This window comes from Acipenser ruthenus, chromosome 2, assembly GCF_902713425.1.
Source record: "Acipenser ruthenus chromosome 2, fAciRut3.2 maternal haplotype, whole genome shotgun sequence".
Classification (NCBI taxonomy): Eukaryota; Metazoa; Chordata; class Actinopteri; order Acipenseriformes; family Acipenseridae; genus Acipenser; species Acipenser ruthenus.
This window is the reverse complement of record NC_081190.1, coordinates 71810862-71882950: the sequence shown is the minus strand read 5'-3', so window position 1 is coordinate 71882950 and position 72089 is coordinate 71810862. Positions and strand designations below refer to the sequence as shown.

Below are 72089 nucleotides of genomic sequence, written 5' to 3'. Positions count from 1 at the left end.
CATAAGAGGCTAAGCCTACTTGTAATTTTGGAAAAGTAAAAAAAATTGTATTGGAGCGACGGGTGGGAAATGAAGCACGCTCACACAGATATTGCAGGTTCTCAAATTTAATGGTTTTTCTGCAGGCAGGGATTCTATACTCAGCAAGTAAAGTGTGCTGCTTTCAAGCGAGTAGTGCAGTAACAGTTGAGTGACATAGTGTTACACAGACTGTATAAACAAAAGTAAAGCACACCGTAGGCCGTGTGCTACGCCAGACTAAGTGCAGTAAAATTACACAACGTATCCATCTCGGCAATTCCCTCACTCCCTTATATGCCCTCGTCCAATCCACGTCCCCAGCACATCACCCACCAATCCCAAACATGCATGACCAGCCCCATCTCCAATCCCTCGTTCTGCAAAGTGTCGACCCCTTTTTTCCTTGCAATTGGGGTCCCTCCATTATGCAAGCTGAGCTCATGATTGGTGGAAATTCTCTCGCTTCTGGCATCAGTGAACACCTGCAGTAGCAACTAACTTGGCTCTGGGCCTAAAGAACATTCCAGAACTCTGTGAACACACAATTATGCCCCATTGTAGTAAAGCAGACCCCTGGGTCATTACAGTATTTTAGTTTAAAAAGAATCACAGCGCAATAACCATACTATTCTGTTTTAACCGTTTGTCTCGGATGGCTTCCCATTAGTCTGTTTCAGACATTTTCCAACCTTACGTCATCCTTTCCAAGTTCTACTGTATTACTACTGCCTAACATGTCAGAATCCCAACAATTTTGAGGCTAGTTTTATTCCACACACTTCTATAACCTTCTATCACCCTCTGTCCAGTTTTACTATATTTCTATTGGCTAATACGACATAAGTATAACCCATTTTGAGGTAAGCCTCCACCACTCATAATTAGACTTAATCTTGATGTGTCTGTAAGTAGGCTGTGTATGGGTCATGTGTGGCTACACTCTTTTGAAATCCATATGCACTGCAGTACAGCAAAAACATTGTAGATTTTTTAATTCATATGCCATTTTCCTCACTTGCAGTTATTGCGATGAAAAAGGGGACTGTCAAGGCTCTACAAAAAATCCATGGTAGCATGATGCTGTTATCAACATTTTTGCTGGAGAGAAAGACAGATGGGCAGTTTTTCAAATTACCTTATTCAGGATTTGTCAATATCAAGTGAGTCCACTCATTTTTTTTTATTATATTCATCTGCTTTCCTTATATGCCGAGTATAGTATAGCATTACATTATATTTCTTACTAAATTAGGGTTTTGTTGTTTAGCCTCCTGTGGAAAAGTGGCTTGCTGTGCGCAGGTGTAGTTGGTGCAGTACTCAGGAATAACACACACAAGGCAGTGGAAGTTCAATAAAACAGCTCCTTTATTTGGCTGGGTTGCGTGTCAACAACACTTAAATAATAACCCCGAGCGCTACACAGCAATGAGTGTCGCTCTGTGCAAAACAAGGGTTTCAGTCCCGAAACAATAAAACACTAATAATTAACACCCAACACAGACACAGTCACTTCTCCCGATAGCGAGTGCTCTTGTGCAGGTGTGGTGAAAGACAAACAGTTTGTGAAACAGTGCTGTAGTGTAGTCCAGGTTTAGTGCTGGCTTGTAGCGACAGCTCCCAGCTAGTGCTTAGCCGTCTAACAAAGACAAATGACAAACAGTTGGTACAACAAACAAACAAAACACGAAAAACACTATTATTAATTATGTCTGTTTCCTTTTTGGTCAAATCTAAAAATCTAACCATATCAAAGGAACCAACTATGAAAATGGCCAACTATGAAAATGTAATAGTGAATGGGATTTCTGTTTTAGATAAGAAATGTAATAACTATTTTATTAGAGACCTTTGTAATAGAAAGGTAATACCAGCAGCCATCTCGAAATAATAATGTTAAATGGAATTATAAATACGTATTAACAAACAAGTGTGAGAAAGGGGGCACTGTAGCTTAAGAAATGGCAGCTACAGGTAAAAAAATACAAACCCCAGGATGCCAAAAGCCAGCTAGAGGAAGGGGCGGGGCAGCCTGGGGTTAAATAGGAAGTCTGCACGAGAGTAAGGGAAGTGCATGGGGTAGACCGAAGCCAGTGGTGGTGTGTTTACCAAATGAAAGGAACAAAGGAACCAACAAGACGGTTTTAAAAACCAGTTGTACTATCAGCGCAGAGGGTATGTGTTGGTTCACTCTATTTAAAAACTAGTGTGTTAAAATAGTGTGGTCTTCGCCAGTAAAACTGAAATTACTAATGGGGTTGGTCAAGAGATGTACGAACATGCTAGTATTTTCCTGTATTGAGAATTACATGTGGTGTTTTCTCTGGTATGTGGGTGCAGTAACATATTGCACCTCAGCTACTGCATGGCTAAGTGCTATACTCCTCACAACTGGAAAACTACACTGACTAAATCTTATACATTTGTTGGGCTTCACAACCCAATAAGATCTCATCATAGGAGTAGAGATTCAATCTACAGCAACTGACGTGTTTTACGGGAAATCCACACTGCTGACGGTATATATGAGGTATTTAAATACAATTCTTTTGGCGTTTCCTTATAACCGTAGACATGGACTGATGAACATAGGACTTTAGCATTGTGTCTAACTGTGTTGACAGATGCTAAATATTTCAAAACCAACCTGAAAACCTGAAATAAAGAAAAATATTGGTACAATAATTTAAAAATGAGTATATATAGTAATTCACTTTCTTATTAAACATTACCAACTTTGTAACATAATGTATTTTTTCATTACATGTTCTAAGTCCTTTTATGAGCACCTTGAATTGACATCCCTGTAAATACTTCAGTTACAGCTGTCATACCAGTGTGTTACCCTGCACTTGGAACAACTATAAAGTGGTCCTCCTTATATGATTGCACTGTTTCATTCTACCTTTCTACCAATGGCTAATACCATTGTAGTTGTACTTATGTATTATATTACCACTTCAAGATCATTTGCTAAGAGAAATTAAAATCAACATAATAGCTCATGAAACTTCATTAAACAAATCCTCCCCACTTTAGCCTCTCATCTGTCAGGCAGAAGGATAAATATACATTCCTGTATTCTAGTTCTCATGAGAAAGAGGTTTCGTAGTACCGTGTGACAGAGAGCGAATGAATGAATCCTAGTCAACAAGCTCCCTCCTGACCTGTGAGGGCACTGTATAACAGGAACAGTGTGCCTCATACTGGATGGTTCGGCAGTTCATTCCAGGGTCAGTCGGAAGCCGGCCATCAAGGAAGGGGGCGGAGTCACAATACCAGAAGTCATCGCCCTAGTACGGCAAGTGATGTGTCAGTCATGGATTGGAGGAGACGTGATTGAACTAGCTATCGGAGGGGGCATGACTAAGGGTATTTGTTACGATTTTACGAAAGGACCAGAAAGGAATAAAAAGGAGTAAAAACGAAACGGTGAGTGTTTGTATTTGTTTTGTTAATCACTGTTTATTTGTATAAAAAAACCGGGAGCTGTCGCTGTTCCAGCCAGCATTAAACCCGGATTAAAAATACTGCACTAGTCACTAATAACTGTGGATTCACCACCAGCACTGGAGCACCACGAGAAAGGATGCAGAGCCATGCTTGTATTATTGTATTATTATTTTGGGATTGAACCCCTGTTTTGCTTAGCTGTGTAATTACACATTGCTGTGTAGTTGCCAGCATTATTATTTGACGGTGCCAAACCTTGACAACAATTAAAATAACTGTGTGGACCGTGTACGCAGTGTTATTGTCGTTGTTTGAGCACTGCATCGCCTCTACACCTGCACACTACTAACCACTTTTCCACATACCGGTATACATTATATTCTAGGCCTGAGAATATTTTTACTCCCAGAAGTTATGGAAACAATGTGTTTTGACTGTCAGATTTACCATTGTGAACTTTTATAAAGATTGATATAAGAATACATCCCAATAATCAGTTATATTATTATATCAAAGCTATACCAGAGATTACTAGAGATTATTGGCTGGTTTGGTTGTAAATCATGCATATTACAATATATCAAACCAGTCCATAATATCTGGTAATCTTACTTTTTATGTCACTTAATTGTGATTGTTGATTTGCTTTATATCTTATATAAGATCCTCCCAATAGTACTCAAGGAAATTAAAGAAGTTATTTACAAACCGCTAACCAAGATCATGCAACTTGAGACAGGGGTTGTACTGACAGACTGGAAAATTGCAACCGTAATACCAATCCACAAAAAGGGACATGTGGCAATGTGGCCACGCCCTTGTGCGTAGTTTGTTTAAATGTTACATGTTGTGTGTAAATGTTGGTGTATAGTCATTGGTACACGGGATATAAATGGGTCTGTGTAACACGAGTGATTTGAAAATGTAGATTTGTATTTAGGCACGAGGATGGCACAAATCACTTCACGTGCTGGTTAAAATGTAATGTGTGGTCACGGGAGTACACTTAATTAATTCACGTGCAGTTGTACCGAGATTCCAATTGAATGATTGACTAGCAATCGAGTCTCGGTACAACTGCATAAAAGCAGCATGTTTTCACTCACTAGGAGTTGGGTGTTCGGTGAGTGGAGAACGGGTGAGGAGAAGGAGGAAAGAAGTAAAGGAAAGGAAAGGAAAGTAAATTAAACTAAAATAACCATTTATTTCACTCACCGTGTTTGTCTGTTTGTTTTGTTTACCTGTTTATTTTGGCCGCAAGTGCCGTGTCCTGTTTTTGTGTTCAAACCTTTTATTTTCTGTTCTGTTTAATTATTAAATGCTGAGCGCGATCACGTGCTCAGCTTCACCAAAACTCCACGTCTTTGTCTGTCTGTGTTACTTCTTGTTTCTGGTCTGACGTCACCCACTGCAGCCGTCTTTGTGACAGGACACAAAACTGAACCAGGTAACTACAGACCAATAAGCCTGACTTCTATTATATGTAAACTTATGGAAACTACAATAAGATCCAAAATGGAAAATTACCTATATGGTAACAGTATCCTGGGAGACAGTCAGCATGGTTTTATGAAAGGGAGAAATGGATAATTGGTTTATTTAGATTTCTAGAAAGCTTTTGACAAAGTCCTGCATAAAAGATTAATTCTCAAACTGAGCACAGTAGGGATTCAAGGAAATGCACATGAATGAGAGAGTGGTTAACAAGTAGAAAACAGAAAGTACCGATTAGTAGAGAAACCTCAAAATGGAGTGAGATAACCAGTGTAGTACTACAGGCATCAGTATTAGGTCATCAGTATTAGGTCCTCTGCTCTTCCTAATCTACATTAATGAAAGCAAACTTGTTAAATTTGCAGATGACACAAAAATAGGAGGCGTGGCAAACACTGTTGCGGTAGCAAAGGTCATTAAAAATGATCTAGACAGCATTCAGAACTGGGCAGACACATGGCAAATGACATTTAATATAGAAAAGTGTAAGGTACTGCATGTAGGCAATACAAATGTGTATTATAAATACCAAATGGGAGATACTGAAATTGAAGAAGGAATCTATGAAAAAGATCTAGGAGTTTATGTTGACTAAGTAAGACCTCATCTAGAATATTGGAGATTAGATAAAGGGGCATTCAGAACAGAAAATTGTAGGCACTTTTTTGCACAGAGAATTGTGAGGGTCTGGAACCAACTCCCTAGTAATGTTGTTGAAGCTGACACCCTGGGATCCTTCAAGATGCTGCTTGATGAGATTCTGGGATCAATAAGCTACTAACAACCAAACGAGCAAGATGGGCCAAATGGCCTCCTCTCATTTGTAAACTTTATTATGTTCTTATGTTCTAAACTACCATTGCAGAAACACATTTATTGGGCTAAAAATAAAGGACAAAACTCTCAGTACTTCATAGAGAATAAATGAATAATGTATTGAGCAAGATGTCTGTGTTGGGTACGACGGGCAATAAATGACCCACCCCAGTCTTCCTAAATGACCAGAAAATCGAAATCAATTGAGGTATCTGTGCACTTGTGAATATATCTGTACTGTATTTTCAAGACAGATGACTGAGTAGGGTAAAATACAATAAATAAGCCATCACAAGTTGTTCAGCAAACAACCATTTGTTCTGTCTCCAATTCTACCAAAGGTTTTATTATTATTTTTTATTTTGCTCCTTCAGAAGTCAGAAGTGTCCCCGCCACCTTCCATAAACTACCTCCTGTAACATGGGCAGCACAAACTCATTTATGAGCACTCCGTAAACTGGTATAGAGGAATTATACAGTCCAAAATTAAAAACACTCAACAGTAATTCAGCAAGTCTTTTGGCCTTGCCATGCAAAATCCATCTGAACCTAAAAGTAGGTATATATAAAACACATAGACGTGGTTGTGTCATTGAAGTATGCATTTTACACACTTTTTCTGGGACATTGCAAGGGTAGTGATTTACTCAGGCAACCACCAGACACAGCTCTCTAAAAGAGGATGACTGAGCTAAAACAATAGCTAATTTACCTTCTATTTTAAACTCTAGTTAAATGCTACTTGAGTTAAGATTATGATATGTTACATTCTGGTGAGCATGGATTCTAAGCACTGTATGTTTTTTTAATTATTATTATTATTATGCAGTACTGTGGCAAAGTGGTTTGTAGTGTGCAGGTGCAGGAGTGAAGCGGTGATCAATGAAAAGGCAGACAACAAGAATCCAAGTGCAAGGAGGTTTAATTATAAATCCCAGGCAATACACAGCAAAGTGTATTGCACTGTTCTAACTAAAGAGTTTGCAGTCCCAAATAATAAACACTGTGTATTTACACACACAAAGTACAAACACGGTCACCAGTCCTGGGTCTCGAGGTCGAAAGGTTCGAATTAGTGCATTTTATTGTAATGCTGCTGTTGCCGGTGCTGAGCCAATTTGAGGTTGTCTTTAGGGTCTTTAGGGTCTTTAGGGTCTGATTAAAACATTCCACCAAAGCATCCGTCTGTGGATGATAAACAGATTGCCTGATGGGATGCATTTTTAATATTTTATACACTTGCTGTAGCGTGTTAGACAGAAAGTTGATTCCATGATCAGTCAAAATCTCCTTGGGGATCCCTAATCTAGCCATAATCTGCACTAATTCTTTGGCTATCGCAGTTGCACTAGTGGACCTCAATGGAACTGCTTCTGGGTATTCTGTTGCATAATCTACCACCACTAATATATGCAAAGGGCCCACTATGTCCATTGCAATGCGTTCAAAGGGGGTGGAAATAATCGGCAGTGGGACCAAAGGGGCGGGGCGCACTAGGCCCGGCGCTACTCACTGGCAGTCTGGACATGTGGTTACATATTTCGACACATCATTATGAAGTTCTACCCAATAAAATCGAGCCAATATTCGCTCCCATATCTTGTCAGATCCGAAGTGCCCCACAAAAGGGATATCATGCGCCAGCATCAGGTTGTCCTGTTCCTGTGGCAAAGTTTACCCTATATAGTAATTGCCCCTTGATAATGAAATATAGAAATACTAGCGCCCCAGCGACTTCAACATCCTTACCTTCAATAGACCGGACCTGTCCCCAAGTGTGCACTAGTGAGAGGTCGTTATGCTGGCTCCACACTATATCTGCGCTTGAGTGCCATGTCCGGTATATTGAGAGGGGCAGAAGTAGCATCTGCCCTAGATGGCCCAGTGACCTCGCCCTCTCGGTCACACTGCCTTCCGATCCCCTTTGACTGGCATTTGTTACCATTGGGCAGTCTCACACCAAACCCAGCCTCGTCTTATTAATGCTCCCTCCTATTTTCTTATCCATCTCTCTTTATTTGTTTTTCTTGGATGAAAAAGGGGGGAAAACCAATTATTTCCCTTTCTTTTCTGTCACGATTGCGTGTGTGGTCGAGACTGCCATTAATTGCACCAATTCTTTATAGTTTGGCCAGTCTCGGCCCAGAATAACTAGGTGTGGTATCCTTTGCGCCACCCCCACTACTAGGTGATGTTTTATCACTCCTACCAATAAATATGCTTTTATGGTGGGGTATGTCATCGTGTTTCCATGGATACAGGAGATAGCCACCTGACCTTGTGGCTTCCATGACACACCACCTAGGAGAGCTGTCCTAATTAAGGTCTGCTCACACTCTGTGTCCACTAATGCATGGGTGTTCACATTCCTTAAAACCTCATTAACAATACAAGGCCCCTCCCCTTGCTTACCTATTTCGGGTGCCCAATTACACACCGCCATGTCACAATCTATTGCAACGGGGCATGACCGGGCAAGGTGTCTCAGTTGGTTGCACCTAAAACAAGTTGGGGGAACAGAGGGAGCATTGGTTAAGTATCTGTCCCGTTACTGGTATGGCAACAGGACAGGCGCAGCACCTCTACCCCAGCTGGGGGCCAACCTTGCTCTCCATGAAGGGGAGGCAAGGTGACCCATTGGGGTCGGCGGTCTCGGAGGTCTGGATCCCGGTGCCGGTGCTGGTGCTGGTGGTGGTGGGAGAGAGAGAAGGTGGTGCTTGGCTGTTCCGGTGGGCAGGTGCCGTGAGTACCGGGCAGAGACCAGGGAGTCTTCAAAGTCCTCGGCCAGTTTCATGGCCAGTTTCATTTGCATGACCACCCTGGGTAGTGTATCCGGGGACATTTGGTACTCTCTGAACTGTACCCGGTGAGTCTCTGCTGTGATGTTGAGATGACAGAGGATTGCCAGCTTTACTAGGTCGTAATCGGCGGCATCCACGTCGCTCATTGCCTGGCTCACCCAGAACTCCCACTGCCATGACGCTGTGGTGGCCAGCCGCTCGAATGCGACCAGGTACACTTCCAGGTGATCTTCCGTGTCATCTTCAACGCCTGTGCTTTAGGGGCCGTAATTGCAGGTGCTGTTGTAGGGTGTGGCTTTATCGCCAGCCCTACCCTCTCAATGAGCACGGTGTATTGCTCCTCTCTCCTTCTCTCCTCTGCCTCCTGTCTGCTATCCAGCGCCTCCAGCAGCTCAACCAGTGCGTTGCGATCCATAATCCCACTTCTGATATATTCCATTTGCTTGTGTGGCAAATATTTCTGTACTAGTGATGTTTGTTGATAAAAACAAATTAAAAAAGTGAAAAACATCTGTACTCTGTCTTGTCAACATTGACCAGCAGAAGTTCCTATTAAAAGCTTCTAGTATTAAAGTGTGAATTCTGACATTTATTATGATACCTTATTTTTATGTGTGTTTTATTATTTTAAAAATATATTAAATAGTTGTTATTATTATTTTTTATGTGATTGTATTTCTGTCACAGTTCCAATTAGAAAGGTATAACTTTTCAGAAAGGGTAAGGTGCAAAGCTGAGTGGAGACAGTAATAGAGTTGGTAAGTTGAGTGCATATTCTTTAAAGTAGAAATAAATGGTACAGTTTGATATGCGAGTGAAGAAAATGAATGATCAGCATCACTAGCAGAACTATTTTTCACAGTGAGTGTTATAATAGATATGTGATACCTCCTTAAATTTGGCTGAAAACAAAACTTGACTTGGGGGGGAAAAAAAGTGTATGATACGTGGCCAATTACATTGTACTAGATTGTTAAATAAACATTTTGCTAATTAGAGATCTCTGTGCAATTTTTTGCTTAGTAAAACAGGATGCGTTTCAAAAGTGTAAGTGTTAAGCCTATACTTTCTGGATTATGATCAAACAGTAATGTGCTTGATTTCTAAATATTCAATTGAGTAATATGTTACAGGTTTTAACATAAGAATATTGTTCTTTCTCCTAGTATGCATACATGTTGAAGAATAGTGTTAATGAAGACTATTGTATAGCTGAACCCAGTACAGTAGTAATACTATTTGAGAACAATATTTGTGTTATTTTGACATGTTCCAGATTGTGAATTAAAAATGGTGTAAGGGACAGAAGCATTTAAGTGGAGTACAGAATAGAAAGGTACAGGATGTTAGGAAAGAACAGCTGCTTAAAACAATTCCAAAGCTCTCTTCCTACTTCACACATTTACCACTAACACAAGAAGAAATTGATAACACATTAGAAGATGCATGGCAGGCAAATGATGGCAAGGATGTGCTTTGTTCAGAGCATGTACTTTGTTAAGGGAAGGGCATGTGAGGAACAGCCTGGAACATTACAGAGCAAGGTAAAAGTAAACATTTTATTGTATATTTATTTAAGAAATTGATGGCATTATTATACATTATAAAATTAAGACATATTTTGTTAAGGGCACATCAGTTGTAAAAGTAAGTGTCATGTTGTGAACCTTTACTGTGGATCGCATTTCCTTTTCTATTGCTGTCAATACACAGTAGCTGTTAAGATCTTTTCTGATACAGTCACTGGCACCCTACATTTTATTTAAGATAATTCAGGAAAACATGTTAGATACAAGCATTTAGTGAACATTATCCACTAATTAATATGACAAAGACCAAAATGCACAATTTCTGGTAATTTATTATTATTATTATTATTATTATTATTTATTTCTTAGCAGACGCCCTTATCCAGGGCGACTTACAATCGCAAGCAAATACAAATACATTCAAGTGTTACAATATAAGTCATACAATAAAAACAAGAAATACAATAATTCTCAAGTGTGACAAACCACAATTCAATAATACAGCAGATAATAGTGAAAGTTACATCAGGATATGATTAAATAGTGATAGTTACATCAGGATATGATTAAGTACAAAATACTACAGATTAAACACTTGGCAGATTACAATAATCTGAGGTACAGGATTAAATGCAGTAAAATAGGGGGCAGATAAGAGCAAAATAAAGCATATTTAAATGAAGGGTGATAGTGTCCCAGGATACAACAGAGGAGTTCTACAGGTGCTGTTTGAAGAGGTGAGTCTTAAGGAGGCGCCGGAATGTGGTCAGGGACTGGGCAGTCCTGACATCTGTAGGAAGGTCATTCCACCACTGCGGAGCAAGGGTGGAGAAGGAGCGGGCTCTGGAGGCAGGGGAGCGTAGCGGAGGTAGAGCCAGTCTTCTAATTTAACAAAATATTTATAAAAATAAAATAACACTTAAGCAATTTCAAAGATGTGTTTATGCCAAAAGTATTGGCATATTTACATTAAAAGTTAGCAAACATTTAATAGAGCTAATTAAAAAATTAACTGATTGAAAAAACATTACACAGTGCAAAGTCAGCAGCCAGAAAAAAAGGTAATTATTTCCAACATCTGTAGACGAACGTTTTAGCAACACAGCAGATGATGATCAAGACAAAGCAGTTGGGTTCATGTTTGAGAAAAGCTCTCTTAGCAAACTACAACAAAGGAAATGGCTACAGAACAATATCAAAGAAATATGGAATACCAAAACCCACAATCAGAGCAATAATCAATAATCAAGTACCACCACAGAACAACTTGGAAGTGAACGTGCAAAGAAAATGATGGGTGCAGCAGGTAGGAGAATCGTCTAATAACCTAAAAACAAAAACCCAGGATTAACAGGACTTAAATAATGATTTAGAAGCATCAGACATAATAGTGCAAGAAAGAACTATATAAAGGCATCTGAGCACAGAACAGTTGTATGCACATAGACCTCGTTGCAAACCACTTTTAAAGAAAATTAATAATGCCAAGAAAAATGAACAAGAATCTGAAGCATTCTTCAACAAAATGATCTGGTCCAATGAGACTAAAATATAACTTTTCCCCAAAAATGGACAACATTTGGAGAAAAAATAAGAAAACCTTGTAGCTACATATAAACATGGAGGTGGTTCGATTATGATGTGGGGGTGTTTTAGCAGTTCAGGTACTGGAGGGAGTCATGTGATTGAAGATTGACTGAATGCAGTCATGTATCAAAACATTATGCAAATTACAATTATTATTATTATTATTATTATTATTATTATTATTATTATTTGTTTATTTAGCAGACGCCTTTATCCAAGGTGACTTACAGAGACTTACAGAGAAATTACAATGATACCATTTGCTCGTAGGCTGATTGGCAGAGTTTCAAAACAACAACGACCCAAACCATATGGTTAGGTCCACTGGAATCCTTTACTGGAAAAGCTGCAGCTAAGTATTGTGTATCCATTCTGTCTAAGCTGAAGGAAATATACAAGACAGAATGGACCCAGATTCCTCCAACAAGATGTAACACACTAGTTAAGAATTATCACAGATGTCTGAAAGCCACAATAAAAGCAAAAGGACGACACACAAAATACTAAAGCAGGGGTGTCAATACTTTTGTCATGAACAAATACCTTAAATTAAATGTTTGTTTTTTGATAAGAAAAAAAAAAAAATTGTTAAATTACTATAATGTTTTTTTTTAAGTGGTTAAAGTTTAATAAATGACTGTCCTTAATCTGTTACCTTGAATTGTGGTATAATTAGTGGTACAATACTTTTAATAGATTATAATAATAATAATAATAATAATAATAATAATAATAATAATAATAATAATAATATAGTTTTTTTTTTTGAGGGGGGCAAGAATCTTCAGTTTAAAACTAATGTTTAGGCGTTTTAATGTTACAGGAAACATTATCAAGAACAGTTAATATAAACCTACACTTCCCAGAAGCCATTTCAACGCCACTGACGCGACACGTTCCTTTGCATTTGCAGACTGTGCCACCTCGCGGCGAAGTTAATTAATCTCCCACAAGGCATCTACTTTTCGATGCCCTTTTAATTGTGTGTATATATATATATATATATATATATATATATATATATATATATATATATATATATATATATATATATATATATATATATGTATATGTTTTCTGGACTACGTTTTTGTAGTTAAGAGTGGTGTCAGAGGCAACAATTTTCTGCCACGTCCATTCTCCTATCACAGTTCCACACAAACCAGAAAACATGTTTGTATTTTTGTACTCTAGATATGTCGTATCTTCATTTGTTAACAAATTAGTATGCTTTTTCATGTTTAGTAATATAATATCTAAAATTGTCTAGAACGGTGTTACATTTTCTAATAGCGGTAAAATGAAAATATAAATAAAACCGGAGCGCATAAACTGAAGATTCCACAAGTTTACCTTCAAAACTGTTTACGGCATCAGTTAGGCTGCTACCATGACGACAGCAACCACCCCAAGGCTAACACCTCACTTCCGATGTTGAGCTCTCTGTAATTTAAGTACATTCTAGTTCAGAGGCGATTTGGTAGTGGGTTATTAAGAAAATAATACAATACTGATACTGTACTTGTACATACGGTGAATTTGTTACAATTCTATACTACTAAACGCTGCCATGGAGACTTCTAGAGGTATTCACAAGAAGGCTAAACTGAACAACACTGTACAGAACTGGGTGAGTTTTGAGTATCCCGTTTTCGTTATTACCACACACAAAACACACACACTCATTGGCAGTGATGACGTGCACAATTTCAGCATTTACTTTCTAGCAGTGTGGACCTAAGTGTTCCAAAATACATCAGTTTTCTTTGTTATTATGCATCCCGACACAGAGGCAGCGAATAAGCTTGGTAATTATTCGAATTTCGAGAATGAAAAGCTTTACCTACATTCATTTTTAATATGAACTAGTTTTCACTTAAAGAATAAGGACTGTTTTAAATACGAAGGCACCATAGAAATATTAAAAATAAGACAATGAAGAAAATCCGAATAATGTGGCATAATTAAGAAATATAATCAAAATCAATCTAAAACAGTAAAAATAAACCAGTTTAAAGTAAATAATAACATGCATAATAGAGAATTAAACATGACTAGGACAGAGAATTCAAAACAGAAAGATAGAAGACTCAAAAATGGAAATGGTACCAAGTACACCATCATGCAAAGGAAGCCAATACATAGACTAAATGACAAAGTAAACAACAACGCACCCTGAAATAAGTAGTTAAATCAATGTGGTTACATGAGTTCAATCTTTACAAAAGTGCAGGTTTTCGAAAACAAAAGAACAATATTTGTTAACTGTTAATCCGATAACTATTTCAAAAAGTTTTAGAAAAACGTTTTACTGTACGTGACTTTTTAAATCATAATGACTTTCTGGAAATCAGAATTGGTTTGTACATGTACATTGATTGTTGATTTTAAATATGTTTTGTTTTTTGTAGTTACTGTTTTCCTCCAGTGCTTTGCTAAAAACAAGTACAAACCTAGCCTTTACAACGTGGAAACAGTTGGGGGCAGATACAAAGATAGAGATTATTTGCTATTATGAAAATTACTTTGGAACAAAATATGTTAGAAATTTCTATATGCCTTATGTAAATATTTAGCAATAATGTAAAAAAAAAAAAAAACTTGACACCTAAACCAGTCTTAAACATGATATGCTAGTTTGTCACGAAAGGAGTGACTCGGGTATATAACAGTACAAATCATATCCTGATGTAACTTTTAATCATATCCTGATGTAACTTTCACTATTATCTGCTGTATTATTGAATTGTGGTTTGTCACACTTGAGAATTATTGTATTTCTTGTTCTTATTGTATGATTTATATTGTAACTCTTGAATGTATTTGTATTTGCTTGCGATTGTAAGTCGCCCTGGATAAGGGCGTCTGCTAAGAAATAAATAATAATAATAATAATAATAATACAAAACTGTAATATGTGTGTATTCCAGGAGTCCAGGTTCCTGTGGACAGACAACACCTGCAACACCATTATAAGAAGTTGTCCGAGTTTACATTGTTCTGTATTTGTTATTATTTGGAATGGATTTTTCTTTTTTTTACAAAAATTTGTAAGTGTAACATTATAAAATAGTATGGCTCGAGTCTTGTCTGAACTATACAGCTTGCACTGATGAGATAGGAAAAAGCAAAAAAAAAACAGGAAACACTTTTCTTTGTGTTACTACATATTCTTGAGTCCATGGTTTTTTGTAGTTATGAATGGTGGAGTTTCCATGCATGTTTTTTTAGCTTGAGATATTTGCTCGAGAAAAATGTCTTGTGCAAAAAGCTTTTCCGGGTTTCCATTCGCTTCGTTTATTTTACTCGCGAAAACACAGCTTTTCACCCGACGTCATGCAAATTAAGGGGAAAGGTGGGGGTCGATATGTAAATTAGCTGTGCGTAAAGTTCTCGTGCTGTTTTCGCAGATGGCTCGTGAAAATGTTGTTTCCATGGGCACACAGAGAACTACTACATGAGAGAATCTAAGCTGTGATTTCTAAATACCTCCTGCCTGGTTGTTTAATAATGTGTTTTACTGCTCTTGCCCAAATTTGTTTTTTAAATGTCATTAGTGGGGTGTCATGTCGTTAGTAGTGTTTCAACTAATTTATCTTACGACTCATTAACTAAAAATTAATTCGGAGGTATAAGATGAAACTGACCAACAGGAATCACAGATCACCATGGCTGAAAACCAGCTGAGATGTGTTATATATATAATTTCCCTTTCATTCAAGCAATACAGCATATAGCAGATCAGGTGATGCTGCGTGTACTACCCTGGCTTAGAAACCCTACCCATCTGGGCGGCTGACAGCTGCTGAGGAAGCATTCAACACCACGCTTGGGCAAATGCGGGTAGTGGGCACTTTAAAGGGAGGTGGCGGAAACTGATGAAACGGACTGAAGTGCAGGATGAGTTTGTTCCTAAAATTGCCACTGCCTGCTGTAACCTGCAATAAGTTGTGTTGGATTTACTGTTGTGTTAAATATTAGTGATGCAAACAAATAAAACACAATTAATACGTTCATTTTCAATTTTATTTGGTCAGGTCTGAGAAGGCATCAACAACTTGTTGGTAAATATGTTTGTTGTGCTGTTTTGGGCAATTGAGCTGGCTCAGTTAACCAACTATGTTAACGTGGAGGACAGACACGCGTTGTCTTTAGACATAGCTGGGATCAAAAAAAGCACAGGAATTAATTCAGTTACAGACATTTAAGCAGCTCACTTGCTCTTCGTGTTTAACTTTAGCATAGTTTTTAAGCAAGGGTATTCTCAAACAGCTTCTTTAACACTATAACAAGTGTACACTGCAGTTCATGGTATATTTGTAAGCAGTTTTATACAGAACTGTAAACCCACTGAAGATATACAGCATGACAGAACAGACACACAGCAAAAAACAACAATAAAAAAAGGCTTCCCGCATTATCATTAAGGTGAAATACACCACTGCTAACCATAAAGCCACCCACTTTCTGCCGTCTTGGAACCCACAGTAACAACTGACCTGTTCCCTTGCAATGTGTAAAGCTGTGTCACATAAGGACAAACGCTCATTTACATTTTTATATGAAATGCGGGTTTCCATGTGAAAATGGGCGTGGTTTCCCTGTGTTTCTTGTCATTCACACAAGTAAATGAGATTTACCCTATCCCTCTCTTTGGCTGTTTTTTTCGGCCACAAACCTGTTTCACACGCATCGCCACTTCATGTGTAAATATCCCTGCATGGAAACTGGTCCATTGATGGACAACTATGCTATATACAGTAAATCTGTGTGAACTGTTTTTCACAAGCATATTTGTGGTTCCTTAGGGGTCAAAATTAGTGATATGTGTTAGTTTTTGATAGACCCCTAACAATGTGGGAGTCTAACGTTGAAAGATTGGTGCATTAAAATACTTCAATAGACAAAGTTTTGTTAGTCACTAAAACATCTTGTTTGGCACTAAGGTTATTCTGTTTTTGTAGAATACTGGGATTGTAAGAGGCAATTTTAGTGTTTTTAGTAATAGATTATTTACAAAACTTTTTAAAAATGTCTTATTATACTTGACTGTCTTTTAATTTGATACATGTGTTTTTTCAGGGAATGCAAAGAGCTACCAACGTGACCTATCAGGCGCATCATGTCAGCAGAAATAAACGTGGCCAAGTGGTTGGAACAAGAGGCGGATTTCGTGGTTGTACAGTGTGGCTAACAGGTATTTTATTTATTGTTATTGTACAAGTAAAAAAATATATAGATGTCAATAATCAACAGTCTAGTTTTCACATAACTAAGTTCAATCAATTCCAGCATGATTTCTATGGTCTGTATTGGGTGGAAATTAATTTGGAAAACTCAAGTGCTCCTCCCTGGTACCCAGTCAGTTCCAGTGTTGTAAAGTAAGTCAGCCTAACGCCCATGGTCTAGCTCCAGTTGATCGCATTATTGAGGAGTTTGGTGATAAAACGAGTGATCAGGAGATGATTTATCGGTATGCACTACTATGAAGATGTATGTGAAAAATACAGCGAACAAGGGGTGGGGCAGGGCTGGAGATGCAGTACTGAGTGTCCTGTTGATATGCAGTGCCTTTTAAACCTGTTTTACTGTGAAAAAAATACTTTTAAACAGCGCGTCTAAAATAAACTGTGCATGTGAAAATAAATTGGACCTGACGCGCCTGAGATGTGCTGAATAAATGGACCGCAAAGGGTTAAACATAATCACCTGGGGCCGGTTATACTAACAAGATGAAAATACCAGAACGGATCCGGAATCGCTGGAGTCGGATCAAAGGGGTTTTACTCAGCGGATCTGAATCTGGCTTCATTGATCCATAATCTTGATCCGATCTTGGAGCTGCACACCTCGTAACTAGGGAAATTAAACAATGAGAAGCTAACATATGTGGCGCATAGTTTAAAGACCCCGGCTGTCAAATTTGTATACAGCCTGAGATCACAGTAATGTTAAGAAGAAATGGCAAACAGATGGACAGAGATAAAGCAAACAATGTAAATCCAGGTTACTGTATGCGAAACACTTTATTTTATGTCAACAACAAAAAAAAAAGGTTTTATTTTTGAACTCACCATAGCTCTGTGTTATTTACTAATGTCTTTACACTGACGTTTCTAACGGTCTACGTGCAGTTGAACTTTTCATATTAAACTGAAATAGTAATGGGGTTCTCTCCAGGCCTTGTTGCCACCTGGCTGAAAAAACCCGATCTGCCCGTCTTGCAGATGCTACTGTGCCTTTAACAATAAGGATTGATTGCGCTTCTAGTAGACTAGACCACTTGCATGTTGCTGGGTGAAAAAAAATAAATCATTGTATTATCATTGTCCTTTTTTTGTCGTACTGTTGTTCTGTAAGGTGATATAAAGAGCATAACAGCTATACATATGCACCAAAAAAAAAAGTGTATTCCTTTTGTTGTGATATCTTAAAAATATGTACCCAGGTGCTTGTGAGAAATATTGGGGGGTTCATGTATAGAGGCTTTACGCCTTAAAGAAGAAAGGCGTGATGGGTTAATCAGTGGAACACTTATCAGCTGATATACAATTACAAATGCTTAAGTGCAGAGGTGCTGGATTATTACAGTCCGGTTTCATGCAACAGTTTTTTTTTTCTTTTGTGGTGGGTGGGTCGCAACCTGGGATAAAACCACATTAATTTTATTCATCGCCTTGGTTTAATTGTAAACTTTCGGTATTATAAACTAAATCTACTTTTTAGACATAAAAACAGAATAAAAACACAAAATAGCTCAAGTGAATAGCCATTTCCTCACATTACATTTCTTTGAAACGGACCATATGAAATTATTGTTCTTATATTTTACGCAAAATCTTCTAATATGTTACTAATAAGACATTAGTTAAGCAATCATCCCTTAAATCTATATGGTTTTAAATAACTTAATATTTTAAACTGATTAAAGATCATCTTACCAAATAAGTGTGTTGTGTTCAAGCATAATGCAAAATTCGGCACGACATGGGCAGATGATGGGAGGTTTCCGTTCTGAGTGAGTGTTTTGAAAGCATTATGAATGTTTGTTCACCACTGCTACATCGTTAGAAAATTGGCTTTTCTTGCATTTATAAACACAAGCCTGTGAATGTGAGAGTATATCTGTACACTTTTTTAAGCACTCACCCACAGGACTACTGAGACACAGACATCAACTAGTCCCCATCGGTTTTAATTTGCCTCGGGTGAATGGGCAAGCGTTAGTTTCTAACCCTGTTTATGTGAAGCAAAATAAAGGTTTGCAACATGCTATAACACAGTAAACCTGCTCTCTCTTTACAGGCTACAAATAAGACTTTGTAGTTGAAGTTCATCTATATATATATATATATATATATATATATATATATATATATATATATATATATATATATATATATATATATATATATATATTGTAACAGATCTCCACCCACTTGGGTTCGTTGCCCCTTTAAAAATAGACCCAGCACACAGAAATGGATTTTAAGCGCTGGTGCGCTATTTTTAATAAACACAAAAATCAAACAAAACACACAAAATAAACACCTAGCTCTGTACGAGCACTAACTAACACACAGGTACACCCTGGCTAACACGGGACAGCTACGCTGTTTCCCCGTCCTTACAAACCACACTGGTTTTATACAGCACTTACTTTTTAGCTCATGACTGCCAGGAAGCAGAGCACACCTTTCTGCCTCCTTCTCCTCAGCAGCCTTGAGCAGACTAGCTGCCTCTCTTAAATACCCTGCACCTGGTTTTAATTTAACAATAGCCAACAGGTGCAGGGGATAATTAATAATAAAACCATTAACAAATCAATTAAACAATAAAGCAAAACAATTAAACTAAACAAATGTGCATTCTGCACATGTTTTCCACTCAGGGAGGCTTTAACCCCCTCCCTGCTGTGTTACACTTCCCCCCCCTTGTCTTTTCAAGACACCGGCCACTCGACGGCCACCTCCCTCCACCCTTAAATGACCACCCACCCTCAAGTCCAGCAATGTCAATTGTCGCCCTCTTCCACGGGCGGGCTTGAGGGTGGGTTGGTCCCTCCGGCGTTTCCAGGGATGGACCTAGGACCGACGAGGAGGGACCCAGACGGCTTGTCCAGGGCGACCACAGCGCAGGCCGGTGACCGGGAGCCAGGACTGGCAGGCAGAGGCGCGTGGCTGTGGACCGGCGCAGCGACGTCTTGAATCTCAGGGGGAGCGGAGCAGTAGGTAGGCGGAATGGAGCAATCAGCAGGGGGAGCGCCAGCGACGTCTGCCTTTTGCGCAGTGACGTCTTCATCCTGCGCAGCGACGTCTGGGATTCCAGGGGGAGTGAAGCAAGGAACCAGGCAGGCGACTGTGCCTGGCTGTACTGCGACCTGGGAGCCAGGTCAAGCGGAGGGAGGTCTGGGCATTCCGGCCTGGTGTCCACGCTGCCGGGACAAGGGACCTCCCTCGGCAACGCCGGACTGGCTTGCAGGGGAGGCGGCACATCCTCCCCCTTGACTTCCACCGGTGACTCTGGCAACAGTGGCTCCTCCCCTCTGGGCTCTGAAAGCGGCGGCTCCTCCCCTCTGGGCTCTGGAAGCGGCGGCTCCTCCCCTCTGGGCTCTGGAAGCGGCGGCTCCTCCCCTCTGGGCTCTGGAGACTGCGGAGCTACGCTAGCCTGCTCCCATTCCAGGAGTAACCGCTCCAATTCGGTTGGCTCCCGCTCCTGTCTCTTCTGCGGTGCCAACCCCATCTCTCTCTCCCATCTCTCCAGCTGCTCCTTCTGAGCAGCGGCATTTCTATTAATCTGCTCGATCAGGTACCATAAATCCATCTTTCTGGGTCGTAGGGGCGCCCACACTTTCTGACACCAAATGTAACAGATCTTTACCCACTCGGGTTCGTTGCCCCTTTAAAAATAGACCCAGCACACAGAAATGGATTTTAAGCGCTGGTGCGCTATTTTTAATAAACACAAAAATCAAACAAAACACACAAAATAAACACCTAGCTCTGTACGAGCACTAACTAACACACAGGTACACCCTGGCTAACACGGGACAGCTACGCTGTTTCCCCGTCCTTACAAACCACACTGGTTTTATACAGCACTTACTTTTTAGCTCATGACTGCCAGGAAGCAGAGCACACCTTTCTGCCTCCTTCTCCTCAGCAGCCTTGAGCAGACTAGCTGCCTCTCTTAAATACCCTGCACCTGGTTTTAATTTAACAATAGCCAACAGGTGCAGGGGATAATTAATAATAAAACCATTAACAAATCAATTAAACAATAAAGCAAAACAATTAAACTAAACAAATGTGCATTCTGCACATGTTTTCCACTCAGGGAGGCTTTAACCCCCTCCCTGCTGTGTTACACTATATATATATACAATATATATATATATATATATATATATATATATATATATATATATATACAATATATATATATATATATATATATATATATATATATATATATATATATATATATATATATATATATATATAAATCAATCATTAGAACAAGCTCTGATCCTGCCTCAAACGGAGCTCAGGATCAGTGCTGGTCCTTTTTAGGACAACCCAACACGTCACAAGATCAAGACTGGAGCCTGGGTCCAGGATCGGATGCATTTTGCTGGTTTCTTTTGTTATTTCTGTACCTGTTTTACAGTTCAGTGCTTTATAGTTATGGATGTTCTTTTTTTGTTTTTGGCTGTCAGGTCTGTCTGGAGCTGGCAAGACCACGGTGAGCATGGCTATAGAGGAGCATCTGGTTTGCCATGGCATTCCCTGCTACACTCTGGATGGTGACAATATCCGCCAAGGTCTGAACAAAAATCTTGGTTTCTCTCCAGAAGACAGAGAAGAAAATATCCGCCGGATTGCTGAAGTGGCCAGACTTTTTGCAGATGCAGGTCTTGTTTGCATTGCCAGTTTTATTTCTCCATACAACAGGGTAAGACTCTGATTTGTAGGGCTGCAACGCAGGGTACATTTTGACCTTTGAAGTTTTGGAACACATTACCGAAGTAAAGTTCGAACTTTCGATGGTACTAATTTGCATAATTTACTGGCGAGGTCACCATAGCTACTAGTTTATATTTGATTGAAAATCCTATTATTTTACTGGTAAGCCATATACATTGAATAAAACATTCACATTTAGTTTTAAAATACGTTATATAGCAGTAATCATGTTTTTTATAATTTAAATAAAAATACACGTTTATTTACACAAAATTGATGTTGCTTGCGATATACTATGTACAGTAAGCTTGTATTACAGCAGCACCAACTGCAGCTTTATTTAACATTCTCCGTTCCAAGCAGGTTTTCGATCTCAGTCACATTTTACTACTACTACTACAAATGATAATAATAATAATAATAATAATAATAATAATAATAATAATAATAATAATAATAATAACAGGACCTTACGCTTGTCAAGTGACCCCAGAGATTGGATGAGCCTCCATGATACATCAACAGTCGCTTGCACAGTTTGCGTTCAACTTTTTTTTTTTGGTTGTTTTGCTGTTGGCGAATGAAATGAAAGTTCTGCCTCTGGGTAACACGAGCTGGAGGGGGGAGGGTCGGACAGTGCACCGTTTTCAAAATTAAAATTATTAGTGTTAGCGTGTGTTTTATATGTTTCAAGCATATTCTACCATAGCACTTATCTTACGCTGTCTTGTACACTAGTTATTCAGTACATGAAACATTACAACCACTATAGGTATTCCTCCCCCGCCCCCAGTGCTTTGGCATAATCTACCCTGCTCCAATACATGGATGCCTCCTGACGAACCATCGAAGGTTTAAAATTACTTTTGAATTCCTAGCTAGCGAACGAACCTTCGAACACAGCCCTACTGGTTTGGTTCAGAATGGGTAAGGGTTACCTTTCAAGTTAAGAATGTTTCATGGCTTAGAACATAAGAACATAAGAAAGTTTACAAACGAGAGGAGGCCATTCGGCTCATCTTGCTTGTTTGGTTGTTAGTAGCTTATTGATCCCAGAATCTCATCAAGCAGCTTCTTGAAGGATCCCAGGGTGTCAGCTGCAACAACATTACTGGGGAGTTGGTTCCAGATCCTCACAATTCTCTGTGTAAAAAAGTGCCTCCTATTTTCTGTTCTGAATGCCCCTTTATCTACCCCTGATCCTTGTTTCTTTTTTCAGGTCAAAAAAGTCCCCTGGGTCCCTTTATCTAATCTCCATTTGTGACCCCTGGTCCTTGTTTCTTTTTAAAGTCCCCTGGGTCGACATTGTCTATACCTTTTAGGATTTTGAATGCTTGAATCAGATCACCATGTAATCTTCTTTGTTCAAGACTGAGTAGATTCAATTCTTTTAGCCTGTCTGCTTGCGACATGCCTTTTAAACCCAGGATAATTCTGGTTGCTCTTCTTTGCACTCTTTCTAGAGCAGCAATATCCTTTTTGTAACGAGGTGACCAGAACTGAACACAATATTCTAGGTGAGGTCTTATTAATGCATTGTAAAGTTTTAACATTACTTCCCTTGATTTAAATTCAACACTTTTCACAATATATCCGAGCATCTTGTTGGCCTTTTTTATAGCTTCCTCGCATTGTCTAGATGAAGACATTTCTGAGTCAACATTATTATTATTATTATTATTATTATTATTATTATTATTATTATTATTATTATTATTATTTATTTCTTAGCAGTCGCCCTTATCCTTATCCAGGGCGACTTACAATTGTTACATGATATCACTATTTTTTTTACATACAATTACATTATTTTTTACACATTATTTTTACATACAATTACCCATTTATACAGTTGGGTTTTTACTGGAGCAATCTAGGTAAAGTTCCTTGCTCAAGGGTACAGCAGCAGTGTACAGCAGCAGTGTCCCCCATCTGGGATTGAACCCACGACCCTCCGGTCAAGAGTCCATAGCCCTAACCACTACTCCACACTGCTACCCCGAAAACTCCTAGGTCTTTTTCATAGATTCCTTTTTCAATTTCAGTATCTCCCATATGATATTTATAATGCACATTTGTATTGCCTGCGTGCAGTACTTTACACTTATCTCTATTAAATGTCATTTGCCATGTGTCTGCCCAGTTCTGAATGCTGTCTAGATCATTTTGAATGACCTTTGCTGCTGCAACAGTGTTCACCACTCCTCCTATTTTTGTACTAATCAGTACTTTCTGTTTTCTCCATGTTAACCACTCCCTAATCCATGTGCATTCATTTCCTTGAATCCCTACTGTGTTCAGTTTGAGAATTCACCTTTTATGCTGGACTTTGTCAAAAGCTTTCTGGAAATCTAAATAAACCATGTTGTATGTTTTGCAATTACCCATTGTCGATGTTGCATCCTCAAAAAAATCAAGCAGGTTAGTTAGACATGATCTCCCTTTCCTAAAACCATGCTGACTGTTTCCCAGGATATTGTTACCATATAGGTAATTTTCCATTTGGATCTTATTTAAGACAATGAAATGTTCTAGATAACATGATTATTAAAATGTCTGTGTAAAATAATGGCTTTAGATACCAGAATACAGATTCAAGGTATTTCTTTAATTTTATTTCAGCTTTGTGTAGTATGTTGAACCATACTGCATACTTTTAAAGCAAGGGCCCTATTCACAAGAAAAGCACTTCACTTTACTATATGCATTTTTGCTCTTTTAAACACAGCAATTAAATAATTGTTCGAAGGCAGAAGGAAAGGTGTTCACTCTGTCTTTGCTGCACAGCTTAAAACAAAAGTTATGTCTAATGAGGCTCAAATTGTCTTGATTAGATGGGGAGGAGTTTAGGACACATAATAGCTGCAGTTCTGTTATTGATAGCCTTGTTTTATTCGTATTTATATTCACTAAAATTGAAATAGTAGGGTACAAAAGTGTTTGTATACCATTTTCTAGAATCTTACAAATAAACATTAAATGCCCCCATGGTTACACATTGTTTTAGTTTGCTCTTATCATGCTCTGCATTTATTTATTTATTTATTTATTTATTTATTTATTTATTTATTTTCAGGACCGTGTGAATGCCAGGAAGATCCATGAAGCCACAGGCCTGCCATTCTTCGAGGTGTTTGTTGATGCTCCATTGGATGTTTGTGAACAGAGGGATGTCAAAGGATTGTATAAAAGGGCCAGGGCAGGAGAAATAAGAGGTAGGCCTGTTTAATGTCATCTCTTGGCTTCGACAAGGCAGCAAGTTTTTTTTTTTTTTTTGAGGTATTGTTATATGGAGGTGCCTTTCCGTATGTCGCACTACAGTTTTACATATATCTAGAAAACCACTTATTGTGATGACATTTTAAACAACAAGGTGATAATATTATACAATATATAGTTTGTTAAACCGTGTAATTGATAAGTGGTAATTTATTTAATAACCAAAGAAAGCCAACCAAAAAAGAATGGCTTTACTTTGAACATGCAAATTAATCACAATCACAATTAATCACAATTACCTCACTTTTACATAGTGTTGCTGCCCTGTCTCAGTCTGTGAATATGTGCTACAAATATGGGGACAGTATTTTCTATTTTAGACCTATGTTTTCTATTTCGTGAAAAGAACCTGACAGTACAGTATTTGCAATGGAAATGACGTGTATAATTGTTGAATAAAAGTATCTATTTGGAGAATAGGGTAGCCTCATGTACTTTTCTCCCTTTTACAGGTTTTACTGGCATTGACTCTGAATATGAAAAGCCAGAATCCCCTGAACTGGTGTTAAAGACTGATTCCTGTGGTGTAAATGAATGTATCCAGCAGGTTATTGACCTTTTGCAAGAAAAGGTAAGGATGTTTTACTGTCTTCCAGCAGTAACCCCCATCCATGAGACACTACTTCATGTGGTGATTGAGTTTGCGAGTCGCCACGATCCCTAAAGCTATGTTGGCGGGAGTGTATTCTCCTAGTAGGTTGTACAAAGTAAGACAGGTTCTGGTTGAAAGGCCAGACTAGAGGTGTATCCTACATTATTATTAGCAGTTACTTTAGTGTTTTTCGTTGGGCTAGCGTCTCGGCCATACAAAATAGCTTTTTGCTACGTAAACGACTAGGACTAGGACTAGGGCTAGGAGTTTGTCACAGAAAATTTGGACATAAATCATGGAGCAGTCACTGTCAATGCGTTCAAAATCACTGAGAAAATGACAGAGGGAGAATAAAGTCACAGGGATAAAAAATAAATTAACTGTCTTTTAATAAAAGCATATTGTGTCTGGGGCGCACAGGTTCAGCAAAGAAGGACGAGACAAGCAAATGGAATTTCAATTTGTTGCTTTTTTATTTGCTCTGCAATGGCGACTACTAACTAACAGTAGCATTTATAAGCGCTGAACTAAGCAGAGAATAAAGACACAAACTGTGGAAAGGGTAAGCAGACGGGAAGCATAAAACACTATGGGAGTTGAGAAATACACACACAAGGATAGCACAAAGAGGGTGTGGGGCTGACAGTAGACATGTACATTAAATTAAGTGCAACCTTACAACAATTAAACAACAAATGGAACAATAATTTAAATTAAAAAGAGAAAACTCTCTCACCGATTGCTCACTGATTTCATCTGTTGTGGTACAACTTCATTGTTTTTTGTATTTCTTTTCACATTTTATTTTGGTACAGCATGTTGCATGTTGAGAGGTTTGTTGGCTTAATGGAACACTGGTTTTCCCTAAGAACATTGTGGTAGAGAGAAAATGATCTTTCAGCATCAACACTATTTACTGGTACTGTCAAGTACCTGGCAGCAACTACAGAACTGGTAAACATTGTCGCATTTTGTTTAGTTTAGAATTTCACAGTAAGCATGGTATTCACGGTCTTCAAACAGTGGAATGGCCTGGAACACTTCTTTCTCATCTATGCTGAGGTAGAAGCACTTGTTGACAGCGCTGAATAAATCGAAACATACATGCAGCATATATGTTTCGATTTATTCAGCGCTGTCAACAAGTGCTTCTTTGCCGATCGTGTGGTCATGTTCACTGGCACAGCTCTTCTCCACATTGCAAGGTCACGCATGTCATTGGCCACACTGTGAATGAATCACAGACTCTTCGTGATTTGTCAAGGTATGCATGATACAAGGTGCATACTGCTGGAAGATGCTTAGCTCTTCAAGGGCAACTGGTGACTGGCACAGATCGATTAAATCCCTGATGCATGAACTGTGGGACCGATCCCTTTCTTCTTCAAAAAATGAAAGTTAGTCCTCTGTGTGGTTTAAGTGAAACAAAGCTGCCTCGAACCAACTGTTCCAGTGTGTTATGACTGGACTGGGTGGAGCGCAAGGATTCTTTCCTTTATCCTGTAGGTGCATACAGAAGCAAGCTTTGCGTGCAGAGCAGGCTATAAATGCTTGTTTCACAGCTACAACCAGGTCGTTCACTTTCTTAAATTTTTTATGCCACACATCAACTAGGTTCAGCAGATGAGCTACACACGTCACATGCACTGCATTCAGAAATAACAACTTCATGCCCTGCGTGTATGGCGCATTGTCCGACACAACAGCAGTGATTCGTTCAAAGGAAACCTCGTATTTTGTCAGTGTTTCCTGTATGGCCTGGCTCACAGTCTTAAATTCACAGCTTCTAGAACAACATTAGCAAGTCTAGCAGAAGCACCTCACACTCTGGTTCACTTAAAACAGCCAGTATGTTGAGAACATACCGGTCTTCAGCATCCGTTGTCTCGTCGGTAACAATGCTGATCCCATCAGAAGCTTTAAGTTTTTCTGACATGTTTTTCAAGTACCTTCAGCAAATAGAATTTTCACAGCTGAGAAGCAGTTGGTACAATTCCGACGTTTTTCATGTTACATTCCAAATACTACTTCAGAGCCACGTTGTCAGTTGTATGCAGGGGGATGTTTGACTTGAAATATTTCTGACATGGTTTTCTGCAGTTTTTGTTCTTTCCTGTTTTCGGATTCAAGTGCCTCTCTTGTACTTTTGTGGGACAGCGTCACCAAATGTTTATCTCAGCTTGATTTTATATGCGTAATCCACTGGTACATTTCAAGATGAGCAAAACAATAAACCTCCGCTTTTGTGAAATCCATTTTTTGGATAGTGTGCAGGTCTTGCTTTTGCACTGATATTGGCCGTTTTACTTATTTTTGTCCGTGTCAAGGGCTGCAACGGCTCCTGAGCAAAGTACGATATCAGAGCTAATTCGAATGAATAAATGAACAAGTTTTTTTTGGTTTGTTTTTTAATTCAAAATGTAATGTTAATAAGATAAACACTTTCCAATAAAATCACATACAGATGGAATGCAATTTACTGATATCCCTGCAAGTCACGTACATCAGCAAAAATCATGGACACTAGCAAAAGTCAGGGAATCCGTGACACCCGCGACCACCGTGACTAAATCCCAGCCCTAACCATGATGAATCAAAACAAAATCAGGTTTGCAGAAGACTGGTGAACCTCCAACAGGATAACCGCTCCTTATGAAGCCCACCATGGGAAATTAGGGGTGCGAGGCAGAGTTTTCTTGGGCCTAAAAAAGTTAGTAGATTTGTTCCTGAGCTGAAGAATGTGATTGTGGGCAGGGGGTAAGCTTGGACCATCACCCTGTTACAGTGAGAACAATTTACGAAGTTTCCAAAACTGCACAGCTATTAGTTGAAATGAACAAGCACAAATTGGATGTCCTTGGCATAGCTGAGTGTAGTTGGACAGGCAGTGGTCGGAAGTTAGCATCGAATGGAAGCATGATTCTGGCAGAAACTACGGCAGGCACAGTAATAGAGTAGCAATTCTCATTAGCAAGGATAAGACTGATATTCTGCTCGAATGGGAACCAGAGCATGATTCAACTTCAGTTTTTCAAAGCTAAGTATAGTACAGTGTTATGCTCCAATAAACGAAGCAGATGAAGACAAGGATAGCCTTTATGAACTACTCCAACAAGTGATTGAAAAAATACAGATGCATAACCATATATTACTTGTAGGAACCTTGGACCTCAATCTAAGGAGAAACAAATTAAGAGGTAGGTAGGAAAGTTCAATGTCGGCAAGTTACAAGACCCAGAAGTAAAAGCCAAGTTCACCATAGAACTCAGGAATAGATTCTGCGCCCTGAGGAATGAATCTGTAGAATGAAAGACTGTAGAAGAAGCCTGGACCACTTTACAGTGACATCAGTAAGGAAACTCTGGGATACCAGAAACAATCCTATAAAGAATGGCTATCAGTAGATACATGGAACAGAATTGAAGAATGTGTGAAGCTCAAACAAATACTAAAGACCAAGTAGGCAAGAATGAAGCAGCTAGAGAAAATCTGCTATGAGAGACAAAAAAAGTAAAGAGGAGCGCCAGAAGGGATAAAAAAAAAAAAAAACTTTTTAGATCAAAAGGCAGGAGATGCTGAGCAGGCAGCAACAAAGGGTGACCTGAGCACTGTCTACAGTAAATATGTGGAACCTGCAGTTTGAACAGCATACCAGTTAGAGACAAGGACGGAAGGCTACTGACAACTACCACAGAACAGTCAGAGAGGTGGAAGGAGCACTTCACAGAAGTTCTACATAGACAGACCTCAAGTACCAGCTATTGAGTTATCAGAAGAAAACCACCTGGACATACTTGTGCCGCTCTCAGTGACAAACTCGGATCTGAACAGGCAGGCTTCAGGGAGGGATGCTTGTACCAGCTTTTCACACTGAGAAACATCATCGAACAGTGCTTGTGTACAGGGAGAGCCTGTGGTCCATTTTGAGGGCTTATGGTATATTAATATCAAGAAGTCTCAGGTGAGGTGGGCTCCCGAGTGGCACATCCGGTAAAGGCGCTCCGCGTGGAGTGCAGGATGCGCTCTATAGCCTGGACGTCGCCGGCTCGAGTCCAGACTATTCCACAGCCGACTGTGGACAGGAGATCCCAGGGGGTGGCGCACAATTGGCCGAGCGTCGCCCGGGGGGAGGGAGGGTTAGGTTGGCCATGGTGTCCTCGGCTCACCGCGCACCAGCGACCTCTGTAGTCTGGCCGGGCACCTGCGGGCTTTCCTGTAAGCTGCCCGAGAGCTGCGTTGTCCTCCGACGCTGTAGCTCTTGGGTGGCTGTATGGTGAGTCCGCAGTGTGAAAAAAAGCGGTTGGCTGACGGGACACGCTTTGGAGGACAGTGTGTGCTCGTCTTTGCCCTCCCGAGTCAGTGCAGGAGCGGTAGTGGTGAGCTGAGCTTAAAAAATAATTGGCCATTCTAAATTGGGAGAAAATAATAAAAATAATTGGCAACGACTAAATTTATGAAAAAAGAAGTCTCAGGTGATGCGTCTTAAGCTCAATTTGTACGGGACAAAAAATGACCAAATGGGCAGGTGGTGCTGAAATTTTGAACAGCATGTAGTCTCATGTGAGTCATCCATTTCTTTTTAGCCAAAATAATTCTCAGTGGTGTAGTGATCATTTATTTATTTATTTATTTATTTATTTATTGTTTTTAAAAAAAACAGGACATCTGGGCCTATTGTGTCTTTTTAGTGCCGCACAAATCGACTATATTAGTGTCATGTTGGAATTGATATAAGCATTTCCAGTGTATTCGCCTCAAAGCAATACCAGCATTTACAATAAACCATAATAGAATATTAAAATTGGTGTGATCTGTCCTGAGAGTCTACGGTTCAGTAAAACACCCAGATTGGGCATAACCAAATTGTGGACGGGCAAAAATAAAAAACATAATTGGCGACACTTAAAATAAAAAAAATAATGGATGCTTTGAACGAAGCATTTGGAGATAAGTATGAAAATATATATCACAGAAGGGATTAAACGGTTATTCGATGTTGTCAAGGTGCCGGCAGCATAGTTAGTAAGGTCTCTAAAGACATCAGAGCTAAACTAGTGAAGCCAAGTACACCTTCTGACAGCTTAAGGATGTCTGGAAGAGCCAGGTTTTTAGCCGTAAGTTCAAGATAAGATTGTACAACAGTAATGTGATGTCAGTCTTACTGTTTGGGTACGAGTGCTGGAGGGCTACAAAGCAATACATAAGAAAGATCTCCAGCTTTCACACAACTGGTCCGCTGAGGAATTGACATATTTTCTAGCCAAGGAAGGTCCCTTATGAGGAGCTCCTTCAAATTGCCACAATTAAACATATCACCGTGGAGATCAGACCACAGAGGTGGCGATGGCTCGACCAGGTTCTGAACCATCCCAAAAGCTGAACTGAGGTAGACATTGGCTGGCAGGAGAAAACGAGGGAGGCCCAAGATGGCCTGGAGAAGGACCATGATGTCTGAACTGCCAGCAGAGGACTCACCTTGATGATTGTTTGTGAGCACCTTATGTCCCACATGGGATGAAGAGGATTAAGTAAGCAGGAATCGCCTGTATCAAATTACTATAATGACAGTAAACAGACAAAAAAAAAAAAAAAAAACATGCATCATTTTAAGTAATTACTTTACGGTGTGCAATGTACCCACTTTTTTATTAAAAGAAATACATTTTGAAGAAATAATAGTAATGTACAAGTGTTTGTAAATGTGTTTTATTTAATTTACATAAATACCTTTTATTGAGCAGAAATATGATTTTGACCTACCAGAGAATGGTTCTCCCATTTTACTTTTTTTTTTTTCATCACTATTTCTTTTTAGCACATCCAAAGATAATTATCAAATGTGATTGGGTAGAATTGAGTCTGTTGCCCTTTTAACATCAGCAACATAGAACAGTGTTAAAAGTGGGATATTTTATGTCTTACTTGTATTACTTGTATTGTAACGCTTGAAATGTTTTTGCTTACGATTGTAAGTCGCCCTGGATAAGGGCGTCTGCTAAGAAATAGATAATAATAATAATAATGTCTTGGTCTTTTCTTAGAGTTGTCATTAGTATGGTTATGCCCAGTAGATGGAGGTATAGGATGCAGTTGTGTTTGGTAACATTTAGACTATTTCTTTTTAGATACTGTACCTACAGAAGTCAAGGATACACATTTTTACTTGAGTTTCAGGATTGTTATTATTTAGTATTTTCTTCCAAGTCTTGTCCCTTCAACCATATACTATACATATACAGGAATACATATTGTGTGTTCAGGTCTGTTCTTGGAGAAGTTGTGAACTTATGTCTCATTATTTGTATTATTTCAGCTTTTTTTTGCAAATACTTACAAATGTTTCATCCCTGATTTTCAGATAAAGGAAGGGAAATATCACAGCGTTCTCCCTAGATATGTGATCGACCTTGAAGTTTAGCTGATAGAAGTAATTGAATGTTGGCTCTTTTTCAGTATTGTTACATTATATCTGAATATCTTTTCTGCCACACCTGGTGTGGAGTTTTGGAAGGAGTATTTTAACAAGTATAGAGTTTATACACAATGTGTATGCCGGTTATACTTTAGGTGTTGACTGGAAACATCTGTTGGGAAGATGTATAACAAGCCCCAACTGTACATTGCTTTATTTTTGTGAAGTTCACCTGGTACATGACATCAGTGGATCATGTAAGCCCCGTTTCTTCATAGTTAAGTCATTTCTTAATTGTCTGAGATGCACTGGCAGCTGCATTTTGTTTTGCTATATAACAGTGAAAAGGGGCTTTCTACTTGCTGCTTCTCACTGTTTATTATTTAGAATTAAATGGGAATGAAACAGAGATAAATAATAACACTCGCAGTAACGTGTTTTATAAATCCCGGATGTGAAGTTATACATGGTTCTCTGTATGGATGGGTAGTTTTTTGTATTTAATTATCGAATATACATAATTTACTAAAAGATTAAACGATTACACTGTTCTACTTTACATTAACGTGCCATTGGCTAAAAATAATGCTTACATAATACAAAATTGTTTACGTTAAGTAACATATTATATTAAATACAGTATATGCCTACCAGGTATACATTCTGCTACATGAAACCTGAAAAATAATGTAGTACAGAGTACATGTTAAATCATTGAATGTCAATAACTAAAAGTCAAGTTAAATATAGTTTTAATACGTGCATTTCAACCACCCCCGTTACCCATAACTACAGTTTTGGTATCACCCTCCACTTTTAAGAATGCCTGTTTTTTTTATGTAAGGCGATTGAGTAATTTGGAGCGATTTATTTAATATGTAGTTATACAATGGGCTGCAGCAGCAGGCTTAGAATGGTTAATGGGTCTGTTCAGACCATTTATATTTGTTGCAATACAAGGTAGATTATATGATTTTAGTAATTTTCTAATTGATTATTCAAAGAAACAATTACATATGCCCATCCCTAGTTCTGTATTTCATGTAAATACTTAAGTTTAGTTGAATTTGTCAAAACAAATTCAGTAATTGGTATCTGCTGGCTTAATTTAGAGGTCTGGCACTAGAATTATGAATTTAATCATTTTGACATGTGCCATCTGTTTTTAATTAACATTGCATAATTGTTCTTGCATAATGTATATTTAAAAGTAATCAAACAAACAATAAAAACATGTACTGGCATCTTTACTTAACTTTTCTATTTTGTTGCGCAACAGGACATTGTCCCAGTGGATGCCTCGTATGAAGTTAAAGAGCTGTATGTGCCTGAGAACAAGCTGGACCTGGCCAAGACTGATGCACAAACTTTACCAGCACTGGAGATTAACAAGGTAAGCCACAAATGCATATGGTATCAGTGTATGATTTACAACTTAGTACTCCAGTCCTCAAAGTCCTTGAAACTAATTGAAATGTTAGCATGAGCAAGGAAATAATTCAGGACCTTTACAGGAATGTACAGTAATTCTACCACACCTTCAGTTTGATATCTTACAGCCGTCCGTAGTTTTAGGTACTCTGTGTGTGTTTTTGAAGTGTGTACTCTAAAGAGTTTGTTTACTTCTGTAAGAACAGACATACTGCATATTGTATTGAGAGAACATGACACAAGTGCATATATTTCCACACTAGTTAACTTCACTGTTGTCTTTTAAAATAAATGAGGGAGTACAACCAAACATGTTAAGCAACAGGGTTTATTTGTATAAAGTGTCCCTTATTTGCTTCCCTGACTCTCGAAGCCCACCTGTTCTTTTGTAACTCCAATTTATATACAAGTACTCCTGTTGTGGGAGAGATACCTCTCCCTGTCTTTTTAAAATGCAACTATTTTGTAGCTTATATTATGCTGTAAGTATCACTTTGCACAAGAAAACACACTGGACTTTGTGTTAAATTGAAATGTGTTAGGAGAGCCATATTGATGCCCTGATTCTCTTCCTGGCAGGTTGACATGCAGTGGGTTCAGGTTCTGGCAGAAGGTTGGGCCACTCCCCTGAATGGCTTCATGAGAGAGAGGGAATACCTTCAGTGTCTTCATTTCGACTGCCTCTTAGACGGTAAAAACTTCATGACTTGGGCCACCAAGGTTTGGACATGGAGCTACTTATCCTTGGCTTCTCCTAGCACAAGTGAATATACAGTATTAATATATAAGGAATACATATCAAGGAGATATCTAGTAAGTGCATATTTCAAGGCGAATAATGTGCAATATGTCATCTAGAAAAATGTATCTGTAACAAAGAAACCTGCATTTTGTCACACTTTAAAGTATCCTCCTGTCCTCTGAAGCATGTGCTGTCAGCCGTCCACTTTTTTTCACACTGCGGACTCACCATGCAGCCACCCAGCGTCGGAGGACAACGCAGCTCTCGGGCAGCTTATAGGCAAGCCCGCAGGCGTCCGGCCAGACTACAGGGGTCGCTGGTGCGCGGTGAGCCGAGGACACCCTGTGAAAAAAAAAAATAAAATACCTAAATAAAAATTAAAATAATACATTTCCAATGCAGTTAGGCAATGTCCCTCCGTCTTGACTTAGCTCACATTGATTCGTTCTGAATACTTTAAACTCATCCCAACTACTGAGTGGCAGCAAATTTATTCATTTCTATTGGAGGATTGTAACACGCTTGCGAGATTTAAAACCAGATGTTCTTGTTCATGAGATTTGGCTGTATTACAGAACTGTAGGTATTTACACACTTGTGGAATTTAAAACATAATTGCAAAATGTAAAAAACCTTACGTAAACAGTTGTAGCAACACATGGGAACATGTAACACAATAAAATAAAATGTCCTGATGTACCCTTTAAGGGAGTGAAGGTAAACATTACACCTCTAGAATTCAAATGAAGACCCTTGGAGTCTGATCCCATTTACTACTACAAAATAAAAAAAAAAAGAAAGTTTGATCTATCAATTTCCATAGTATTTAATTCAGCATCAAACTTTCTGCACCAGGGCACTATCTACATATATTGTACAAAAGGCATGTAAATAAAAATAATAATAATTTAGCTTATACATAAAAGTACTCACCAGTCAATTAAATACTGGTTTTCCTCTCGCATCCAATTCTACCAAAAATAAAATAAATGTGTTGGCATGTGCACCACCAGGGGTCCATTTTGAGTCCAAAGCACTGTGTTCTGGCAGCACCCCTAGAATTTTTAATGTTGAATTCTAATCGAAAGAAGGCTATATATTCTTGAGGTTGCAGAAAGAATCATGTTGACTACGTAATTTTCTTCATCACGAGTTGAAAAAAAATGCTGCATTATTTTCTGGGAAGGAAAAAAATAACCTTCAAAAGGTTTAAAAAAATATTGTCCCTTGAAGCTGATGCAGAACAGTTCCTGCTACTTAAATTACATTCAGAAAACTTCCAAAACCACCTGTCTCTCACAATACAGTACAATTTAAGCCAACAGTGCAAGTACTTGTTCTTTTAAGTTAGAAATTCTTAAGTGGATTAAACATTAGACATGTCTGTCAAGTTTTCAACCTCCTCTGAGCGGTTTATGCTACCTAGTCAGAGAAAGAACCTGTTCAGTCTTCCCTCAATCAATACCTGTCTGAACTTCAAACACATGTTTATTGTGTATTTTGGTTTAAATATTACAAATTGGACACACTCTTGCACTTACTTTTAAAGGCAAAAAACAAGCAAAGACACCTCTTAATAATTCACAGAACTTTGGTTTATCTCGAACGCTTTTTAGGTCAATTGCAGGGACTCCATTATGTAATTCCAAAAAGAAGTTGGGTTCTGATAACTACATAGATGTACAGTAGACTTTCGTTAATCCATGTTTCAATAATTCAAGTTTTGATAATCTGTGCAGTTTAATATAGTACATTATAAAAATGTATTGGTGCAGAAATCATCTGTTCTATATGGAAACATGTATTTGCGCGCTTTATTAGTGTGGAAATCAGCATATCTGTGCGGAAGCGGACGGTCATCATTTAATTTAATTAAATTCAATTGAGTACAGTATGTTAGCCTTGCGGTCTGAATATGAAGAGCAGTTATGACAATTAAAGAAAAGGGCTTGTAACCAGGAGGTCCCCGGTTCAAATCCCACCTCAGCCACTTGTGTGACCCTGAGCAAGTCACTTAACCTCCTTGTGCGCCGTCTTTCGGGTGAGATGTAATTGTAAGTGACTGTGCAGCTGATGCATAGTTCACACACCCTAGTCTCTGTAAGTCACCTTGGATAAAGGCGTCTGCTAAAAAAAAAAAAAAAAAAAAAGATCAGTGGCTTTTTTAAACCAACTGTCTCTGCCTCTGAACAATGCTGATTATGTACAGTATATGTTTTGACCGTTGTTGAGACATTTATATTTTATTTGTATTATTGCATTTTTCGAGTTTTCAATTAATAGGGCAGGGATTTCCCAAACAGTAAACTCAATTTCAGCTAATGTGTGTTTTTCACTAATTCAGACTCAAGTCTGTTCCAATCTACACCGATTAACGGGGGTCTACTGTAGTAGTATAGTACATGATTTACTTCATTACTTCACATATACATTGTAGCCAGAGCCAGCTAATTAAAGATTAAGTAGCGGGGTTCTGAAAAATATAGCATTATACGTCCCCACGTGTTGCTACAGTTGTTTAAATGATGTACCTGCAATTTTTCTTTTCATTGTTAACATCCTGACAACATTTTACATTATAAATGTAAAGTCTGTTTCAAAGGTTTTTTTCAAGATGTCAGCCCAGTGCACGTGGGTTTGAGAACAGGGGCGTGTCCCTGATCACTGCAGGAAGAGCGATTAGAAATACAAGAGCTCTGGCTTTGTGTTCCGTGTGACATCATGGGTCCTTATTGCTGTGTTGCCTGTTTGGCAATGTGGGCAATAATCCTTACACGATCAGCCATATATTATTATTATTATTATTATTATTATTATTATTATTAGCTGAGGGAAAGGTAGTTATTTACAGTTTTATGCTAAAATTAAGCATGTTGTTTGTTTACTGTACACATTACTGTGTCTGCAAACAAGCAAGACCTGCTTTCTGTTAAATATATGCAAAACCTATAGATGCTTTTGGTTTACCTCAACATTAGACTTGATGTAGTGTAAATTGAGAGACACAGATTTTGAAGACGTTGCTTCAGTACCGGTAACGTAAAACACTAGTTAAGTGCTTGAACTAGTAAAAACTAAAGAGAAAACGTTTGTTGTTTTTTGAAGTTAATCAAGACAGCAGCGATTCACACTTCGGGGGGAGGGGTATGGTGTTTGATGTAGAAAACGGGGTGGTGAGCCAAGGGAGTTGAACATACATTGCTTACGATTGTAAGTCGCCCTGGATAAGGGCGTCTGCTAAGAAATAAATAATAATAATAATACAAAATATTTCTGTTCTTTTTTTAAACAGGCACGTATTAATTGCTTCCACCCTCTCGCATCAGAAAGTGAATTTGCATGCATTTTGTGATTTAAAATCTTCTTTTTAATGTCGCCGTCACTTATCTGTACACCACACTTTTGGAAACTTACATAAACATTTCACATAAAAATACATTTAAATACAACTCCTGCAGTGTATAATTTTGATGTAGAAAACATGGGGATTCTGTGCATCAAATGTTTGCTATATTTATAGTCTCAGAAGTAACCCTGTGATTTTAGAGAAACTTTTTTGGACAGTGCTTCCAATAGAAACAAACTAGATACATTGTTTCACATAAACGCATTTGTAACTCGCTTATTCAGTGAAACAATGTGGTTACATTGTTACAAGTTATTTGTAGGGTTGCATAGTATCTTTTTACTAAATCTGGTACTTATGTTAGGGTTAGGAAGAAAAAGGAAAAAAGGCAATGTAGTTATTGTTGTTTAAACAAGGAATAAAAACTACATCTCCCAGAATGCCATAGCTATCACACTGGAAAAGTGTAATTATTACATAAAGAAAAAAATATGAAATGCTAAACTGAAATTGCAAGCCCTTTTAAGTAAGTGCTACGTTAAAAAAATAAATAAATACATAACATAATTAATTGCTGTTCTCACTACTGTACTACATATTCATTTTTACTAATTCTACTACTGTAAAACAGTTGCACAGCACACCCTGTGCTGCTGTGTTTGTATATTCTGTCTGTTCAGTGAAGGCAAATGCCCAGCCTGACATTGTGTTTTGTTAAACCTTTATTTTGGCCCTTGTGCCCTTTTGTTTGTGTTATTTCTGTTTATTAAAGTGTGCTTTGGAACTTAAACTGAAGCTTCCTTGCCTCCTGAGTCTCTCATGCTGCTACCCTGCTAGATATGGTGTTAGCAGTGGGATGCACTTGGGAGACTCGGAGCAGGACTGCAAGTTTTTTTTTTTCTGTTTTTTTCTTTTTTCTTTTTTTGAATAATGGACCGAGGTCGGGACGTCTGCATCACCTGCCTTAAGGGGGAGGAGTGGTGCTTTCTCTGGTGAGGATTGGCACATATCACCCGGCCACCCCCCCATATGACAGGAAGAGGAACTGCCAGAGATGGACCTCTCTGCCTTGCAAGCCACCTGGGATCATGGTTTGGATGCCCTCCTTGCTGGCTTGGAGGACCAAGGTTGGTGTCTGGCCTGTGGAGAGTTCAAGCGTTATGCGATATGCTGCCCTCAGTATGAAGAGCTGCCAACAGCCTGGAAGAGCAAGAAAGGGAGGAGAAGCCGGTCCCAGAGGAAAGCCAGGAAGAGAGAGCCAGAGAAGGGCCGCTGCTGTCTCCAGCGCGAGAGGGAGGAGCCCCGCGGTCTCCAGCGCGAGAGGGAGGAGCCCCGCGGTCTCCAGCGCGAGAGGGAGGAGCCCCGCGGTCTCCAGCGCGAGAGGGAGGAGCCCCGCGGTCTCCAGCGCGAGAGAGAGAAGCCCCGCGGTCTCCAACGCGAGAGGGAGAAATGCTACGACTGGTAGAGTCTACAGGACAACAGCCCGGCAGACCTCAGCAGCGAAATCTAGTTGCACTTCTATGTCCAGAGCCCAAGTGGGGAGAGCCGCACCAGTCCCCAGCGACCGAGGGAGAGCCGCACCAGTCCCCAGCGACCGAGGGAGAGCCGCACCAGTCCCCAGCGACCGAGGGAGAGCCGCACCAGTCCGCAGCGACCGAGGGAGAGCCGCACCAGTCCCCAGCGACCGAGGGAGAGCCGCACCAGTCCCCAGCGACCGAGGGAGAGCCGCACCAGTCCCCAGCGACCGAGGGAGAGCCGCACCAGTCCCCAGCGACCGAGGGAGAGACGGCTGAGGGAGAGCCGCACCAGTCCCCAGCGGCCGAGGGAGAGCCGCACCAGTCCCCAGCGGCCGAGGGAGAGCCGCACCAGTCCCCAGCGGCCGAGGGAGAGCCGCACCAGTCCCCAGCGGCCGAGGGAGAGCCGCACCAGTCCCCAGCGGCCGAGGGAGAGCCGCACCAGTCCCCAGCGACCGAGGGAGAGACGCACCAGTCCCCAGCGACCGAGGGAGAGACGGCCGAAGGAGAGCCGCACCAGTCCCCAACGGCCAAGGGAGAGGCGCACCAGTCCCCAACGGCCGAGGGAGAGGCGCACCAGTCCACAGCGACCGAGGGAGAGACAGCCGAAGGAGAGCCGCAGCAGTCCCCAGCGACCGAGGGAGAGCCGCAGCAGTCCCCAGCGACCGAGGGAGAGCCGCACCAGACCCCAGCGACCGAGGGAGAGCCGCACCAGTCCCCAGTGACCGAGGGAGAGACGCACCAGTCCCCAGCGACCGAGGGAGAGACGCACCAGTTCCCAGCGACCGAGGGAGAGACGGCCGAAGGAGAGCCGCACCAGTCCCCAACGGCCGAGGGAGAGGCGCACCAGTCCCCAACGGCCGAGGGAGAGCCGCACCAGTCCCCAGCGACCGAGGGAGAGACGGCCCGAGGGAGAGGCGCACCAGTCCCCAACGGCCGAGGGAGAGCCGCACCAGTCCCCAGCGACCGAGGGAGAGACGGCCCGAGGGAGAGCCGCACCAGTCCCCAGCGACCGAGGGAGAGCCGCAGCAGTCCCCAGCGACCGAGGGAGAGCCGCAGCAGTCCCCAGCGACCGAGGGAGAGCCGCAGCAGTCCCCAGCGGCCGAGGGAGAGCCGCACCAGTTCCCAGCGACCGAGGGAGAGGTGCACCAGTCCCCAACGGCCGAGGGAGAGGCGCACCATTCCCCAGCGACCGAGGGAGAGACGCACCAGTCCCCAGCGACCGAGGGAGAGGTGCACCAGTCCCCAACGGCCGAGGGAGAGGCGCACCATTCCCCAGCGACCGAGGGAGAGACGCACCAGTCCCCAGCGACCGAGGGAGAGACGGCCGAGGGAGAGCCGCACCAGTCCCCAGCGACCGAGGGAGAGACGGCCCGAGGGAGAAGCCGCACCAGTCCCCAGCGACCGAGGGAGAGCTGCACCAGTCCCCAGCGACCGAGGGAGAGGCGGTCGAAGGAGAGCCGCACCAGTCCCCAGCGGCCGAGGGAGAGCCGCACCAGTCCCCAGCGAACGAGGGAGAGATGGCCGAAGGAGAGCCGCACCAGTCCCCAGCGACCGAGGGAGAGCCGCACCAGTCCCCAGCGGCCGAGGGAGAGCCGCACCAGTCCCCAGCGGCCGAGGGAGAGCTGCACCAGTCCCCAGCGGCCGAGGGAGAGCTGCACCAGTGGGCACAGGTGCAGAAACAAAGGATGAGACAAGCAAATGGAATTTCAATTTGTTGCTTTTTTATTTTATTTCTCTGCAACGGCGACTACTAACTAACAGTAGCATTTATAAGCGCTGAACTAAGCAGAGAATAAAGACACACACAGGGGAAAGGGTAAGAGTAACGCACTTTGGGGGCAAGAAATACATACACGAGGATAACATAAAGAAGGTGTGGGGCTAACAAGAGACATCTACATTAAATTAAGTGCAACCGTACAACAATTAAACAAGTGGAACAATAATTTAAATTAAAAAGAGAAAACTGTTTAATGTATGTCCTGCAGCGAAAGCTAGCAGTTAGTGCAGTACACACACACACACACACACACACACACACACACACACACACACACACACACACACACACTGAATTTTTATGAACTGTTACCATAACTTTCAAGAAGTATTTAATCGAAGAGCTTAGTTTGATTCAGATATTTTTTCTTCTCCAAAAAAAGGACAGCAAAAATTCAATTATAAAAAGAAGACTTGCAGTCTATCTCTGTCTGTGAAAATAAAAAGTTAAAAAACAATGTCTCTGTGCTCACCGATTTCACCTTTTGTGATATAAGTTCATTGTTTTTTGTATTTTTCTTTACACATTTTATTCTGGTACATGTTCTGTTGTATGTTGAGAGGTTTGTTGGAATTGTGGTAGAGAAAAAATGTACTCATTTTTGTCAGTGTCAAGGGCTCCTGAGCAAAGTACAGTGTCGGAGTTAGTTCAAAATATGTACTTATTTATTCGAATTAACAAACGAAAAACGTATTTTTTTTTAAATGCGAAATGTAGCATTAATAAGATAAACACTTTCCAATAAAATCACATACAGATGGAATGCAATTTACTGACATTCCTGCAAGTCACGCACATCAGCAAAAATTGCGGACACTAGCAAAAGTCAGGGTATCCGTGACACCCGCGACCACTGTGACTAAATCCCAGCCCTAACAATGGGCAACAGACTGTTGATTGAAGGGATTATGGACTCTGATTTGATATGAACGTTATTTTTAAATTTAAAAAGATTTGGGGAAAAGTTATTTTCATTGTAAAAACAACTATAGGCATTGGAAAAGATGACATTGGAGGAAATGTAAAACACAACACAGATATGAGTAAGAATACGTATTTGTTTTATTGAAAGATGTGCTACAGATTGTCAACGTTAGCTCAGTAAACCAAACAAACTACTACGTTCTTTTGAAAGGGTTTTTTAAAAAACAGCGTTTGTGATTTTGACAGTAGGCTGTTAAACAAGTAATATTTAGAAGTTCAGAGGGTGGAAAAATGTGTGCATTTGAAGTTAAGCAATTGTTTGATGTATTGGTAGACGATATGGTAACCCTTTTGCTGTACTTAATATATAAAATCAGATATCCTTTGAATACTACATAAGGGAGTATTTCAGTCTCTCATAGACAAGATCCCAATGTTCAAATAGAAAATATTTTTTATAGTATTTAGACCACAGGCATTGGAAATGGAAACTTAAAAAAAGTCATTTTTTATTACAGGCGTTGGGTTGCGCTCGCTGGATTGATTTGTGTTTCTGCTGGGTATAGTAGAGTTTACTACTCATTAGTGAGTATACAAATACATTATTGAGAAATAAAGTTTTTAGTACTGCTGCAATGTCATTGCAGAAGTGAGGGGGATGTGTGCCCCATGTAAATTACGCATGTAGGCATTTTTGCTAAAATTCTTATTCACCACTATTGAAAATGACTATTCCGACTTCCATTCTGGAAATGTATTCTAATTTCCATGCGGCCATGTAAGATCACTGTTTACCCACAACCCTGCAATCTATAATGCTAAAAATAATACCGATTTTAAACTGCTGATCGAAGACATCTCTAACAGCATGTTTCCACAAAATATAAATAATAAAGTTTAGAGAAATTATCTCGTGATCTCGACAAAACGTTTTTTTTTTTCGATGCCCTTGCCGCTGTAAATATGGGCTTTAAAGCAACATCAATTTAAATATGTAAACCACATAGGGCTGTATAACCTAATGGCAAATATATATATATATATATATATATATATATATATATATATATATATATATATATATATATATATATATATATATATGTTTGATTGTCAGGGATGTATTTCACTGTAAAAGTACCAGTATGTTCAGTAAAGCTTTCTCTAGCCTGTAGTGCCAGGCAGTTTTTGTATAAAATTTACATTCCTTAATTGTGTTTGGGGTTGTGTTTTTTTTTTTTCTTGCCTTATAGGAGGAGTCATTAACTTGTCTGTGCCGGTCGTACTACCTGTGACAAGCGAGGACAAAGAGAAGCTAGACGGCTGCACTGCCTTTGCGCTGGCCTACGGGGGCCACCGGGTGGCCATTCTCCGCAACCCTGAGTTCTACGAGCACAGGAAAGAGGAACGTTGTGCGAGGCAGTGGGGGACGACGTGCAAAGAACACCCGTACATCAAGGTTACAGCTGAAACCTTTTAAAACCCTGTTTGATAAATTACATTCTGTCAGTGTTGATTGGAGGAGGGTTGCAATGGCTTATGGGCACCAGCTGGACCAGACTTTATTTTTATCTTTACAAAGAAATGGTAATCTCTTTATCTTTTGTTTCTTTGCAGATGTATTATATTATTCCCCACCCCCACCTCCCCTTTTTCTTTCCTGAACTGGATCTTATTAAGAGGCGTTCTGTTTAGTACCTTTTCTAGATGTTAACTTTTTATATTCCACCAGTTTTAATGCCAGGCTTTTCCCCCGGAAATCATACCACAGTTTGTGGAATTGGTTGCATGTGGAGCTTTACATTATTGTACTACTCGCTTTTCCATCCACCAAACAGAGAGATAGCACAGGCAGTGGTACTCCAAGCATTTTTGGCCTCTCATTTCTGAAAGGTTGCCTTGTGCCAAGTGGATTTTGTGTGTATACAGAAACTGATGTGGTCCAAGCTAAATGTATGTTTTATTGTCCCAGCATGGCATGACTAGTGTGTGTTGGACAATATTTCTTTGATCTATGGCCAGTGCAGCACAAATGTAGTTTCATAACAGAAAACAACCTAGCACCAAGACCAAGGTTAAACATAATACTATCCACCTACTTTGCTTAACATTTGATAACCTTTTGTAGGCCTTTAAATAAATATGTATGATTTTGGTGAATACCTAAACCTCAATGTAGTACTTGGGGTTTTGTAAATACTGTGTTGGCAAGGTAATAATCATACCAATATAATACATTTTTTTGCCGATTTTATTCTCTTTGATTTCCCCACCTTTGCATTTAATATGCAAATGCATTCTCCCTAGTTGGTTATTTAAGAGATTGACCATAAGTTCAGAGCAAAATTTGGAAATTAATTACATTTGTAATTATCAAATAGTGAAATAAGAAGGGCACGCAGTGTAAGAATTTAAGGCTGTGAATCTTTTTTTCTGGCACTATGCAGTTGACTATATAACACATCAGTATAGTTAGTGTTTCATAAACCCAGTGCTCCAGACAAAACATTTTCCTTAGGAGTCAATGGCTCCTAGCCAAAAAAAGAATGGTCGTCAAATCCAACTGCTGGATGCCACTTCAGGAGCAAATGGGTTGTTCTCTTATTCAACTGCTTAAAATACAACAACTTGCAAAGACTTTAGTGATACTAAACCAGTAACTTATTGTCTGTACTCACTTGTTTGTTGCCTCTTATGCTGAATGGTTAATCTTTGCAGCTGATGACTTAGCAGGTTTATATTTTAAATATTTTGCAAGTGTTGTGTATGGAATTGGTGACGACACCTTTTAATTGTGTACAGTTGTAATATGGGAAACAGCATGCTGCAGCTCCCATGCTCAGTGTTAGTGAAGTCCTGATCTGACAGCATGTAACACAGACAGCTCTTATGATTACATGTTCACGTTTATTTTTCAGTAAAAGCAAGTTTAAATTGCAGTGAATTTATTCTGCTTTTTACAATATTAAATGCACCGCAGCAAGCACACTGTCATATAGTTTAGATATTTTCTTTAGCACAATCTGAGAGCTAAATTTACTGAATGGTGTTTTTTTTTACTGCACTTAAGTAAGCTGCAGTACATTTCATTTTTTATTCCCTAAATGTTTGTTTGTTTTTTTCTCTGCAGTACAAATTACAGTCCCAAGTAATATGTGTTATGCTTTCACCTTTCTTAAAATGGTCAGTTTGAGAAATAAACTTCTGTTTTCCCCGCAACAGCCCTGCGCATTATCAAATCCTTTTTTCATTTTACGTTCTCATTTTCCTAGCTTTAGCGGCAACGAAGTCCTTTATTACTTTAGTATTCAAAATTCTTGGCAAATTCGCTCTTATTTGACAGTACGACCAAATTTACATAATAATATATATTTTGGGAGTCATCGTAGAGCGTAAACACGTCTTGATCAACACCCCCCCCCCCCCCCCCCCCATATCTAAGCACACCCATATTTGTAATATTTTTTAAAAATCATCTATGGCAAAACTCATAGCAGCCTGTTATATAATATATTTTTAGATAAAAAATTATTCGTAAACAAACATGTACTTAAATGTACTTAAAGGGGGGGGGTATTATTATTATTATTATTATTATTATTATTATTATTATTATTATAATATTTAATTCTGACATAGGGTATTTTACTGGGTAAAAAATGTAATTCACAAAATGATGAACGGTGTTAGAAACAATCGTGCTGTGTGTGTATAATATAAATAAATAAATAAATAAAATCCCTTAACACCAACATTGCGTAGCTCATTAAATCATTGAATTGTATTGATGGATTCGATTAACCATTAGCTGCAACAACTGATTTGGTTTTAACATAAATCCGTGATTATATGCATCTAACCAAAATCAACAACATGTGCTTTTAAATTAGCAAAGCTTAACTTTCGCAGTAAATGAAGAGGCTTGCCAACACAAAACATTAATTTACAATGTATTACCTGTTAAGTCTACTTTTGCGCACATACCTTTTCGACTTGCTGAACAAAGATGTAATTGATAACTGTATAAAAGTGTGCTGCAGCATGTCTGCTGCCACTTTCCCACACAACACGAACCTTCTGTCCTGTGTATGTGGATGAGTGTGGGTGAGTCATGTGAGTACTCCAGACCCAATGAGAAGCTCATTCTCTACGGTTGCTAAGGAATACAATAAATAAACATGTCTACAGGTGCCAAATTTGAATGTTGCTGGCGCTATATGAGGTAAACCAAATTTGTACCCCTGACTGTTTTGCGCGCACATAATGACACAGTAAATCTCACAGCACATTAAATCTCACAGCAGTCCGGTTGAGCGCATTTTAGTCATTCTAGTATGGACCCCTATATAAACCACTTTTTTTTTTTTTTTTTTTTTTTTATAGTGCATGATGTTTTCTGCTGTGTAAGGCTTCTTCACAGTAGCATTATTATTATTTATTTCTTAGCAGACACCCTTATCCAGGGTGACTTACAATTGTCACATTTTTTTACATACAATTACATTAGTATTTACACATTATTTTTACATACAATTGCCCATTTATACAGTTGGGTTTTTACTGGAGCAATCTAGGTAAAGTACCTTGCTCAAGGGTACAGCAGCAGTGTCCCCCACCTGGGATTGAACCCACGACTCTCCGGTCAAGAGTCCAGAGCCCTAACCACTACCCCACACTGCTGCCCTATCCAATGAATGTGTATTCCAAACCATTTAAAACTAAACATAATCATGTACTGTATCAAATGTATAAGTAAATTAGTCCAGTGATCAAGAAAAGTAAAATAAATCCAAATATTTGATGTGTGGAGACTTGATAAAAAACTAAAAGATTTTACACTCATTTGACTGAACTATTAAGTATTAAGATGTCCCTATTTTTATTTATTTTTGCATACAGACAAAACCTTTAATTTTTGGGCAGGCAGGAATCAATTCTTGCAGAAATTCCTAGTATGCATAATTTTAGAATAATTTAATTTAGAGTTCAATAAGTAAATGCCACATTTCAAGTTCTTGTTGGTTTATTATGTTAGAGACAATATGAAGTAGTTCAGACACCTACAAACTTTTATATCCATATAGGGTAAAACATGTATTATTTATTGTGTTTTGCATCCTAAATGTATGAACTGTTCAGTAGTTTTATAGACTATGCATTGGTTAATTCCAATGCAAGTTATTTTGTACAGTTAGCAGAACTTATCACTTTAGGTGTCAAAGAAAACTACAAAACATGTGCTATGGAAACTTTTATAAACCATGAACCAGGATGTATTGAAACACCGCAGCTGTTTTGACCAGTGCCAGTTAGATCAATTACATTTTCAACAGAGTCATTTCTCCCATCCGTAAGGTGCCCTTACTTACATTTTTGCATGTACCGAATGGTGGACTACTTTTTCATGACACTGGTGCCATTCATCTTCTTAACACTGTTGTAGATGGTAATGGAGAGTGGAGACTGGCTTGTTGGTGGTGACCTTGAAGTTCTAGATCGAATCTATTGGCATGATGGGCTCGACCAGTATCGTCTCACTCCTGCTGAGCTGAAGCACAAATTCAAGGAGATGAATGCTGGTGTGTATATATTATATATGTGTGTGTGTGTGTGTGTGTGTGTATATATATATATATATATATATATATATATAAGAAAAAAGAGAAAAGGATATTTCAGGTACTTTAAAAAGGTAGAATAATTGATTACAAATCATTTATCAGGACTTTTCGGACTACAAGTCCTTCATCGGCTGAATACAAAAAAAAACAGTGCTTTAAGAAGTTGATAAAAAAAAACAGCTTTATATATAATTAGGGATGCACCGTATCCAGGATTCGGTTTCGGATTCGGCCCAAATACCTACTTTTTGAGCAGGGTTCGGGTTCGGCCGAATACTTAGGATTGGGTGAACCGAAACCGAATCCTATATCCGCCCAGACGCACATTCATTTTAATATATCCCTCCAATGTGTGTGGTTCTTCTTTAAATAAAAGACATGAATCTGGTATTGAACGTAACTTTTGTATTTAATAACAAGAACACGTTTGATGAACTCTGTTGCTGCTCTCAACTCCCTACTGGTGGCGTACGCACTAAACACGCCATGCAGCTGCTGAATACAAACATACCCCTGTATGCAACAGCACATCACGTCACACTTTTAATAGACTAAAGTTATGCAGTAAACCTGTAATATATAGTTATGGCAAACTGTTGTAGACTTTTGTGCTTTATTGCTTTGTCTGAGACGTGTTCTAGAGATCATACTGAGAGAAAAAATAAATAAAAAACGATGCACAACAATATATATTTTTTGTAACTTTACAACTGTCAGATATGCAAGACGTTGTTGAACAGTATGCTTTAGTAAATACAATTTTACATTACTGTAATTTGCCAATACAAGTTGAACCATTTGGGAACTGCTGTGTTTTATTAAAATAATGTTTAAACTATTTCGTAGCCTATTTGATATGTGTTACACACACGGTGCATTTAAATCAACGTGGGTTTTATTTTGCAGGGAGATTCAGGTCACTCATAATTTTATTCCTCATAGCTCTCAGATAGGGTTGTCAACAGGCTCCAGAATCTAGGGACACTTTAAGGCAGGTCAGTTTTTTTTTTTTTTTTAACGCCTTCCTAACTTGCAGTGTATTCGACATGTAAAGTGAGTGCAAATTGCTTGAGCAGTTTACTAAATGTAATTAATTGTTTAATTGTGGTGGAGATTCAATCCGGAGAACCTCGTAACAATGATTAATCGTATTGCTTGATTTTTTTTCAACAGTAAACAATATCTATCAATAGTGCAACACCATTATTACAGATAACTTTGCACTCACCTGCACTCTTTCATTTAACCTTGTGGCAGCAGGTAAAGTTTCTATTTGTTTAATATTTCTTGCTTCACACAGTCCCGCCCAGTCAGAGACTCAGAAAGCCAATTAGCTGCTGTATAGGTCTGATTGATGGAAACGATCCTCGCAAGCATGTGTGTGCTTTTGGTAACAACCAAGTAAAACAATTCAATTAATTTACCGACAGTTTGCACAATTCACACTCACTTTACTGAATACATTGCAGTTTAGAGAGGTGAGTTACAAAACCTGACCTGCCTTAAAGTCTCCCGAGATTCTGGAGCCTGTTGGCAACCCTACTCTCAGATCAGGTGACACAGGTTGAAATGTCATTAAAGAAAATAGTGGGTTATGGCAAAGATGCAGCTCTCCTTTCTTGTAAAGGTAAAGTAAACGGTTCTGTATTTTGACGTTTCTGTTGTGGGGGGAGGGGGCTTGCGGTAAATTTGTGTAAGTTTCAAACTGAAATCTTATTCAGGGATATATTTCCATTCAATAATAAAAATACTATGAACTAAAAGGCTCAAAACAATAGATTGTGCGCATCTCTTGTTAGCAGCTCCCAGTCTGTTTTTCATTTAACAGTTTCCTTCAGTTTTTCTTGACCGTTTTTTTAGATTCAGTGTTCGGCAGAATCTTTTGAGATGGATTTGGTGCATCTCAAAAGATTAATATTAAATAAATAAATAATTAATAAATAATATTACACACAAATTAATAAATAAATAAATAATATTACATACAATTTCCTGCACATGTGTTACATTTTTCATCAGATGTGACTCACAGAAATTCAGAATAAATAAACTGATCAAAACAACTAATATGCCCATAAGCAACTTAGTAGGATATCATTATAATCAACCTTAACAAAGGTAGTTGTTGCCCCTTTTCTCCACAAATATTTTGTCACATTTTATATAGCTAATTTTTTGTATACAGTCATTTGCTTTGTAGTGCATTATTAATAGGTAGAAATGGTCTTGTGTGCAGGTTCCCCTTTGACAATTAATTGTTTTTCACATATTTTTCTAGATGCTGTGTTTGCATTCCAGCTTCGTAACCCTGTTCACAATGGACATGCCTTGTTGATGCAGGACACCCACAAACGGCTAATTAACCGCGGCTACAGACGCCCAGTCCTTCTGCTCCATCCTCTTGGCGGCTGGACCAAGGATGATGATGTTCCACTTTCATGGCGCATGAAGCAACATGCAGCAGTGCTGGAGGAAGGCATTCTTAACCCAGAGAACACTGTAGTGGCTATTTTCCCATCTCCTATGATGTACGGTGGGCCAACTGAGGTAAACAATACTGCATTAACCACTGTTTGAGATTGTGAACATTTTGATTTGTCAACAGCAGAAGAAATATGATGACAGTAAAATGCAACTGCTAATTCACAGAGATACTTCTTTTTCACTCATGAAAGCTTTACCAAAATAAAATGCAGCTGCTTTTCAATTAATACAATTTAGGTTTTTTTTAAATTAAGCCTGTGTTGAAAAACAGGTATTGAAATAAATAGCTCTTTTGATGCTGTTTAAACAGAAAACCCATAGCACTTAAAAGCATTCTGCAAACAAACCAACTCAGCATTTATTAATTTGTAATGGCTCTAACTATGGTCCACAGAAAACCATTAACTGTTTTTTAATACCTTGTAAAAATACAAAAAAAGATAATTTTGATTTTGAGGAAGGAAAATGGCTTTGTTTTCAAATGGGGAGCTTACTGTTTTGAACCCTGTTGTCGTTAAATTTAAGTTGGTAAATCTAGTGGGGTTGCCAGACCAAAGGGTCATTCAAAAGTAATTTGTGTATTATTCTTTCATTTTAGAATCCAGTCTTGTTTTAGTTTTTCTTCAGTGGTTGCTCTGCACACGCCAGATGTATACTAGATATGAATTGTAAAAAAATGATAAACGGTGCCATTGTGTTTTGATTTAACATTTCCAATGACATCAGAGGCTGCCAATAAAGTGTTGTGGCCAGTTAATGAAAAAAAAATGCTGTTGTTCTTTTGATCTTTAAGTGAAGGTAATTTTGGTGCCAGATTTTGTTTTTGTTGAACAACTGATTTAGAGAGCCACATGCTACGAAGTATGGTGATCGGTGGGAAGTGAAGACAGTCTGAGCCTGTGAGAATTTGTAGTGCACATCTGCACGGGAACAACTGAAACTTATTCACATTGTTTTTTGGAAACAAACCATCAAAAATAGAAGTAAATGCTGAGTGTATTCAACACCAGTGCCAACTGAATGATTGTCTAAAGGGAAATACGTGTCAGTAACCAAAGATTATGGTAACAAGACATAATGAATAGCTGTTGGTTTCAAAACAATTGACAATGACCAGTTAATGTCTTATTTATTGTTTTATATTTATAGTACCCATACATTGTACTGTATACAATATACAATAGACACCTAATGTACAGGTATTGGACAACAAAATGGAAACACCAATCTAAAGTCACTTAATAGGGCGTTGGGCCACTATGGTATCCCGCTTTGTGGAGTTCTCGGCGGACCGTTTTTGATGAAACTGGCTGCTCGCACCCAGGTTGAAATTTGCAGTCAATTGATCTGCAGTTGCTCGCCTGTTTTGCCTTGCACTTCGAATTAATGCACGGATATCACGATCCTGGAGTATGCGCTTCCGCCCACTGTTGCCCTTTGCTGATTATGTCTTTCCCTCGGAGTTCCATGCCGACATCACCTTAGACACCATTGCTCGTGAAACATCAGCAAGTTGAGCTGTCTTGGTCACTGAAGCTCCTGCCAAACACGCCCCTCTTTCAAAGTCACTGAGGTCTCATCTTGCAGCCATGCCAGCCATAATTATAGGCAACCAGGCCTGTCCAGCATTTTTATACATGACCCTAAGCATGCTGGGATGTTATTTGCTTAATTAACGCATGAGCCACACCTGTGTGGAAGCCCTTTCTTTCAATATACTTTGTGTCCCTCATTTACCCAGGTGTTTCCATTTTTTGTCCACTACCTGTACATTAATAAGAACATAAGAAAGTTTACAAACGAGAGGAGGCCATTCGGCCCATCTTGCTCGTTTGGTTGTTAGTAGTTTATTAATCCCAGAATCTCATCAAGCAGCTTCTTGAAGGATCCCAGGGTGTCAGCTTCAACAACATTACTGGAGAGTTGGTTCCAGACCCTCAATTCTTTGTGTAAAAAAGTGCATCCTATTTTCTGTTCTGAATGCCCCTTTATCTACCCCTGGTCCTTGTTTCTTTTTTCAGGTAAAAAAAGTCCCCTGGTCCCTTTATCTAATCTCCGTTTGTGACCCCTGGACTTTGTTTCTTTTTAAAGTCCCCTGGGTCGACATTGTCTATACCTTTTAGGATTTTGAATGCTTGAATCAGATCACAGCGTAGTCTTCTTTGTTCAAGACTGAATAGATTCAATTCTTTTAGCCTGTCTGCATGCAACATGCCTTTTAAACCTGGGATAATTTTGGTTGCTCTTCTTTGCACTCTTTCTAGAGCAGCAATATCTTTTTTGTAACGAGGTGACCAGAATTGAACACAATATTCTAGGTGAGGTCTTACTAATGCATTGTAAAGTTTTAACATTACTTCCCTTGATTTAAATTAAACACTTTTTACAATATATCCGAGCATCTTGTTTACCTTTTTTATAGCTTCCCCACATTGTCTAGATGAAGACATTTCTGAGTCAACATAAACTCCTAGGTCTTTTTCATAGATTCCTTTTTCAATTTCAGTATCTCCCATATGATATTTATAATGCACATTTTTATTGCCTGCGTGCAATACTTTACACTTTTCTCTATTAAATGTCGTTTGCCATGTGTCTGCCCAGTTCTGAATGCTGTCTAGATCATTTTGAATGACCTTTGCTGCTGCAACAGTGTTTGCCACTCCTCCTATTTTTGTGTCGTCTGCAAATTTAACAAGTTTGCTTACTATACCAGAATCTAAATCATTAACTTAGATTAGGAATAGCAGAGGACCTAATACTGATCCCTGTGGTACTCCACAGGTTACCTCGCTCCATTTTGAGGTTTTTCCTCAAATCAGTACTTACTGTTTTCTACATGTTAACCACTCCCTAATCCATGTGCATGCATTTCCTTGAATCCATACTGTGTTCAGTTTGAGAATTAATCTTTTATGCAGGACTTTGTCAAAAGCTTTCTGGAAATCTAAATAAACCATGTTGTATGCTTTGCAATTATCCATTGTCGATGTTGCATCCTCAAAAAAATCAAGCAGGTTAGTTAGACACGATCTCCCTTTCCTAAAACCATGCTGACTGTCTCCCAGGATATTGTTACCATATAGGTAATTTTCCATTTTGGATCTTATTATAGTTTCCATAAGTTTACATATAATAGAAGACAGGTTTATTGGTCTGTAGTTACCTGGTTCGGTTTTGTGTCCCTTTTTGTGGATTGGTATTACGTTTGCAATTTTCCAGTCTGTCGGTAGAACCCCTGTGTCAAGAGACTGTTGCATGATCTTACTGTAAGTCAGTGAAATACTGTAATTAGGTTAAGTATTATATACCAATGGAAAATGGATTAAAGTCTACAACCAGGCGATTGTCATTTACAATCAAACAATTTACACTTCTTATATTATTTTTTGATTATTTTCTATATAAAATTATCTACTTACCATTGTTAAATGGCTAGCCTACATCACGCAAGGGAACCATTGCTTCTCCTCAATCCGCACTGGAGGGAAAGCATATTAAGAGGTCACAGTCCTTGAGTGGGACATCCGCTTGGCAGAGGTTGCACGCACTTTCCAGGATCAGTTCAGGAAGCAATTTACGTGGCTTTACGGCCTGTGATTCACAACGCAACCAAAACAGCTACTATCCTCAGCGCTCTGATGTTTCTGATATTGTTTCCTCTTTGAGACAGCTAACTGCCAGGGAGGATATCACCAGAGCTGATCTTCGTCAACAAAAAGATTAAATTAATCAATGCAATGCTCGTATTGATGCTATGCAGGATAAGATGGCGGACCTTGACAGAACTCGCCTTGGTAACGTCAGACTAGTGGGGCTTCCTGAAGGGGCTGAAGGCGATGACCCCATCCACTTTCTTCAGCAGAAAATTCCACATTGGTATTCAACCCTGAACCCCACCAATGACCACCCTTTTCTGGAGTTAAATTGAGTGCATCGTGTATACACAGGTGGCCCTCGGGATTCCAATAAACCACGCACCGTGATATTTCGATTCCTTTTTTACTTAACATTTTCAGGATACAATGGGGTCTATTCATCCCTTGGTCCGGATGGAACGTCGGTATAGATAAACTGACTTTGCTGCAGATTACTACTTTTCGTACCTTAATGGTATGGAAGTGGAAACATCTTCCTCCTTCTGTGACTGGCAGTGGCCCTTCAGGTCTGCACATTTACACTTGTTGTTTCTTGACATTGATGTAGTCATTATGTAAGGTCCTCAAAGGGATAGCTACACTGCAGAGAGTATGATAACCCTATTACGAATACTACTGTGGTTCATTATTAATTTTATTTGGATACGTGGCTGTGTTAATTTCCACAATCTTTATTACTACCTGTGGCGTTAATGTTATCGTTGGTGACAATCTGTACCTTAATTAGTTTCCTAAACATTGAATACATGGGCTACTAGATTATATGCATGTTGATTACAGTTGTTCAATTTGCAGTTCATTTTTCCTACTCACAAGATGGTTTAGCTCACAGCAAGCCCCCTCAGGGTAGTCTGGTTCATCTTGACAATTGTTGGATTGGTGGGGAGGGAGGCCAGGAAGGTGGAAGCAGGGAAGGGGAGGCTGAGATTTGGGGGTAGATAGGGAGCGGAATCAGCAAGTGAGAGGAAGTACAGATGTTAACTGAGGCTTGAGATTTATGATATGCAATGTGCTCCCTCTGGCTCTTCTTCTGTCATCCTAAATTTTTGTAACCACGGTCCCTTCTCAGTTTATTTTACTGTATTTTTGTCATTACTCTGCTACTGTCCTATAGGATATTGCTATGTGATGAGTGCCGAGTCGGTGATCTTTCTCCATCACATATCTGTTTTCTGAGTGCTACGTCTTTTACTTGTTCACTCTCTCTGATCTTTATTCCTATCTTGGGCCATGGCTAGTGTTGTCATTAACTCTTAGAATTTAGGAGGGGCCAATCATCCTATAAAGAGAGCCCAGTGCTTAGATTATCTCTGAAGAAAAAAAGATTGATATTGCATGTTTGCAGGAAACTCATTTGGTTTCAAGTGATGTTGCTCATTTTCAAAATAAACATTACAAGGTAATTGCATATTGCTCTGCTCAGAATAAGCATAGGGGTGTCCTTATTCTTGCCATGAGACAGTTGTACCTCAAAATTTGTCTCCAAGGTTATGATTCGGAGGGGAGATTCAGCTATGTGACTACCCTGTTGAATAACGTAGAGGTTTGTATTGCCGCTCTATGCACGAAATATCTTAGACGCACAGTTTTTCGACCAGATGAAACATACATTGGCCTCATTGGGGAATATCCCTGTTACAGTGGCACAGTTGTTTGAGTAAGATTAAGTTACAACCCACATAGTATAGCCTAGTCACCATTCTGTTATTATTAACCCTGTTAGCACTACTGTAAGTAACTTTACAGAAAGATACCTCTCTTCCAGACCTATATACAGAACTGCAGTGCTGAAAGAGTTACTATGCAAGTTCAAATGTGTTCGCCTTACAGTAAAGATTAACAGAAAGAAAAAAAGTTCTGCTAACCAATGGTTTCATGATTTGATATGAAACATCACATTTTTAATAATCTCTTTCTGAAATTAGTAAAACACTTTATGCAGTGTTTAAAAGCTGTGCATGTTACAGCTCTCAACTTGATTTTGGTGACATATCCCTCACTTCAAGACAGAAGGCTGCCCATTAAAAAGGAAGCATGGAGCCAGGCACACAATCCTCATGTTCTTCTGGCCATAAAATGTAACCAACTTTCCAGGCAGACCAATAAATTAAATCTACTTAATTTTCAAGAAGATTGTTCTGCTTTGGTAGAAAAGGCTGAGACAGACATAAATGTTGTGACTTTTTTTTTTTAATAACAAACCATTTAGTAATATAGGATGCTACATAAAATGAAGCTTGCAATGGATTATAATACATTTCAGACTTGTGTTGGTTGTTTTATTTATTGCCTTTCCAGTTGTTTACAGTTCTTGTAGTTTTTATTGGGGGTTTAGATCTACACGAGTTACTTAACCAAACTCAAGATCAGCTGCAGTATTATTCTAAAAATTTCAGGCTGCACTGATTTATACATGATACATTAATAATAATAAAATACAGATTTATCAAAATCTTGATGCATCCTACATGGTTTGTATTCTGATTCAGAGTTTATGTATTGCAATGTATAATTTGAATAAATGCATTGTTTGATACTTGAATACATGTACCAATGTATCTCATTAAGGCCTTTTAAAAAGACAGCTGATTTATATAATTATAATTTTACCTCTTGACACATTTTTATACTTTAATTACAGCAGTCCATAGGGTCCATTATGATCATGTTTCATAATACGTATCATATCGTATAGTGACATGCTTATTGTATCCTTTTGAGAGCAGAACAGTGTTGCATCAACTAGCCAAACTGTGTACAGGCTGGACGGATTTGTGAGGTACACATCTGTAAATGGTCTAATTTAATTATTGTATGATAACCAATTACATTGGCTGCAGCTAGTGATGCAGTGGTACTATAGTAGTTTCTGCATAGGGTTTTGTAAGCTGTTAATTGTAATTGGTTTCATTTTACAGGTGCAGTGGCACTGTAGAGCTCGCATGGTTACTGGAGCAAACTTCTATATTGTTGGCCGTGACCCGGCTGGAATGCCTCACCCTGAAACTGGGAAGGACCTGTACGAGCCAACACATGGTGCTAAAGTGCTGACAATGGCCCCCGGCCTGATTACTTTGGAAATCATTCCTTTCAAGGTTGCAGCTTATAACAAGAAAAAACAGTGCATGGATTTCTATGACCCTAAAAAGTAAGTATAATTTTATGTTAACAAGGAGAGATTTCAGCCAATTTATCTCAGCCAACCTTTGTTTTTTTATATTTTCTAATATCCCTCATCCCACAACTGGGGGTGCATTACGAGTACTCAAGCACGACAAATTTTGAGTTCTTAAGTACAGGAATGCTAGTCCAATAAAATTTGTGAGTTCTCACTCTTGCAGCCATGTGAGGTAGCAAGGGAAGGGATTAAAAAAAAACTTTACTCTTTGAAATGAATTGAATACACTTACCCATTGCATATTGTAGGAATATAAGGATCTAGTAATATTTTTATACAAACAAACTTGGATACTTTCTTATTTAAAATGCACCTTTTCATGCAGTTCATGTACTTTGTTTGGTGAGCTGGAGGCTTTGATGCAAAACTTATTAATTGCACACATGTGAGGGCATTGAAGACTCTTGACTAATGAATATCATGCAATCCTACACTGTATGAATAATTAATGATGTTTCAGCTAGTTGTAAAGTTAAATTCCTAGCCTTGGCATGGATTAAAGTCACTCTGAGTAGACATCGTTCTTGAAATGGCTTTTTTAAAGGACCACCTTGTTTTTACTGTATATACTTTATTAAGTTTTTCAGTGCCAGTAAAATTTTAAATTGTATAATTTATGCAAGATATGGGTAATATGAACTTGACTTTACCTCTTGAGGTTTCCTAAAATGTTTGATTGCATTTCCCTTTCAAGTATGAAATGTTATCCACTACCGATTTGGGATATACCTCTGCGTAGCCCGATTTGTACCCGAGATGAATGCTGGTCATCTACAATGACTGGGGCTCTCGATGAACCGCCTCAAAAGCTGTCTGACACCTTCCCAGACAGCCAATTTATCTGGGGGTGTATTTGGACTCAAGGTCTATGATCGCCCCTCTGTCGGCTAACTGCTGGCGCTGTTCCAAAAGATTCTAGGCCTGATGGCTGCAGCTTCTCAAATCCTTCGCCTGGGTCTCCTTCACATGTGTCCTCTCCAGGCCTGGTTCAATCACAGGGTTTTCCAACCTGCTGCTGATCAATACAGCCTGCTCGCTGTGTCTCTTCACTATATGAAAACCCTTTCATGGTGGAAACACCCAGTTCACCAGTGCTTTGGTGCAGCGCTGGGCAGCACCACGAGGAGAGAGGTAATTACTACAGACGCGTCCAACCTGGGCTGGCGTGCTGTATGGAACAGGCATGGAGTACGGGGAGTGTCTGCACCTCAATCTTTTGGAACTGCGGGCAGTTCACCTGGCGCTGCAGAATTTTTCCGGGTGGCCTATGTAAATCACCTATGTGGTCTCCAGTCGCACAACCTTCATCTTGTTGCCAATGAGCTTCTGCTCTGGGTCCACAAAAACCTCCTGTCCCTAAAGGCAGTTAATCTGGCAGAAGCGACGAACTGGGCAACAGCCCTCCTCTCGAGATGGGCTCCACAGTTCGGAGTGGCGGATTCACTGCCCCCTCTTGATCTCCCTGCTGGAGGGCCGGCACCCACATAGCATAGATGCCTTCCCACTGTTGTGGTTGCTACCAGTGCCTGGCAAAAATCTGACAAGAACGGGCTCTGGTGTTCTTGGTAACCCCAAATTGGCCTAGGAGAACCTGGTTCTCGGCACTGGTCCAACACCTGTACGGTCAGCCTTGAGAGCTGCCTGCACGTCGTGCCCTGCTCAGCCAGGCGCAGTGGGACCCTGTGGCATCCCAACCCAGTGGCATCCCAACCCAGTGAGCCTACAGCTGTGGGTTTGGCCCCTGAGCCGCTACAACAAAGCCAGCTTGATCTCCCAGATGAGGTTATTGCAACCCTCCAGAATGCCAGGGCTGCTTTTACCAGTATCAGTATACAGTGTCACAGTTAGCTACCTGGGGTGATCAACTGGGCTGCGGATCTCCTTTTGAGGGGGGTCCCCAGCCGTGCAGAGTGGAGACTCCATATTGAGGTCTTAAGCCTCATTTGGGAGCGATTCGGTAGTGCAGAGGTAGACCTCTTTGCCTCTCAGGAGTTGACACACTGTCCCCTGTGGTTCTCCATAACAGGAGACGGGGACCTCTAAGGGTAGATGCACTGGCACACCTGTGGCCAGCACATCTACTCTATGCGTTCCCAGCCCCATACTGGCCCAGGAGAGTTGGTTCTTCTCTTTGATGCAGCTCCTGAGCAGCCAGCCTTGGGAACTGCCTATATACCACGACGTGCTCAGCCAGGCACAGGGCACTTTGTGACACCCCAACCCATTCCCTGAACGACTGCATTTGTGCCGTCTGGGGTTATCGAATAGGGTGATTGACACCCTACAAAACGCCAGGGCAGCTTCTACCCGTTGCCAATATGGGTACAAGTAGGGCATGGTGCTTGTCTCGTATTTTTAAACCCACGACATGCCCAATGGCAGCTATACTGCAATTGTTACATTACCTTTTTGGCAACCATTTCGGTGTGCCATGTAAAAATCGATTTAGCCTCCCTAGGAGCAATTTTTTGTCTGTTATGGGGCCAAGTCCCAGGGGCAGGTCCGGTCTAAGTGGAGTTTGTATAAGTGGTTGACGGGCACAGTTTAAGACTGCTTATGAAGGTCACCGGTGAAGGAGAAGGTCACCGGCCATTCCGCCAGGGGTCAGGGAAGGGGTCAGGCAACTTCATGGGCTTTTCTACAGGACACATCTGCCCAGGACATACGCAGTGCAGTGGTGTGGGCTTCCCCCCATACCTTTACCAGGTTCTACCGATTTGAATGTCGTGGATCTGCAGAACCCTGGGTTCAGCACTAGAGTGCTGATGGCAGCTTGCCAGTGCAGAACATTAGAGGTGAGTTCACCCTAAATGTTCTTTCCAGTTATTGCTTGGATACTGATTTAACACGCACAAGATGGTTTCGGCTTGGCTTTGTAGCTCAGTGTTTTACAACCATGCCTTTGCGACAGCTTGGATATACTCACCCATTCGTAATGGTTAATATTCCCTATTTGAAAGGGAACGTTCCCTGAAATAAGAATATTAAACCTAACTTTGAGGTTGCGGCATTCATGGTCGCAGTTCTCGAAGGAAATGATATCGTTGTCGGTGTGCATGGCTCCTATATTGCTCACACGGGCGGAGCAGCAGCCACGTCACACTGCTCTGACGAGAAGTCTTTGGTATAAGTTTTCAGGTTCGGGTGTCCAGGCGTTTTTTTGCCTGTATTTGACTCTTCCTATAAAAATTCACAAAAACATATTTTTTTACAGTAGGAAATTGTGTCCTTTTTTCAGAACACTCTAGGGAACATTATGAAGTACTTCAGAAACCATACAAAATTTTCAACTTTTTTTCAACAGTATTTTATTTATTTTTTTGTTAAAAAATGTTAAGTAGTTATTATGTCTTCTGTTCAGAGATACATGTACAAAAACATGTTATTTTATGACCCTATATATATATATATACAGTGCCTTGCAAAAGTATTCAGACCCCTGACCAATTCTCTCATATTACTGAATTACAAATGGTACATTGAAATTGTGTTCTGTTTGATATTTTATTTTAAAACACTGAAACTCAGAATCAATTATTGTAAGGTGACATTGGTTTTATGCTGGGAAATATTTTTAAGAAAAATAAAATCAACCCCCACACATTAATACTTGGTAGAGCCACCTTTCGCTGCAATAACAGCTTTAAGTCATTTGGGGTAAGTGCACACAGTGTCGGAGTGATTTTGGCCCATTCTTCTTGGCAGATTTGCTCCAGGTTGTTCTGGTTGGTTGGACGACGCTTGTGGACCGCAATTTTCAAATAGTGCCACAGATTCTCAAAGGGATTGAGATCAGGACTTTGACTGGGCCACTGTAGGACATTCACCTTTTTGTTCTTGAGCCACTCCAATGTTGCTTTGGCTTTGTGCTTGGGATCATTGTCCTGCTGAAAGGTGAATTTCCTCCCAAGCTTCAGTTTTTTAGAGGACTGAAGCAGGTTCTCTTGCAGTTTTTCCCTGTATTTTGCTCCATCCATTCTTCCTTCAATTTTAACAAGATGCCCAGTCCCTGCTGATGAGAAGCATCCCCACAGCATGATGCTGCCACCACCATACTTCACTGTAGGGACGGTGTGTCTTGCGGCATGGGCAGTGTTAGGTGTGCACCACACATAGCGCTTTGAGTTTTGGCCAAAAAGCTCTATCTTGGTCTCATCTGACCACAAAATCTTTTCCCACATCGCAGCTGGGTCACTCTCATGCTTTCTGGCAAACTCCAGACATGCTTTCAGATGGTACTTTTTGAGTAACGACTTCTTTCTTGCCACCCTCCCATACAGGCCAGTGTTATACAAAGCTCTTGATATGGTTGACTGGTGCACCATTACTCCACTCCCAGCCACTGAACTCTGTAGCTCCTTCAAAGTGATTGTTGGCCTCTCTGTGGCTTCTCTCACAAGTCGTCTTCTTGTTTGAGTGCTGAGTTTTGAGGGACGGCCTTTTCTTGGCAGTGCCTGGGTGGTGTGATGCAGCTTCCACTTCCTGATTATTGATCCAACTGTGCTCACTTGGATACTATTTTGTACCCTTTCCCTAATCTATGCATTTGTATTACTTTATCTCTAACTTCTGTAGAATGCTCTTTGGTCTTCATTTTCCTTCAGATTCACAGCCTGACCAATGATCCTTCAACAGTGGGGGTTTTATCCAGAAAATGTGACCGCAACTTTAATGGTTCACAGGTGGAGGCCAATGGTAAGGTAATTGTGTCCTCGTTAGGGCAATTTCTTTCATCGGTGTAAACTGTGGGTTGAATACTTATGCAAGCAAGATATTTCAGTTTTTTATTTTTCTTAAAAATATTTCTCAACATAAAACCAATGTCACCTTAAAATAATTGATTTTGAGCTTCAGTGTTTTAAAATAAAATATCAAACAGACCGAAATTTCAATGTACCATTTGTAATTCAGTAATATGAGAGAATTGGTCAGGGGTCTGAATACTTTTGCAAGGCACTGTGTGTGTGTGTGTGTGTATATATATATATATATATATATATATATATATATATATATATATATATATATTAAAACACATGGGACGTAATAAATGTTCTAATGCAATTATGTCCATGTCTTTTCTTATACCTCTAAACAAGTTTCTCTGAAGCAGGCTGTCCCTCTGTGCTGCCAAAACTGTCTCTGCCCTTGAGACACTAAATGCTCCTTTCAGTCACATGAAAGAAAACGATCAGGAAGTTAAATACCTCCCCTATCCATTGATATGTGTTTCAAGCCTGTACTGCAAAGTACTGTGGCCCTGTAAGTCATCATCACAAAGTGCATTTTTTATTGTGTTTACACGATCGTAATCCTAGGAGCCCACTTCAGTAAGATCGTGTTAACACGATCCTGGTCCTTAAAGGGTTAACTTTAAAGTCTGTTTCAAAGCTCTTTTTAAAATGTCTGCTCTAGTGCACTGATAATGTAAGGATTATTACCCACACTGTCAAACAGGTAACACAGAAATAACTATGATGTGGTATGGAACAGAAAAGCCAGAGCACTTGCTCTTCCTGCAGTGATTTAGAGGACAGATCTCAAACATTAGTGCACTAGATCGGACATTTTGAAAAGACTTTAAAGTGGAGTAAAAAGTTGTCCGTTAAGTCAAAAGAAAAATTACAGGTACGTTATTTAAACAGTTGTAGCAACACATGGGGACATATAACACTTTTTCAGAACTCCGCTACTTACTCTTTAAGATGATGTGTGTTAGATTGTCAAAGCTTGACCAACACCCCTATTTAGTGTACTATACAACACTAGAGTAAGCATCCTTTTGTTGTACATGATAATTGACCTACGTCCTATTTAATCCATTGTCTCATCCAGAGGATTGTCAGAAGTGTGCTATCTGTTATGATGGCTTTGTGATTTAGACATCTAAAAACAAGGAGCTGGCCCAAGGTTGGCATGTTCCTTTTTATAGCTGTATTGAGTGGAGAGAAAGTGTTTCTACCTTGGCTGAACTGCAACTTGTGACCTTGAGGAAAAAAAGAGTAATTGCCAGAGCCAGTTCAGCCCATTTGTTCTGCTGAGAAATACACTTACAGTATACTTAAAATAGACAGACCAGCATAACAAAAAAGTGATATGTTGATCATCAGTAATACTTTATACTCCAATAGGACAGATCGCTTTATTTTTGGTGTAAAATAATCCAATCAAAATGTAATACTTTTACAGACCCTGAGTAAAACATTATTAAAACAGCTTTCTGTTTTTAAATGGTGATCATATTTGGAATAGGAATGACTATTAAAGATTTTACAGCCTGGAACACATTACTATACATAGATATGGTTTTTCTAGAATCTATAAAGACCAGGTTGACTGTGATCATGGTATACTTTTGGTCTCAATAAAGTGTGTTGTGTGTGGTGGTGTGTTTTTTTTTTTTTTTTTTTTTAAATATGGCCATTCCCTAAAAATGTAACATTTAGTACAGGTGGGCAAATGTAACCAGTGGTGCTTTTTGATAGTTCTTTTTAAATAATCGGGCACATCTGGAATATGTTTCTATCTGTTAAATGAATCTGGGAAGCAGGGTTAGGGAGTGATACTGCTGCTGACACCAAGCACAACATGTTAACACTCACTAATGTTGGGAACAAGAATATGCAGATCCAGGAAGTCAGCCAGGGAGCTCAAACTCTGAACTGTTGTTTTGGCCTACTGGCATTGCCCCTTAGACTCTACTTTATGCAATTTTAGGATCCACATTGGCAGTGTTCATATGATAGAAGCATATGCTTACCTATTGAGCTGCTCACTTTTAGACACACAAAAAAGACTTCAAGTGCTCATGAAAAATACTAACTCCAAATAGGATTCTCAAACTGAACAAATTATGTGTTTGGAATTATTTATTTGCAGCAGAAACTTAAGCTTGGTAGCTTGGTGCTTGGGAACTATTGAGTGTGAGCATGTAGTTTTTAAAATTATATTTATTTTAATGTTTGTTGGCACATTCTTTTTTTTGAAGAGTTTGCAAGTAAATGGCTTGGTGTAGTCTAATTAAGTATCCTAAACCTACACTACACACACACACACACACATACACACACACACACACACACACACACACACACACACACACATACACAAGAATGCAACTGTAAGAAAAGAAAAAAAAAATGTTATATAATTCTTTGTTGATAAACACAAGCGTTTTTTTTTTTTTTTTTTTTTCAACTAAGCATTGGTCAATTATTAATTATGGGATTGTGAAATTTGCTTCTTTTATATAAAAATTACGAATATAAAGTTAATTCTTGGCATCATTAGTTAAGGGTTTATAGTTTTTCTCATTTAATGTTTTGTTTTGTTTTTTTCAGCCATGAAGATTTTGACTTCATCTCTGGAACACGTATGCGTAAAATGGCACGCGAGGGTCAGAATCCACCAGCAGGTTTCATGGCTCCCAAAGCCTGGGCTGTGCTGGCTGAATACTATAAAACTTTGCAGAATGCTTAAGTTTTATTAAGTGCAGAACAATCTTTTAACATGTAATGTATTTCACTGGGACCACACAATTACTATTCCCACTACTTTGTTGTGGTGTGTGTCAGGAAGTTATTTCCCAAATGCAGACCTATGCTTCTAAATCTATCGATGTCTTATGGGTTCTATTATATGTTGGCACCTAACAAAGTAGTGTTTTTATGGGTGTGTTTTAATATGGCTGCAAAATGGCCTACCTTTCTGTTACAGTACTGTATAAAAATGAAAAACCGATGCAATTGTTAACTTTTTTAAATGGGATATGCTACAGTAATATCGCCCTACTAAAATAGCTTTACTATTTGGGAGAAATATGGATTGACATTTCACCCATCAAATTTCCTGTCAATTGCCTTTCCTTGTCAAGGAAATTTAAAAATAAAGTGTAAAGTTTAAAAAAAAATCTTAATCATGTTAAAATTACATAACTAAATACATCACATATCTAATTAAGGCCCTTTTAAGCTTTGAAACCTACTCCTAATGTAACCAGGGAAACATGATCATTTTTTTTTTTTTTTTAATTTTTCAAATTGGCTATTTTACTTTCTATTCCTTTTATTTTCTTTCTTTAAGCCCAAGTTACATGGCTGATTTTTTTTTTTATTTATTTATTTATTTATTTATTTTTAATATAAATTAAACACTTTAACTTCAGAAAATTAAACACTTTTATAGAGTCCAGGAAAAATAAACAAGTTCCTCTTCATACAAGATGCCGGTATTACAGCAGGTCAATAATAAATAACCGGAGTGACTAAGGGACAGACCTGTCTTATTTTGTAACCTTATTGTATGTCTAACAGTGTGACAATAAATATCTATATTGACATTATTGTTTCAGTAGTCACATGCTTTTGTCAAGTAACATAAAAACCTTTGATTTTTTTTTTTCTTGTTTGAATGACATATTTGTAGAATAAAGTATATTGTAATTATTTTGAAAGCTGGGTTCAATTTTGGATTGTCTCCTTGTTTAGACACTGGCTCGAATAACAAAACCACAAAAGGTTTGGCACAATATGCAGTGGGCACCTTGCAGGCAGTCTTAAAAAGAGAAGACGAGGACTGAACTAACTCTAACTCAACTCCCTCAGACTCGAGAGCTGTTTCCACAGCACAAAGTTTCCATTCTCAGGTGCATGCTTAGATATGTGTGTTTTTTTTTTTTTTTTTTGCTTTTTTTTTCAGCACTGTGTTCTTGAGCCTAATTTGCCCAGAGTGACTATTTTCCTGAAGTATGTGGTATTTCCTGAGTGAAGTATTTTCCTGATTTTGAGCCCTGTGTGCTCCCTTAACCTGCCAAGAAAGCAATCATTAGAACAGCATGCTCATTGAGAAAGGTGTTCAGAACAGGGTTCACGCCAGTGGTGAGTGATGTTGGGACAGCTGGTGCCAGTCCAGCACCGTGCTTGAGCACCAAAAAGCCTCACAAAACAAACACTTAACAACAATAATAATAAAAAAAATTAAAAGAAACTTCACAACATCGGCTGCTAAAATCCAACCTGTTCAATCAGAAACATTTCATTGGTTCCAGACTCCTCTCCCAAAGTTTAGCATTTTGATTGGTTCTTCTGTCCTACCTGCTCGCTCTGACATAGTTTCAGAAGGACGGGAACAGGTTAATGAATACCGTATAACGGGAAATTTTGGTTGGTATTAAATTCAGCGGATTTGTTACCTTGGTAGATTTTGACGGTTTTTGAATTGGCGTTTTTCACTTAGCACGTTCACAAAGAAATGCCACAGTTTTGTATTTCTATTTTTAATTTCAAAAACATTCAAATACATGTTTACTTAATGAAATCTGTCTTCTAAAACAGTATCTCGTTATAGCATCTACAATGTCACTGCAGCAACTTGGAGAACAACAAAGATGGCCTTCTAAAAATGAGTTACAATATTTATTGCTATATAGTCCTTTAAGATACCATTATTATTATTTATTTCTTAGCAGGCGCCCTTATCCAGGGCAACTTACAATTGTTACAAGATATCACATTATTTTTCATACAATTACCCATTTATACATTTTTTTTTTTTTACTGGACCAATCTAGGTAAAGTACCTTGCTGACAGGTACAGCAGCAGTGTCCCCCACCTGGGATTGAACCCACAACCCTCTGGGGAAGAGTCCAGAGCCCTAACCATGACTCCACACTGCCAGTAATTGGAAAGGATTAATAGCTGCAGTACACTTTAATGATAGGCATTTGCTAACTCAGTTTTAAAACATAGCTCTGTTTCACTAACATAATACAGTGGAATGTTCACAATATCATTTAGAAATTGTAGGACAGTATTGCCACGTGTGAAAACTTTAACAATGAAGCCGAAACAAAAATGCTTTACATTTAAAACAAATTAATAGACTAGCAAGCACTGGCAAAATCAACTCATTTTTATACAGTGCAGTATAAAAATGAGTTATTTGAGTTATACAATAAGTTATTTATTTTAACATATTGTTTAGGGACATTGTGATACCTGCACAATGGGTGTCTTAATAGTAGTATCTACAAGGAATCGACAATAACAGTCCAAAGCAAATTCGGAATAAACTATTTTGGCTGTTACAGTACTTTAATTAACCCCTTGTAAAAAAAAATAAAAAAAACACAAAACTGCTTAGCATAAAAAAAAGAACAGTTGTACAGGTACCACAGTAGCAGGTGCAGTTTACACAGCCTCGGAGTTCCTGATCTCATCATAAATTCCAGGTTTTCTAAATCCATTGATGTAAATGTCTGGTCAGCTTTTAATTTTTTTCAAGCTAATTGGCTTCATCACACTGCCATTCTCATATTCACGTTGACATTTGAAACATTCTTTCCCTTGCCCAGTACTTCTTTAACCTTTGCTGCATACCAGTCTTTCAGAGGCTGGGATCACTCACTGTATGCCACACTCTGATTGGTGGAAGAATTATTGGCGATCCAATCAAAACCAAAATTTCCTGTTATACGGTATACATGAGAAGCCCCGTATAATCACTGAGTTTAAGAATGTAACGTTAAAATTTAAGTAACGTAATTAATTTGCAGAGTCAGTGTGATACCTCGAAAAAAATGCGCTAAAGAACCTTGTAGAACACACGTGTAGTTGCACAGTTGTTCAAAGTAACATTGCAGTTAAAATGCCTACCCCTTTACCATTAAAGACTGTACAGTATTTATCGAGATTACTCATGACTTCAAGGTAATGTTGCATTTTACCCCCCTGAAAATACATTTTACTCTCTGTTCATATTAGAGGATAGAGGAAGTTTCACATAACTGATGTGAAATGAAAATAGCTAGTCAAAACTGATTTATGACCAGCGGTATGTTAACAAAAATATCAAAACAATCGCAGTTGTGATGAAAAAAGATATTGCAAGAATACGTACAACAAAGCAAAAAGCCTTTACCATATTTTAGTGGTGGAAATTGATATGAGAAAAGATGCAATTTTATTTTAAGTTATGTGTGACTTCAACTACACCTGCAGCTGTATCTGGGATGACAGAGCAGTTAATGGATCAGGATGCACACCGTGTGAACCATGGGATTATCTGAAACAGGTGGACCACCCTGGCAGCAATCCCCAGGACATCAAAAAGCAAACAAGCAACCAGAATCCAGCATTACAGCATGCTACCGAACACCTACAGGTCCAGTTACCTATGCCTCTTCATAAATTGGCAGGGCAGTTTCTGTAAACCTGTCTCCCTTTCATGTAAAATGCACAATAAATATGTGGTAGACTAAATGAATTAATGTTTTAATTCCTGTGGATTTGAAATTTGATTAGGGCATTTTATGAAGTCATGTGGGCTGTGCTGTTTTATATCAAATTTTGTGAATTGAGTATGGTGTCACCATACTACATATTCGATTCCCACAAGGTGTTGTTTATAGTTGCCATGACATTGGTTGAAAACCTCCAACTAAGTTGTGGCTGAACAATAAAGCAGCTGTGCTGGGCTAATTCTCTTTCCAAACTCCATGCCCATTTCTATCCCTTTTACAGACCAGATGTTTCTGGAGGGCAAATTTGAGGTAATATTGCTGGCTGGATCATTTGACTGTCATTTTTCGGAGGGGAGGGGGGACTTTCTCAAATGTCATTGGAAATTTCCCCGGCAGTTCTTTTTCAATACATGGATACATTCTGAAACCTTATTATGTAGAGCTCAGGCTGCTCATTTTCATTCCCACACAGTCTGCAACTTCTGGAAGTTCCCTTGATTTTCACATCATCTTTCCACAAAAAGTAAACTGTTGACTACCAGATTTTATAAATAATACTCTTTTATTCACAAGTTTTTCATTTATTTATTTATTCAACTTTTTTTTTTTAAGGCGAAGCACCTTTTTCATGTCATGTCATGGCATTTGGCAGTAGTGTTACAGAAATGTTATTGTAATTCACATATTTAAATTATAAAAATATATGTAATATGATGCAAATTTATTTTATTTCAGTTCAGATGTAATTGCATTGTTTTGCCCTGCTATATAAATATACATATGTGAGTAATAATTGGGAATACATGTAATAAAAAAAAAAGAATGTAATTCATGTAATTAACTGATACTAAAACTAAAACCGGTGCTCTACTCCTACCTTATAGCTGTTGTTATTGTTATTATTATTTAAAGTAATTCAATACTATTGATATAAAGGCTGTGTAGTAGTAATGATAGAGCTTTTATACTAAGGGTATTTGGAAAAGTTTGTATCAAACGGGGGTGAAATTACAGTACCAGCGCACAGTCCCTAGTGCACCACTAAACTCCACCTTGCTCAGTCTACTTCAGAGCAAGTCCCAAAGGTAAAATATGTTGAATACTTATACTCATGTTGAATACTCTATAAAGGCAGGCTACATCAATTGTGTGATTTGTAGTCATGTGACAAGCTGGTTATCCAAGGGAGACTTGTCACCAGAGTTGAGTTTGGTGGGCCTAAGTTTTTGGGCCTCTTTTTAGCACAGCAACTTTCAAGTCTCTAGAATTGGAAAACTTATGAAAATGTAAAACTTTTAAAAGAGCAAGCACAATGATCTTTTATAATTACGTGTTCGGCTAAGTCAAATTCTAATGAATAGCTGGTATCCACCAAAGGGCAGATCATTTGTGAAAAAGCTTCATTCTTACTGCACATTCCTTTAAATAGTAATAATATGAATAATAATTAGGAATAAAATGCGTGCAACAGAATGTGAGATCAAATTGAGAAATTAAGTCATGCATTTGTAAGCATGTAGCATGTGTTACTTGAAAAGATTTCAGCAAAACATTCACTTAAACATGGAAGTACACCACAAATGTCAAAACAAATGCTTTTAAAAATAATTTCAATACAACCCCAAAAGCGGCAATCAAATCTTCTGGTTTGCAAAGTGAGTGACATGAATAAATTACCTCTGCCATTTTTCAGTGTGGGTCTGTGTACTGTACATCCCCTGGTTGCAGTGTGTGCTTCGCACTGATGTTTTGGATTTCTTTATTAGATTTACTCTTTCTATCTATAAAAGTTATAAATGCCCCACCAGTAAAAAGACAAAATCCATTCAATGTTTAAACCATTTGCCCAAGGGGATTCGGGGTTTCAGAGGCAAAATATCAGAATATTTCATTTCCTAATGACATTTAACATTGTTCTTTACAATCAAAAGCAATGGACCCATTCCATCCCTGGAATCTTGTTTTCATTAGACTCTTTGAAAATACTTTATATTTCCTAGTTTGAACTTCATAACACATCCTTCTGTAGAACTAAAAGTTAGAAGTGTGTCTGGATTTTGGAGCATAGGTCCCCACAGAAAACATGTATTAGTTGCCTTGCTATGAAATGCTAATATAATATAAAGGGATAGTAAAATCATAGAAAATGTGTGGCAAAGTAAAGCAAGCTGAAAAAATAAGAAAGCATGTGGAAAAATGTTAAAAGTGTGTAGTAAAAATGTAAAATGATGTAAATTCTACAAACATTCATCCATAGTTTTCTGGGAACTGTTGATAACAATACTGAGCTTGTGTGTAGGTTGTTGGTTGAGGGCTTTGGAAAGCAAAACTTAATTCGATTTTATGGTTCATCCAACACTTAATCACCAAGGTAAAATAATTTCCAAGGATTTTTCAACCTTGTTCCTAAACATATTTTATTTTACTTTATTTTATATTCTCCAAAACTCCATATAAATGCATCTTGATCCGTGAAAGAAAAACATCATATTATATGATTTCTATGTCAAAAAGCCATATTACATGGTTTGGAATGCAAAACCATGCAACAAAACTGAAATGTCTCTAAACAGAGTGCAAGATGCTTTGAATAGCCTTAATAAAATTGCAAGTCATAACTTCAACATCTACCGTTTCTAACACCCGGTGACAATAATTAAATGATGATGACTCTACTGTGTAATAATTGACCACGACGGGAGTTCTGCGTTCTGAGCCAAAGGCAAACTATTGATTGGCTGGTTTTGGTGGATAATAAAATTAATTTGGACCAATTGTGTCTTTGTTTAGTATTTTCTGTCCAATAGATGTGAACTACACTTAATAATACAGCAAGTAAAAAAGGAAAAGCCAGCACTTGCATGGATTGATTTTAAATTTGATTCACGGTTGGTGCTGAGACGTTCCAGCGGGCATCTACCGTCTATTAGACCCCACTAGAGCTGAAAGTTGATTGGCTGATGCTACTGAATCGTTTTCTAATATCCAATAAGCATTCATTATTGACCCAAAAAATTGAAAGAGATAATAAATAAATAAATAAATAAATAAATAAATAAAAAGATGTATCTCTAGTTAAATCTTACTTAACTAGTCTTACCTAGGCCTAATCCATAGCTCCTGGTTAAATTTCTGGGTTGTGTTTTCTTTTTGAATTGTGCACTATTACGTTTGGTGTGGTGATTTTGTTTGTAGGTACACTTTTAATATATGTACTTAATTATTCACTTGTGGTTTCTTTTTGTTTATTTTATCACAGGTGTTGTTTGACTGCCCTTCTGGGCTTTGGTGGGTGGAGCAGCCAAACATTATTTATTCATTGGATTGACTTTTCTCTCTCTCTCTCCTCTAGGAGTCGCTAGGTAACAATTATTTTTTTGTGCAAGATATATGGTTAAGATTGTGTTTCTGTTTTATTGCTCTGCAGCAATTGTTGATTTTGTTGTCAATAATAAAGATTTTGCTGAAAAGAGCACAACCAATTTCCATTGTTTTGTCTTTTTATTTATTTGAGAGGGGCTCTATGTGGGGTACCCAAATATTGCTGCTAGATAGATAAGGTTATATGAGGTTCTATTCCTCGTTAAACTATAGATGGCGTAGTTTGGATAGTAACCTGTACAGTTAAGTAGAGAAAAGGCTGCAGGTGCCACATATAGAACAGCAAAGGAGAAATTGAGACTTGTATTTTGGAGGGCAAGGGGGAAATGTATATGTCTGTCTTGATTTAGCCAAGATTCTTGTCTTTACTCATGATCTATTTTAATCATTTGTTTGGGCTCACATTCAGTGTTTTCCAATGTGCTGGGTTGTTATGATTGAAAGTTGTACACATCAAAGTTTTCCTTGCAACAATAGTTCTCTGAAACTCTGGTCCCCATGTTCTCTGGTGGACATGTGTTTGCAGGAATTTTCAGTCTGGGTGAAGCCAGGTGGAAATGTACTTTTAATAAAAAAATAAAGATTAGATACATTTGAACATACAGATATAAGGCTTCTTATTATCTCATCTCACCAGGAGGGATCTGTAGTATCTGTAAAAGGAGTGTGTCACATAATATAATATTTTCTGTTACACACGTAATAGGTAAACTGATTTTCAAAGACTGATTTTGTTTTATGATTTGAAGTGGACCGCTGTTCAAAAAGTATCTCATTTGCTAATGGAAATGGAAATATGCACCGCTGTATGAATTTATATTTGTGTTTAAATGCATTTCT

At 39.0% G+C, this 72089-nt stretch overlaps 1 protein-coding gene across 2 annotated transcripts; it reads left to right on the top strand.

Moving 5' to 3' along the window:
- Positions 1–13071: 13071 nt before the first annotated feature.
- On the top strand, positions 13072–64966 carry LOC117408699 (bifunctional 3'-phosphoadenosine 5'-phosphosulfate synthase 1-like). 2 transcript variants are annotated; one of them, XM_034013937.3, is made up of 13 exons: positions 13072–13328; positions 14629–14748; positions 16781–16895; positions 21417–21652; positions 24740–24878; positions 25395–25513; positions 33226–33339; positions 33957–34068; positions 42940–43145; positions 47130–47265; positions 49586–49854; positions 56369–56598; positions 63969–64966. In XM_034013937.3, exons 1-13 carry the CDS (start codon positions 13269–13271, stop codon positions 64105–64107), a joined length of 1995 nt encoding a protein of 664 aa, XP_033869828.3. In that variant the 5' UTR covers positions 13072–13268; the 3' UTR covers positions 64108–64966. The 2 variants fall into 2 exon arrangements, with proteins under 2 accessions (XP_033869828.3, XP_033869829.1); XM_034013938.3 differs by lacking the exon at positions 14629–14748 and having other exon boundaries at positions 13074–13328.
- The last annotated feature ends 7123 nt before the right edge of the window (positions 64967–72089 follow it).

Excerpts from the sequence above, each read along its gene's own strand:
- LOC117408699 (XM_034013937.3), top strand. The coding sequence starts at position 13,269 with ATGGAGACTTCTAGAGGTATTCACAAGAAGGCTAAACTGAACAACACT. Across the intron at positions 47,266-49,585 it reads ATTCAAGGAGATGAATGCTG|ATGCTGTGTTTGCATTCCAG; the intron begins GTGTGTATATAT and ends ATATTTTTCTAG. Across the intron at positions 56,599-63,968 it reads GATTTCTATGACCCTAAAAA|CCATGAAGATTTTGACTTCA; the intron begins GTAAGTATAATT and ends TGTTTTTTTCAG.